Source organism: Centropristis striata, chromosome 19 (assembly GCF_030273125.1).
Source record: "Centropristis striata isolate RG_2023a ecotype Rhode Island chromosome 19, C.striata_1.0, whole genome shotgun sequence".
NCBI classification, from domain to species: domain Eukaryota; kingdom Metazoa; phylum Chordata; class Actinopteri; order Perciformes; family Serranidae; genus Centropristis; species Centropristis striata.
Window position 1 is genome coordinate 34,660,483 of NC_081535.1, and position 67,587 is coordinate 34,728,069.

The 67,587-nt window shown below is 39.3% G+C and overlaps 3 protein-coding genes across 3 annotated transcripts; 1 reads left to right on the forward strand and 2 right to left on the reverse strand.

The window, feature by feature from the left end:
- Nucleotides 1-18,154: 18,154 nt before the first annotated feature.
- LOC131991970 (arylsulfatase B-like) lies at nt 18,155-37,892 on the reverse strand. Its single transcript, XM_059357284.1, has 8 exons — nt 37,550-37,892; nt 35,664-35,850; nt 34,640-34,830; nt 32,237-32,444; nt 27,879-28,122; nt 25,470-25,540; nt 19,552-19,680; nt 18,155-18,705 (listed from the first exon to the last, which is right to left on the reverse strand). The coding sequence occupies exons 1-8, from the start codon at nt 37,811-37,813 to the stop codon at nt 18,440-18,442; spliced, it is 1,560 nt and encodes a 519-aa protein (XP_059213267.1). The 5' UTR covers nt 37,814-37,892; the 3' UTR covers nt 18,155-18,439.
- A 621-nt stretch (nt 37,893-38,513) lies between these two features.
- On the reverse strand, nt 38,514-57,614 carry dmgdh (dimethylglycine dehydrogenase). Its single transcript, XM_059358573.1, has 16 exons — nt 57,392-57,614; nt 56,273-56,441; nt 54,031-54,129; nt 53,765-53,929; nt 52,560-52,764; nt 47,002-47,250; nt 46,690-46,888; nt 45,889-46,058; nt 45,634-45,787; nt 43,813-43,978; nt 43,510-43,640; nt 41,858-42,075; nt 41,323-41,480; nt 40,992-41,051; nt 40,607-40,741; nt 38,514-39,303 (listed from the first exon to the last, which is right to left on the reverse strand). Exons 1-16 carry the CDS (start codon nt 57,511-57,513, stop codon nt 39,091-39,093), a joined length of 2,613 nt encoding a protein of 870 aa, XP_059214556.1. The 5' UTR covers nt 57,514-57,614; the 3' UTR covers nt 38,514-39,090.
- Nucleotides 57,615-62,493: 4,879 nt separating this feature from the next.
- On the forward strand, nt 62,494-67,230 carry bhmt (betaine-homocysteine methyltransferase). The gene is made up of 8 exons (XM_059357954.1): nt 62,494-62,605; nt 62,786-62,918; nt 63,087-63,199; nt 63,583-63,774; nt 65,198-65,345; nt 66,197-66,379; nt 66,447-66,675; nt 66,755-67,230. The coding sequence occupies exons 1-8, from the start codon at nt 62,585-62,587 to the stop codon at nt 66,933-66,935; spliced, it is 1,200 nt and encodes a 399-aa protein (XP_059213937.1). The 5' UTR covers nt 62,494-62,584; the 3' UTR covers nt 66,936-67,230.
- The last annotated feature ends 357 nt before the right edge of the window (nt 67,231-67,587 follow it).

Consider the following 67,587-nt stretch of genomic DNA (forward strand, 5'->3'; position numbering starts at 1 on the left):
AACTTTTAATCCTTACTTCTGCTAACTTCTGCAATGTGCTGAATTGGCACGATTGTAACGCCGCTATGAAATGTCAGCTAATGTTGCGACCACAATGTTGAGTTAGCATTGATACGCTAATGGCTACTCTTGTAGCTGTAACAAGCAGCGCTGCTAGTATCAGTTAGCCGCTAGCGTCAGTTAACCGCTAGCATCAGTTAGCCGCTAGCTTCAGTTAGCCGCTAGCATCAGTTAGCCGCTAGCTTCAGTTAGCCGCTAGCATCAGTTAGCCGCTAGCTTTCGCTAATGACCGAATTTCCCAACAAAGAAATAAGAGTTATCAGAACTATTGTCCCTTGTTGTGAACCCCAACTTAAAGATATAAGTAACAACAACTCACCAACTTGTTTTTGAGCAGACAACTGGCTTCCTTTGTTGTGCTAACTTACATTATTGCCCTAAATGTCAATAATTTATATTTCCAAGTTTTAGCAACTTAAATCACTGTTTTAGGCCAAAAAAATACAAGTTGGCTTTTTTGCAGTGCAGGTTTTATATCAAGTTTAACACAAACGTTTTGCACTGAACCCCTAAAAATGGACACTAAACTCTGTCTTCAACTGTTTAAATTCCTCTTAAATAAAAAAAATACTTTCAAATACATGCAGCTTTACTCATTTAACTAGATCTTTCATTTTCCATCCAATTGAGTCTAGTAATTCTAAAATAAACCAAAAAAACTACCATTTATGCAATTAAATAAAATATAACTGAGATGAACAGACTATAAGGAATGTATGTAACTAATAGAATTAACCTAATTTGCATTAATAAATACATTTTGTGCATTTAAAATGTTTTTTTGTTTCAATTACACATTTTTTATCCAATAGAAATAATTATGTGTTATTATAATTATTACTATTATTATAATATTAATAATAATTGTTTTATTGTTATTGTTATTATCAATAATAATAATAATAATAACATTGCAATTATTAGCATTAAAAAATTAAAGTAAATTCACATGAATTATACTTTTTAATTAAAAAAATGTATACATTTTATGGGTAATTACAAAAAATGTATTTGCTTGGTCACATATACAAACAGAATGTATTAACATTATTTACATTATGTGCACACTTTGTGTAATTAATCCGAATAAATAAATGAAACAGTCTTATATTACACATTCTGTATACACTGAACGTGTTTATTCCTGTACCTAGTTTTCTTGCATTAATGCTACTTTTATACAGATTGTTAAAGTGTGTTGTTATTGTTTATAATCTTTTCAAATTACAATAATTATTCTATCTCTTTATGCATGTTCTGTGTCTGCAGCTTGTTTCACCTGGCTGTATTAATGTTTACCTGCTAGAAATGTAAAACCTGCTTGTGTCGCCCTCTGTCTGTCATCAAGAAGCCACTTTATGAGAACAAAACAAAGAAATGAACACTTTAAATCAACGTTATAGCTGTAAACTAGGTACTGTGGGAGAATGAGTTCCTAACTGTGGATCCAGTCAGTAATGTGAGCAGGATCGGGTCAGACCTGCTTTATATTTAGCATTTAGAGTCACATCTATTAAAGTGGATCTGATGGAGAGGATGCAGGGAGTGTTAGAGTTCCAGCTGCTGCTGCTGCAGCGCTGCAGCTGATAATGACCAGTAACCGCCTGCCAGTCCAGACCAGAGCAGCGTTACCATGGTGACGCTCAAACTGGGACCAAACACTGGGAACTACACTGACAAGTTACAGTAAAAGGAGGTGAAAGTGAAACTGGACCAGGAGGACAAGAGGATTCAGACTGAAACTACACAAACTCTGGACATCTCCCATCAAATGACTTCAGATATCTCACACAGCTGATCCAACATGCATGAAAATAAATTAATTGAGATTATCCCATTCTGTACACATGATCTCTCTGTATGTTAACAGCCCGATTAATCAGTTTTTCATCATGGATCAATCACTGAGGTTATTTATGAAATAAAATGTAAGGATTTGCTGTTTTTCTCAGTTTTATTTCCTTATAAATTAAAAGGATTTAATTTGGGTCTGGTCACTTTACATTTTTCACCAAATTCATACTTTTTTATTAAAGAAATACTTAAATATTTGGGGGGTATCTATTATTTATTTGCTTTCTTGCCTGGAGAGTTTCATGTTTGTGTGGAAAATAAAGCTTCAGCATAACTTTTCTCAAACCAAGAGTTGGAAGGTCCTTCCTCCTACAACGGTGTGTTCAGGAGCTTTAAATCCTAATGTGGAAACATGGACGCTACAAAGAAGATATGCTTTATAAGTTAGAGCGTTTAAACACTCATTAAACCCTTAAACCACTAAAATATTGCTCAACATGACTGTTAAATAACTTTTCTGACTATTCTACACGGACAGCAACTAACGATTATAACCCAACACTATTAAAAATGACTTGCAATAATCAAAAGGTTTTCACCGTTAATCTAACATTTTCCTTTTTTCACCATGTTTCTTTGCAATACGACATCAACTTAGCAACTCGTGTCCGAGCATTTTCACAGACAGTCTGACTTGTTCTGACTTCAGCAGCCGTTCATGTGAGTTTTCTTCGTGAGGAAAACATTTTTATGATTATTCCAACACCACATGAATGCAATAAGAGTATCTTAAGCTAAGATAATCTCCTGCTGGACTGAGTTTATTTATCAGCATAAAAACATGAGTCTTATAACTCTTTTCTCCTGAAGAGTGATAATAAGTAGCTGCAGCCATGTTGAACAGGAACATTCATGGACTCTGTCTCTTTGTTTTCTTTCTCTAATTTAAAACAGGAACATGAAAGCAAATTGTGACATTCAGCCTTGAGACAAAAGCACAACGTAGCATCCAGCTAATCTCCTTCATACACTTTAAAGTCGTTTCCATGACATAAGCCAAGCTGAACGTATGATAAGGCCTTATCACACGTTACACAGGCTCCTAATCTGTCATGATTAGCATACAGCTGATAGACTGACTCACATCAGCTCCATCAATACTCAAACATGTCTGATACAACATTAAGAAACAGGAAAACAAAAAAAAAACAAATCCCTTCCTTAAAAACTCTGTTGATGTATGGTTTAAGGCTCATAGACATATTGACTATTCAATATGGCTATTCAATTTTCACCTATTTGGGATAATGCGCAGTTCGCCCCTGGCAGGGCAGATGGTGGTTTCAGGCTTGGGCTGACAGGGGGGTGCAAAAACTTGGAGACTTATATGTTCAGGGCACTTTACTAACATTTAAAGACCTTTGTTTGAAATATTCAATTCCAAAAAAACAGGAAAACAGGAGAAGAGCAGCAGCAGTTTAATGAGGCTGTAGTTGCTCAGGGAGATAAAGAGCTGGAGGCCAAACAGCTGCAGACCTCCGTCCGTCTGCCAGCCGACCCCCCACTCCCACTGAGACCCACCCCCCACTCCCACTGAGACCCACCCCCCACTCCCACTGAGGACTAAACCCACTGAGGACTAGACCCACCAGAGTCTTTCTCCTCAGCTCACCTCCTCTCTCCTCTCCTCTCCTCTCCTCCTCTCCTCTCTACGAGTCATTCTCTGGATGTCTCTTTCTTTCTAACACCAGCCTAGCCTCCATTGAGAGGGGGACCAGTGCATTGTGAGGGCTTTGTTATTATGAGGACCCCACCCTGCTGCTTTCCCAGGACCCAGCAGGCTGTGGAGCTGCTGGAGGGAGGTGTACCCCCAGGAGAGGCTGATCCAGGGAGCCACAGGGAGGCCCAGAGGACGGAGGAGGGATGAGGAGAGAATGAGGAGAGAGGAGGTGATTAGCTCCAGTCTCCTAATCTAATCACAGGCATGACCGCCCCGCGGGGGGGGAGGGGTCTCAGAGATACGGAGGGTCTGAGAGTTAAATCAGTTGTTTTCAGCACAAGAGGTCATCACGTAAACGCTGCTGGACTCTGTCACACTAAACATGGAGGGAAGAGTCTGAGCTCTTGTTTTGCTCTCTGACAGGTTGTAAATTAACACCATGAAGTCCAAAAGGTTGATCCAGATGAAGAGGAGAGGCAGATCAGGGCTCAGGGGTGGGGCTTTTAATTGGAAAGTTTCCAAAACCCACGTCACCACTCACAAACTGACCTCATTTCATTCACGTGCATATGTTGCGAAAGAGAAAGTACACAACTGGGTAAAAAATGGGAAATTTGATAAGTTATAATCTACTTTCAAATTCAAAATCACCTATATAGCACAACTGCCTTGTACTTCAAGCCAGCAGATCTCTAAATATCTCTAAATATCTCTAGATCTCTAGATATCTAAATAACAAATATCCAAGCCAAGACTTAAAACAAGTACATGTTTACAGTAAGAGCAACTTGAAACATGAGAATGGAGTCGAGAGACAAAACAAGCTAAATAAAGAAAAGATGGGTTCTAAGATTGTATTTTTAGTTCCTCTTCTTTTGTTCTCCACACAAACTGTTTACCTGCATGTTTACCTGCATGCTACCAAAGCTAGCTTAAATGTGACTTGGACTACAAACAGACTACAAATAGAAACCAGAACACTTTGGATATCAAAAATGGTTTCTTGTCACCTTTTGATTCACATTCATTCATTCTGTTTATAGATTAGTTGGCAGTTTACTATGTTATTGTTGTTTTCTTTCTAATGAGAAAGTATTTTGGTTTATTAAAGAAGTAGACGTGGATAATGGCAAGGCGGTTTGCTGACTTAACAATAAAAGTTATAAAAGCAGACTAGAACATAAAGAAGCAGAAGCACCTAAAACAAACTAAACAGTAATTCTACAGTGCAGTTTATTTTATGTCCGATAGGTTCAGCTCAAGTTAATTCAAGTAAATGACATTAGTTTAAACTTCTGTTGAAACGGACCACCCTCAGGCAGACAACAGTGGAAACGTTTGAGAACAAAACCTCTCGGAGGCTTTTTTTTGTCCTCTGCAGACTGTGACAGAGACTTTTCCAGTCCGGTCAAACAGTCCATCTCTGAGCGACTCTAGAAAAAAGAAACAAACTCGGACACACGGCTGCTTTTAATTCACTTGGAACGGAAAGCCTCATAACGTCATGTGACCCAGTTAAGATTTGTCTGAATTTTTTAAGACTTTAAGTCTTTCTCGCATTACGTCAGTTTTACAGCCAAGTAAACAATCTTCAGGGTAAAAAATAAAAGCCTGTGATGTGTTGCTTTCATTAGACCACTTCCTGGATGCTCCTGTTGAAAGTTTTATTGACGCCACTCGTTGAGAAACTAAAGTAAACTGTGGGCTGAAATTAATGACCCCAAAAAGAGCAGATTGTCAAAAAACAGATGTTGCTGGGAAAGTGAATATTCTGACTGCGTGTACAAGTGCAACAGTAGTCTGAGGAAATAAACCGGCTTGTTATCAGGACCATCTATCCACAGCAGGACCTTGCTGTAACAAACTGTATTCCAGATGTTAGTCCCAGCCGGCCGGAGTCATCTGGTTTAACCTCTGACACAGGAGCAGCCGTCCAATTAGTGGATTTCACACTCTGGTCACGGTGAAACCAGTCTGGCTTCGGTTTCAGGCTCACACTGATAGTGCCAGGCTCTGATTTCCATCAGCAGCTAACTTAACGCCCCAAAGACACATAAAGTAAGTGTTTATTTAGGATCCAAATGCATGGAGAAGATGTAGATGAAACCCTCCAGTTAAAATAGTCGTCATACCAGCAGACATTAACTGACCCAGTCCCATAAACTGCAGCCAGCATCCCGGATTAATGACAAAAGCTCTGCCATCAAAGCTGGAGACAAGCACGAAAGGCAGATGATGTGGTCTGCATGAGTGGCGTAGCAGTTAAACTTTTGTTTTTTGTAACATGCACTGTCATCTGCAAAAGGGGCAGAAACAGAGGCTGCTGGTAATATTTTATTTCCATGCTTTGAACGTTTCTGTTTAGGAAAGGAGCGTAAAAAAACCCCATAAAAGATCTTTTCCAAAGCATCTGCGCTGCCATGCTGCCAAGAAAGAGAAGTATTTTTTGCTTTTCTTGTGGCCTTAACGGAGGGTCGTAATGAATGAAACCCAGGCTTTTTTTTTTTTTTAATGGGCCCAACACGGAGCCCTGAGGGACCACGTGCACTGGTACATCATCCCACTGAAACCAGTGGCGATCCCTGACAGCAAACCGCCGTGTCGTCACTGCTTCAGCCATGACCTAAGCGTCATTAAACATCTGAAGCTCAGTTGCGTGCCTTTAAAATAAAATGAGAAATTACAAAGAAATGGCTGAAGCTAATTACAGAATACAGAGTCAGGAGCGAGACCACGCAGCGCTGCATGCTGCATGCTGCAGCTGGTAATAAAGAGACAACAATGCATTGCACCTCCAGTCTGTTGCACCCGACTATAACTATGGCTCAACATTATCGGGGATATTCAAACAATGGAGAGACTCACATATAGACTAAAAACTAAGGAAGACTCATTTTCTAAAGGCTGGGATAAATGGTTGCTGTACTTGTCAAAAAATTGAAGAAATGTGAAATATTGTTTATATGTAATGTGGAGTGCCCCCCAACAGGTACTGTTCCTCTCTATTTTCCCACTTTATATCTTTCTCTCTAACTTTCTCTCTCTGACTATACTCTACATAAAACCAATAAAAGAAAGTAAAAAAAAAACAACAATGCATTGCACAGCTACTTCAGCACGTTGACTATATGATGAAACACTACTGTAGTGTTAATCTGGTAGCAGAGAGTTTATTCCACGTGGAAAAAGACGGTTCATATGATCTTTCCTACCACAATGAATCAGTGACTGAGGTTTGGAACAAAAACACTACATCCCTCATGAACGCTGCGTCTCATAAAACTTTGCAATAAAGAGCATCACACGTGGAAAAAAAAATCACTGCTTGTTGGGAAAAAGCAAGAAAGTACATAACAGCACTCTGACTTTGGTTACATTGTGGTCCAAAGACTTGACATATAAAAGGTCTTTGCCCTCAGGGGCCCTTTCTCACACACACACAAACAGGTTTACAGGTCTACAGGTGGGACCGGTTCTCAGGTTTACTGTTGAAACATAAAATACGGAAACAAGACCAGAATCTGTGTCGCACTTTGTCACGAACACTGACAGACTTCCTCTTGAAGTCACAAAGGCAGAGCAACCTTAGACCAGGATCAGGTGTTTGGGTCCAGGATGCTTCAGACAGAGCTCCGGGTGGGAAATAAACCTGATCCTGTGTCAGGAGACATAAACTGATTCATTTCAGAATAAAAAACGAGGATTTCTAGCTTTTTTTTGTCTTATTTGATAATAAACTAAATATATGTCTGACTGTTTGTCTATTATCTTGAACGTTGAAGACACTATGATGAACATTTTCCACCATTTAGGCTAAACAAGAGCTTTAATGTTTCATATTTATTGTAATATTTAATGCACATGGTGTAACTAAGTAGATGAATTAAAGCAGTAGTAAAGGGAAATAAAGGAAATAGTTTTAAAAGTCAGATTTTGACTAAAACTGCTGCAACTAGGGTTGTAACAGCAGGAGATTACTGTATTACTTGTGAATTATTAAATTAATTATCAGTTACAATGACTTTTAAAGGAATGAAAACTGATGACTGACTGACAAATGCTTCATTATAACTGAAGCTTTAAACCACTTTAATGGAAGTTTGTGTAAAAAGTCTTCCTTTTGAAAATAAAATGTTGTTTTTATTACCATATTAAGCAAACGTCCACTTTTTATACCACGGTATCCTGTGATACAGAGGATTATTTCAGTCAGAGCTGCAACGTATCAGCAACTCTTCTCATAATTGTCTCTTTTTAAATAGAGAAAAGCCAAACATTGTCTTGTTTAAGCTTCTCAAATTATTTTCTTTGTCTCAACATTATAATAAATGGACTATTTCTCTTGATGTAGGGCTGCCGGTTGTTGGTCGATTAGTTAATTGGTACATAACTCCAATACTTTGGTCAAAGTAGAATTACTCCAATATAAGGGAAAGTGGTACAGTCAGACTTGTACTTGAGTTAAAGTCCTGGAGGGCTTTCCTTTAGAAGGACTCAAGCATTCAAAGGTTATTATATAATGTTGATGCATTGTTGTGTTGTCGCCAGAACCTACAAAATATGCAGTGCTACATACTGCAGTAAGAGAATAAAATATAATATAACAAACGTTTAAAAAAAGTAGAGTTAAAAGAAGCAGTAAAGCCTGAGCTCATCAATACTTAGTCACTATTGATTAGCCATGGGACGCGTCTAATACCTGGCTTCATTACATCCAGACACTGTTTATGACATTTAGCAGTTTAGAAATGAACATAAAATGAATCTGTTGTCTTTATAGCTTCAAAGTAACAAATACTGTGGAAGCATAATAAAAATCTAGTTGAGTCAAAAGTAGAATACTTGTCTTTCAACTGTAGTGGAGTAAAAGTGAAAAGAAAACTAATACTCAACAAATGTACAGACGCTTGAAAAACTGACCTATTATATGTTATTATAATATATTATTATATTATATATTATATGTGCTTCTTGTACTTGGTTATTGTGGTTTTTGTCAGTTAATTAATATTTCTTGTCATTTTTTAGCGTTGAATGACATCCGGTCAACAGAAGAATTAAAGTTGATTCTTTAACAGATCAATTAAACTGTCAACGGTCACTGTTAACTGTCAATTAAATCAACTAATCGATTACTCGACAAAACCCGTTAGCCTGTTAGTCGACTAAGACTGTATTAAGGCTTCTTAATGACATGAGACTAACTAAGAAAAAGCATTTATTTACTCCCCAGGTGCTCTGTCAGTGTATTAAAGATGCTCGGGACACATAATGAACTAATATATATGAACTAAAACGGTCATAACGGTCGTATTATCAGAGCCTGGCTGATAGCGGTCCCTGAGCTGCTGTGTATCCGGGATAAGCATCAGTCTGTCGGGCTGCCCTGCCACGAGTCCCCCTCTAACAGCTCTGGAGGAATAAGACCACTACTGAGTAACTCCTGAGGAGTTTGACAGTTAATGTGGCTGAAATACTTCCACTAAGACTTCTTTCATACAGTAATCATCTCAATAGTTGTAGCAAAAAGTAACAAAAGGAGTTTTTGACTCACGTTTCTCTGCTGGCGGGGCGGGTTCTGCTGCAGCGGAGCTTCTGGATCCAGCTGGAGCTGTTTGTTTCTTCTATGAGATGTTTTAAAGTTGTAGAAGTTGATTCCTGAGTTTTTTCTTCCTCCCTCACTGTCTCTTCTTCATCCTCCACGTTTTCTCCGGAACCAGCAGAATGAATGGTTCCGTCCTGCTGCTGGCCGGACAGACACACTGCCGAGGATGGGAGTGACTCCGGGAGCCTCCTCCCCCTCCTCCAGGAGAATAAAAAACCTCCTCCAGGAGAATAAAAACCTCCTCCAGGAGAATAAAAACCTCCTCCAGGAGAATAAAAAACCTCCTCCAGGAGAATAAAAAAACCTCCTCCAGGAGCATAAAAAACCTCCTCCAGGAGAATAAAAAACCTCCTCCAGGAGAATAAAAAACCTCCTCCAGGAGAATAAAAAACCTCCTCCAGGAGCAGACAGGCTGCTTTATTCTAGAATGTGGCTGTTAGTCTGAATACTGCAGGAAGAACCGCTGCTCCTCTGTTGGAGGTGCTTCATGTGTGTTTTTATATGAGCAGGTTAACTCTGAACCACACTAGGACTGTTTTTCCTCCTTTTTCACGCCCTATGGCCTTGTATTTCACCTCAATATAGCCTATATAATAAAATAAATATAAGTTCTGCAGCTCTATGGAATCATCACAATCATGGCTAGAGTTGGGGACAACTGAAAAATGTCTTTTGTGCAGAATAACAAAGTTATAATAAGATAGTAAGACTTTATATACCCGTTGTCACAACAGCTCAAGGTACAGACATACATATATATATATATATATATATATATATATATATATATATATATATATATATATATATATACAGAATAACCTAACCTACAGAAAAATATATTTTAGAATGTTAAATAGTAGTAGCATGTAGTATTAGGAACATCAATATATATATATATATATATATATATATATATATATATATATATATATATATATATATATATATATGCAGAGGATATACACAGTATAGTATAAGAGGTATAAAAAAACAATATATAATGTAGAAAAATATACAAATCTCCTCTCAGCTCTGTGTAAACAGATTTTCAGTGAATATTTGTCACGTGACCGTTGGTCTCAGCAGAATCAGTCATGTCTTCAGTGTCTCTTTTTTTTTTTTAAAGCGAGTAGCGACAAATCTAGTGACTAGTTTCTAGTTGTTGTTGGAGACTCGTTGCTCCTCTTCTTAACAAGTAGCAGGCGACGTCCCAAAGCACTTAACAAGCAGCCCAGTCCTCCTGCAGCAGTCTCTCCCAGCTGCAGTCACAGCAGGGGATGTTAACCCCTCAGAGTCCAGGCTGCACCAGGCTGACAATCAATCACGCATGGGCACTGAGGCAGGTACTTTCTGAGCCGCTAACCGGTGGAGTTGGGTGGATCTTGGGTGGATCCTCTCTCCCAGGCCACCCATAGAGGCTCACTGGAGGGAAAATACCTGATGGAAACACGTCTAATGTTTTAACAGGATCTAGTTATTCCAAAAGCCGTAAAAGCTTTTGGCAACGTTAGACATGAGACGTGTAGGAGGAGGTGATTTTCACAGAGATATCACACTTTTAAGATTTGTTTTAATTACTTCTTCTAGCAGAAACATTAGTAACCTATAATCTGTTCAAGAACTGTCGGAAAGTTCAAATTTTGACTATTATGCCTGTTTTCACAGTTTCTTTTGAGTGTTGTGTGTGTGTGTGTGTGTGTGTGTGAGTGAGTGTTTAGATTCTAATACTTGTGGTTTTTGCTTCTTTTACTTAAAAATCTTAACACTTCTTCCAACACTGACTACATGAGATGAGATCCTGTGTGAATGTTCACTGCTGTGTTGTTGGAGGCTTGAAAATGATAATCTAAAGTTTAATTAAAGTGTTAAACTCAAATTAAAGTGTGGGAGCCCTGAACGGTTCTCATGCAGCATCATGGGAAACACTCTGTATGTGGAAGTAGAGAGCAGAGAGTTTTAATTAGAGATTCACCATTACACAACGGAAACAACAAGATAAATATGGGAATAAATCTGTTTGTGTGAGGTGAGTGTTTTCCTGTTATACTACTTTATACCTCAACCAGATAGAACTGTGAATTGCTTCTTACACATTAACCCTTTGGATATCTGACTGGACATTTCGGCCATTTTTAAGGCTTGTGGGAACATGTTTTTTTGGTCAAGCGACCAATTTCCAAATGGCCATGCCAGTTTTACCCTTTAGAGAGATTATTAGTATTTTAATAATAATAATCAGTCATTTTTAATCGTTTCACCTTCTCAGCTGCTTCTGTGGTAATAAACTAAATATTTTTGAAGTCTTTTTGAAGACATCACCTTGGTTTTAAGCGATTATGAGGTCCATTTTATACTTTTCTACTAATATTTTATAAGTAATAGGAAGATCAATCACTAAAAATGGAAGTTTAAAGCGTTAAAGGTTTAGAACCTTATGCTACGAGTTAATGAAGTCCATTCTCATGTTCTATTATGTCTGATCAGTTGTTGCAACTTTATGGGTCAATATGATTTGTTACACAGATTGAACCATTTTTGATGCTCAATAATTAATTAAAATGGTTATAAATCCCTCCAACATACCACACCAAGACACCAAGACCCTGAGGAACACATCAGAAGGTTGTCATTTGGTTTCAAATTATTTCTTTGATTTTTTGGAGATTTCTGCCCGACCAGATCTCTTATTGTTGAGTTGACCTGTTGACCCTGTTAACATACATATGAATAATAAAAGTGAACTGAACTAAACTGCAAGAACTGCTTTTTTTCTGGCGATGTGATGGAAGGAATCTTAGACTCCACAACAAATGTTTCCTAAAGTTAAGAGGATAATCTGTCATCTCTGTTCAGCAGTTGTTGTCTCATCATCTCTGATTCCCCTCAGCCTTTAAGAACAGGCTCTTCACACTGTTACATGAACATTTGGGCCGTCTACATGTCACATTCTCTCTAAATCTCTCTAACCTTCCCTGAGAGGCTAACAGCTGAGCTACACACTCAGATAGCTCACATTCTGAAAGCTCTCCATCTATTTCTGTCCAACATGTCTACATGTTTATGTCTGTAGCTGTCAGCAGAAAGACATACTAGCATTATTTCCAGACATGTGTCGGAGCATGCAGCATCTCTCAGTCTTCAGGTTTTATTCTCAGATTCAGGCTGAGGATGTGCAGGAATGGTGCAGAACAACAACTGTTGTATATTCCTGCATGCTGTGAGTGTGAATGGTTATTCTGAGTGTGTTGTGACTAGCAGGGACGACGGTGCCAGGACCTCCTGCCAGGACCTCCTGCCCTCTGATGTGTGCTCCTCGTCGGTCAAATGAGACTTGAATGGACTGAAAACACAAGGGAAGTCTCATGACTCGCTCTGGGAGTTTCTGGACAAACAACTCAGCACTTCTTTTTCAATAATAACAGTCCTGATGTTATCCACAACGCTCTGGGATCACTGTTAACCCTGACTGACCTCTGGCTCACAGGATGAATGGAAGCACGACAGAAATCCTCCTAGAATACAAAATATAAGACATACAGTATCATACATGACAGACCACACTACAGTTTGGTACAGACATCCATGGTTAGTTAGTTAGTTAGGTTCTTTATTTATTTATTTATTTATTTTTTGTTTCCCAGTAGGAGGAATCACAGGGACGTTGGTGATCCACTGACTTTATTCCTTGTGCCAAGAATTTCCCAAAAATACTTGACACAAAATAACTCCTTTCAGGAAGAGCTTTTTACTCTCTTTAGTACAGAATGTAAACATAATGTATGCTAGCCTTTTATATTAGTAGAATAATCACAACATGAACATTCAGGACTATCAAAAACAGACATCTTGTTCAAAGTAGAAGCATAATTACTTGTTGTTACTTGTTATCAACAGTCAATCAATTCAGTCAATCAAGTTATAAAACACATTGGGTCTTTTCCACCTCCAATCTAATTAGATACAGATTATTTACACCTCATTAATATGATAGTTTGCTTTTTAGTATTAAACAAATTTGTTTGGTAACACTAATCCCCTAAAACATTCACTGAGAATGAATTTAAAATTTGTGACTTTTCATTAATGGTCAGACTTAAAATTTGTCTATTATTTTAATGACCAAATACCTGAAAAACTAATGACATTTACATAAAAAAAACTTGTTTAGACATATATCAAATGTATTGAGATAATTAGGTTGAAGCTTGAAGTCACTTTACCGAATTCAAAAAGTGACGTTTTGGACTTTTTTCCTCAAAGTGCATAATGATTTTTTTCCTCATCTCATTATTTTTTCTCCTACTTTTTTAACCCACTGTCGTAACACTTCCACCAAAAGGAAATTCAAAATTGCAGTTGTGGGCACAAATGGGTTAAGATAACAGTGTGAGGGCTCCAGTGTAATAATAATGCTCTGTGGATCTTTTTATCTGTGGTGGTCTGCCAACACTGAGGGGCTGTTGGGGGATTTCTTTCTTTTTTTTTGTTGTGAGGTGTGATAGCTGTCGGGTTTCCCCCTTCGAGGCTCAAGGTTCAACACATTCCAGACTGGTCAGGATGGTTTTAATCTGTTTTCACAGGCAGCACAGACACCATCTAGTTGGAATTCCAGTCGCACTTCACTCGAGACCTTCAGGGTCTCCTGGTGGGAATAAAAGAGGAATCAAGTGTGTCCCACACTGCAAAAAAGCCAACTTGTATTTTTTGGCCTAAAACAGTGATTTAAGTTGGTAAAACCTGGAAATATAAATGATTGACATTTAGGGCAATAATGTAAGTTAGCACAACAAAGGAAGCCAGTTGTCTGCTCAAAAACAAGTTGGTGAGTTGTTGTTACTTATATCTTTAAGTTGAGGTTCACAACAAGGGACAATAGTTCTGATAACTCTTATTTCTTTGTTGGGAAATTTGGTCATTAGCGAAAGCTAGCGGCTAACTGATGCTAGCGGCGCTGCTTGTTACAGCTACAAGAGTAGCCATTAGCGTATCAATGCTAACTCAAAATTGTGGTCGCAACATTAGCTGACATTTCTTAGCGGCGTTACAATCGTCACATTGCAGAAGTTAGCAGAAGGATTGAAAGATATTATAATGTAAATTATAAGTTAGTACAACTTACAGTTGAGTTGATAAAAATCTGAATTCAGAGTTGAGCAAACTCAAAAACAAAACTTAAAATATTTAGTTTAATTGTTATTTGTTTGTTGCCTTAAGGGAAAAAAGAAAAGTTGGGTGAACTCAAAATTTCAATTGAAATTTTGAGTTCACCCAACTTTTCTTTTTTTGCAGTGTACATGTGCTCACCAGCAAAACATCTGAGCCTCTCGGGTCCTTGACACCCTCATATCTACAGCACATCGCTCCGTCACAGCTGACTAAACAAAAGAAGCTACGTCAGAGCAGAGAGTCCCAGTGTTGATTCAGCAATCAGAGCGTTTGTCACTGTGAGGCTTCACAGGCCAGCCAGTGCAGGATTAAGTGTGAAAGACACCAGAACCACTGAGGAGGAGATGAGTTGTGACTCATAATGACAAGATGAAGAACTCGTCAGGAGGAAGCTGGCCACAGCGTTGAGAGGCATGAGAAGAGCAGAAGGTCTGAGAAACTCACAGCCTCGGGTTTAGATGAGCGGTGGCAACATCTAATTAAAGGAGCCATCCCTTCATCTAGGAATCAGAGTTTTGATTGTAGAGTAAACTAACAGAACGAGCGAGTGACAAATTTGTAGCCTGAGCGATGTCAGAATGTTTCTCAGAAACATTAAATAAGCATGTGGTCTTCTGCTCCGTTACCAGAATCACAGTTTAAATTCCATTTAACAGACACTTTGGAAGAAAACTGTCCACACACTCACATTCACACAATAAGAAACGTCTTGTTCCTAAAAAGCAGGATCATTAAAAGCAGATTATGTTTTTTTAATTTAAGCATCACACAGTAGCCCTGGGCGGCCATATGGGCTGGACCCTTACTTCATAAATAATTCAGTGAAATACGACCTCAAATCTGAAAAGACATTCAATAATTAAGCATCAAAGTCTGAAAAAAAATCCCAAATCCAAGTTCACTTATTGGCTTTTAACCAGATCACACGTGTGAAGGAAATTTGGTGTTTCCTGCATGGTGGGACATGAGGTAGGCGGCAACCTACTTGATATTCAAAACACAAGGCATTGTGGGAACTGACTCTGTGAACTTAACAATGATAACGCCATTAGAGAGGGGAACATGTAGACCAGTGGGCTCTGTCCTGATGTGATGCATAGGGCAGGAAGATAGGGCCACATTGAGGCTTACTGAAGAATCAATGCTGGGAACTACAGCAGACATAAGTTGAGCGGTGTACGGGACTTTGTTGTACTGTAAAAGAGCCATTTGGAATTGTGCGGTGTATGGAACACGAATGTGCTAATAAATCTTGCTGACACATTCACTGTTGCAAAACTGAATCTTAATCTAATCTAATCTTACTTAATGACAATTGTGAGGCAACTATTGGACTTTTTACTCCTCTATGTAGCTGCCAGCTTTAGTTACTTTTCAAGTCAAAATTTAACATGAAAAACATGATCAGAGACGTGGTTTTAAATTAAAGCTCATGACAGTATACTACTGTCATGAGCTTTAATCGTCATATCCTACTTAGTTCAACAGTAGTTGTTAAGAGTCTGAGTACTTCTGAAATAAGGTCCCATGTCAAACACCAATGGGAGGGACTCTTAACTGGGTTCAGGCTGATTATTTCATAGCATACTGTACAAAAACAAACAACACAGCTTTGGCCTTTATGGAGACAGATCGTATGACACATTTACAACAGAAACCAGAGTGGGTGAATCTGACTCTACAGCTCCTCTGTTGTCCACAGTAACCAGCTTTGTTGTTTGCCTTGCTCAGCTGCCAATCACTTCTCCTGGCAGGTTAAAGGTCACAGCCCACATTAGGCCGGGCCCGCCCACTCCCACAGGGAGCGCTTCCTGTGCTGCTGCATGCTGCTGCCAGCGGGAGGTCAATCACCACGAGGTCGGAGGTCAAACAGGGTGGATGTATTAAGGAAATTAGTTTCTCCCGCTCAGATTCCAATTATGTAAATTAGCTTTTTGGAAGTATCTTAAGTATTCTACCCTTTAGTTTGTTGGTTTTTTTCTACAGAAAGTTTTTCCAAACAGCAGAGCTGTCTGAATCACATCTGTGAGAACTGTAGATCCATGAATGACTGGTATGTGGAGTTATTGTAAAAGCCATAACAGAAGGGATATGTGAAAAAATTCCTCACATTTTCAACCTCCAAACAGAAATACTCTGTTACTCCGACATTTAGCACCTCCTCTCTAACTGTAAGGAGCCCAGAATCAGTCAGTCCTCAGGATTAACAACCATTTCAGTGCATTTTCACCTCTTTATTGTGGTTTTTTTCTCCAGGAACAAAACACAAAAACTTGACATCTTAAGTTGGACCAGAAGGCACTTACAAATAATGTTGTACAAAAAAACATAAAAAGTATGTTATAGTAAACTACAAATAAAAAGTAGACCACAGTTAATTTACAGCATTTTAAAAACATATTTTTAAACCTGAACTAAAACATTTTTGGCCATTTAGGGGCAATGCAACACTGACATTATTACCTCATAAATATCATGTTAGCAGTTGCTGATTGACACATCCAGCAGATACAGAGAGACAGACACATTTATTTGGAGTCGTCTTTCCGACAACCTAACGAATGTCCAATATTCATTTGCCTTTTAGCTCCATTTTTGGTCTCCACCACCCGCTTGATTACCTTGCAAGGAAAATGTCTGCCTAGCTGCAGAAACTATTCTGTCTGTGAGTCTTTGCCACAATGATCCACAACACCCACATGACCCAAAATGAGAGAAAAACGTTGTTGTGTACTTTAGTTTTTGGTTCATGTCCCATCCACTAACATGGTTTATGAGCTGTACTGCAGCCAGCCACCAGGGGGCGATCACGAGGTTTTGGCTTCACTTTTTGGGAGGCCATCCATTTCAAGTAACTCCTTTCATATTCATTTGTAGTTATTTTTATTTACATTTAGTCATTTAGTCATTTAGCAGAGACTTTTATCCAAAGCGACTTACAGGGGAAAAAGGGGAACAATTTTTATCCGACGTCGATGTAAAAATTGTGATAAGTGCAGCTTTTAAGTGGCTGAACATGGAATCCAGAGGTTATTTATTGGCTCTCAACAGGACGTTGAGCAGCTACCACAACAATTTGTTGTTGTCAACAAAGAACAGAGAAGCTGAGATTAAAACAGGCAGAGGAAGAGTGACTTCATTCTGTGGTGAGGACGCCATTACGCCACTATCTTTACACAGTAAAGAGTTGTTTACTGCTGTGTTCATGTTCTTAATGTTGATTTAAAAACCTGCTACCATCAAGATAACATGCATCTACTCTCTCTGGAACACACACACACACACACACACACACACACACACACACACACACACACACCTCTAAAGCTCTAAGAAGACACCATGGTTCGCTTGGTGGAAAGTTTCTCTCAGGTTTAAAAACAGCCTCTTTTTTTTTGTTTGACACATACAAGGTGCCTGCAGCTTCTCACCAGTAGATAAATGAAGTGTAAATACCTGGAACAGCAGGAGGTTTAGTCTTTACAAACCAGCAACATGTGGAGCAGACAGCGTTACGCAATCGCTTCAACTAAAGCTCGTCTCAGAGATGTGATCAGATCAATAATCAATAATGATGGCAGCATCGATCAGAAACTCACCGAAGGAAAATATGATCACTTTGAAGCTTTTATCATCTAAATTGCTATAAATGCAACTCTCAAAAATGAATTCCTGTTTTTTGAGTTGCAATAAAGCATTACAGGTACTTTTACTGCATAAATATTAACCAAAATGCGAAAACATTTTTTAATGAATTTGTGACCATAAATTGAGAGAAATAAGCCTTTTGTGTTAAAAAAAAAAAAAAAAGAGTCTTGGACATTTTATTTGACTTGTGAAAAATGGGAGCTAAAGTGTTGAGTTTATGTTTTTGTTTTTTGGGGGAAATAAAGTGAAATATGTTTAAAATATATTTTCTTGAAGTTTCTGCTGTATGAAATTATTGCTTGACAGAATGAGGCGTCAGTTCTTTTGATCTGATCTCATCATAGAGTAGAATAAACATCTCTTGTTCCTCCAGAAGAGATTCCTGCTGATGTGATTCACAGTAAAAACAGAAAGTGCTGTAACTTCTCCATGATTGGTCCCCTCTACGCCCAGGGTCCCCAGACCCCGCTGGGGCCCGGGTCACATCGGGGGTCTTCGTCGGGGAAGTTTATGGGCGCTGCAGATTTCTGGTATTGGTGAAGCCGAGAGAGGAGAAACTCCACGACTGCGGGGAAGTCAGCGGACACTTCGTTCCTCTCCTCCGGATCTTTCTCTACGTCAAACAGCATGACGGGCTTCAGGGGGTCCGAGCCGGACCGGGTCCTCTCAGAGCTGTTGTGTCCCGGCCGCGGGAACCAAACATCACAACCTGGAGAAGATTTATTATTATATTATATATTATTATTTATAAAAGGTAACAAACCCCCCCCAAGGGGTCACATGACCAATACCACGAAGGTTGCAGGGGCCGGACCAAAACTCTGAACTAAATTCTGCTCAATATTAATGTAATCGCTTTATAAAATACAGTAAATTATCTGGTTTTGAGCTGCTACTGATAGGAATACATGTTATGATGAGACTGTTAATGTGGAGTAAATCAAATATAGCAGTAAAAAGTAGTAAATACTCCAATCACTATATCACTTTAACATTTATTTTAAACACAACTGTAAATGTCCTTTAGCAAGGTTCCTATTGGTGTTTTTGTATTATATAGCTTGTTTTTCATGTTTGTACATTTTCTAGGTGTTTTACAATGTTGTGATGCTTTTAATTTGAAAAGGTGCCGTCCAGTGTAAAACGGGTGCTTTAACTTTGAAAGGCAGTGACAGGAAATAACCGGTAGAACGGTTAAATGAAAAAACGAACGGTAAATAATAACGAGTGCGTAGTAATTCATATAAAGTTGATATAAAGTATCAAAAGGCTTCTATAGTGGCTGACTGACAGGACACAAGGTTTGTTAGAGTTTATTTTATTCTGTCATATATATTAGTGGCTATATTTGTTGTCTTAACTATAGTAAAAGTGCTTGTTAGCTCTAGTGCTAATGATAATGTTTGCTATTTTTTTTTTTCAAAATAAAAGCACTGCGGTTATATTTATTTCTAATTTCTTGGTCGCCCAATGCCCCGGTCTGACATAAAGTGTGTTTCCCCCTCAGACTAAACATCATTATATATATTATATTAGGAGTGGCAGAGACACTGACCCGGGTATCCAGTCAGCAGCTTCCAGTTGGAGGATCGGATGGCGGCGTGAATGGACACATTGAAGCCGGAGCTGGTCCAGGAGCCTCCGCTGACCGTCTGAGCCAAAGGTAACGGACCAGAGCCAGGACCTGAGGAGCAGAGAGGACACAGCTGATCATCATCCATCTTTAAAAATATGTAGAAAAACCAAAAACCTGCTGATTAAGTGGATATTAGACTAACAGTGGCCCTCTGTGGATCCATGTAAAGTAAACCAGGAGGCAGACTGGCACTGATGCCACTGCATACCTGGGAACCAAGGTGTCTAAATAAATAGACCAATGAGAAATAAGAAAGAGCTCTTTCTGTTCTGTGCTGCAGCATCAACAGTGAACAGCAGGAACTGAGCTTCTAAACAATCCTTTTCTTTAAGAACAGACATTGGTGCATGGATTAATTTCCTCAGACACGTGGAACTTTTAAGGGTCTGTAGGAATTTGACAAATATGGTGGTAATGTGGTCAGCTCAGCACCAGTCTGTCCACTGGTGCCAAGCACAATGAATAATTCTCCATTAGTGCAGCTGGGCAGATTTGGAGAAGCGTAATGCAAACACAGAGCAGTCAGAGTTACTAACTGGCATCATTCACCAGCTTCAGGAAGAAAAGTAAAGAACTTATCTTTGTTCTGAGGTGTTCAGACTTTCTGCCACAAGCTATTTCTGCTCTGGTGGGAAATGTCTCCCAGCAGTGAGCACACCTTTTAAAGAAAGATCTCAGGTTCACGCTGTGTTTGACCCCGACAATGTGGTCCTGATTAGACAGATTTCCAAGTAATTTCACTGTCAAAAACAAGTATTTCCTCACATTCTCTGCATTTAGACAACTCCACAGCCACACAGAGCAAACGTTCCCATCGGAGCTGGTTTTTATAGAGTCGATCCCACCACAGCGACATGACTGGAGAATTAAAACATTTCCGATCTCAGCGTTTTCTCCACCACATGATAAAAGCTGTGACATTGCGTTCTTCACTGATCATCGGGCAGAATGACATGTGGGATCTTAATTGTTCTCACATGATGAAGCTGGTTGCTCAACGCACAACGCTCACACATTTACATAAACAACATGCAGAACTCTTCTTCTGAAGAGAAAGAGAAAACTGCTGTAGTGACCTTAGGGCTGCTTATTTTGGTCAATTATCATTATTATTATTATGAACACATTACTTTTGAAACATGCATTTAAAAAAAAATATATATTTTCATCAGTTGTTTTCTTGAATATTAAATATGAAAATAAGAATGAAATGTAAAAAAGAAATATGTACATTATATTTAAAAATGTGTACTGGTGAATTCATTTGGAGTCACAGTCTGCACCATATTTCAACCAAAAAAAGATGTTATGAATAAAATAAATATATATATATATATATATATATATATAACCTGTACATGTTTACATCTACATGTTTAAACATTAGCGCACTTCCACAACTTACAAAAAAATACTATATATTCTATATTAATGTTAATAAATCAGTGTCTCCTCTTCCTCACATGATAGAAAAGTGAAACCAGAATATCTCCATGCAGCAGCTGCCATCTTGCACAAGACTTAAACAAACATCATCGTGGTAAATCAAAAATGACAGAAAACATCTTTGTTTCATTTTTTTTTTTTTTAAAGAGTTTTAAGTTTGGCTAATGTCCCATCTGCTAACATCCAGGGGGCGGGGTTTATAACCTATACTGCAGCCAGCCACCAGGGGGCGGGGTTTATAACGTATACTGCAGCCAGCCACCAGGGGGCGGGGTTTATAACCTGTACTGCAGCCAGCCACCAGGGGGCGAGACACATGTTTTGTCTTCACTTATGGGGAGTTATCAGGTCGTCCCTCTTTATGTACAATTTAGGGCCAAAACCCACTGACAACAAACATTTTGGTGAACTGTTTCAACATATTAATAGTTGGTAACTCAGCAGAGACCAGAAGAAAAGCACCACTGTAAAGGAAATTAAAATTAAATGTGATTAATCACCCAGTTCTACGTGATTTCATGTCAGATCCAGGTGTTCATATAAGCAGGTGGGATAGTTTTTATTTCCAGCTCCTCTGCCACTTGCTTCTTTAAGTCCATTTCTTACATTCATTACTTGCATAAGAGCCTCAAAGCTCATCTGGATCCACAGCAGGAGAATCCACAAGTGGGCTCCAGTAAAAGGAGGGAGGCGAGGAGGAGGAGGAGGAGCAGAAGAGGGGAGGAGGAGCAGAAGAGGGGAGGAGGAGCAGGAGAGGGGAGAGACCCTGAGAGAGGCGAGGGTGGAGGGTGATTTAGGGCTTGGGCCGGGTCCAGGGGCTTCTCCACCAGACGTTAGGGGGACCCCTCGGTGACCCATTTAGCTGGGATCTCTCTTCTCACAGAGCGAGAGGAGAAAAAGGGGGATTTCTGAAAAGCAAAGTTGAAAGGAGAAAGTCTATAAGACGGGACAAAGCTCTTTCATGAGCTAAACACAGAAACCAAAAGAAGAAGCATGAAGGGAGGAAACGTGGAGAGGAAGGGTCTGAAGAGACGCTGAGCGTTAACAGGACCAGAGGAATGCTTCAGGAGGAGCTGTTGAATTAAGACTTTATAAAGAAGTGTTGTTCATCACTGGGTTCTTATTATCCAGATGATTTAGATGCTAATGACCAACAGAGGATAACTAGAGCTCTGCTGGCTTATAGTCGAATAAACAGCCGAGTCTTAAAAATGTGATAAATCATTGATTGGACTATAAATAAACACATTTGTTCAGACAGGCTGTTTGGGTGTTTCCCAGTAATTCTTTGTTTCACTTTCTAGATGAGAGATGAGACGTCAAAGGGGTCGACGTTAGTAACAAACCGACAGGGAATACTGTCAGCTGTAAAGAATGTCTCAAACAGAATGCCTCATCTCCGTCAAACGTGATTCCAGCTGCACCAGGCGGCTGTTTTCAGCTGTTTTCAGCTGTTTTCAGCTCAGATTCAGTCAGAGAATAATCAAGCATTTGGTGACTAAATATCCAGATTTTTTTTCTGGAAGTGGGGGAGACCAAAACAGAGCCAAGGATGCTCTGACTTTAGTTTCACAGGGACTTTAAGATCATGATCCCTCACCCGCTTCCCACCAGTTAACACTACAGTTTGTTATTGAAGCTGAAAATGAAAGCAGATCCCTGTAAAGACTAAAGGTGATTTTAACTATGAGCATCTAATCTTTAGGTGTTAAATAAGTCTTCTATCACACCAGCAGCACACTGCTGAGCTGTAGAAGATGAATGAAACAGAAAGCATCTCTCCTCCTGCAGATCCATTATGTGCCCATTATGGCACATCTGTTAAACATTTCAGCACAAAAATGTCCTCCTCTTCTACCTCGTCTATTTCTGAATGTGTAACTAAAGGTGCAGCATCCTCCAGAAATAGAGGCTCCGACCAGACCAGCACCACCTAATATTAACTGGTTCAGACAAGAATGAGACCACTCCACTGTTTCTGACAGCCAGGAGAGAAAATAGGGCCAGTCACATGACCTGTTTCCTGGAAAACCTCCCTACAATCACACAGTTTAAACTGCGCACACACACACACACACACACACACACACACACACACACACACACACACACACACACACACACACACACACACACACACACACACACACACACACACACACACACACACACACACACACACACACACACACACACACACACACACACACACACACACACACACACACACACACACACACACACACACACACACACACACACACACACACACACACACAGAGAGAGAGCCTCAAACGTCAACCGTCTCAGGTTTCAACACTCTGACTGATTGTAGTTTCAACAGTGACTGATTACAGTTTCAACCTTGTGTTATCAGCATTCCTCAGATAAAAACACAATAACAAATACCATTTTAGTGAGGTACAGTAGTCCAAAAAAGAAGTTAAATGTGAGAGAGAAATCATAAAAACGATGCAGATAATATTCGTACACAAGTGGAAGATGCTTGATTCTAATTAGAGCGGCTTAATGTTAATTAATTACCTTCACAGGTAATAACATGTGTATACATTTTATAAACCCACCAAAATAAAGGGAGAGCCACTGATAATAATCCAGACAGCATGTGAGACTCACCTCCAGCCAGACTCCTCATAAACTCTTAATCTGCTCAAACAAATCTCAAACACTCATAATAAACGTAACGTGGATTCCTAATATGAGTTGAGTGGATTGTTATGTAACTGGTGCTATTCTGAGGCCCCAGCCTGCTTTCACTTGACTTAATTGGATTCATGATGTCTGCTGTGTTTGTGAATACGGCTCAAACAATGAGCCTCTTGATGCTTGTTGGGGAGAGAGAATTACCAAGTTAGAAAAGAAGGAACGTCATTAAAGACGTGAACACAGAGAGGAACCAGGAGGTTCATCACCTCATGCTTTATCACATTATCATCACTGGAACATGAAGAATGTTCAAAGATCTCCATGTGTCCACTGGTGTTCAGTCCAGAGACCTGCAGCTGAGGTTCACTAATAATTAACTTCATTGCCTGCAGGAGTTAATGGTTGTCAGCCCCATGACAAACTGGTGACCAGTCCTCTCCCAGTGAGCCTCCACTCAAACCCTCCAACCAGCCTGCACACCATTTATAGATACAAGAGTTTATTTCTCATCAACAGCTGATTCCAGAGGCTGGAGCAGCTCAGGCTGAACGCCAAAGTGAAAATATTGGTCATATTAATTCTTATTGATCATAAGAAACTAGAAGACATAAGGAATCCATTGGGACCAACCATGTCATGTCGGGAAGAACAAACTGACATGAGGGTTTAAAGGGGTCCCTTGACCTCATGACCTCATGACCTCATGATATCTGAATTAAACTGAGTCCCCACCAATCTCCTCTTCACAGACACGCCCACTTTATGATAATATTATACAGTTTAGAATCAAAAACATGCCATTTTCTCATAAAAATGTGTTATTTTCACCGATTGTATTCTAATATTTCTGCATACTGGGGTCCCTAATCTGTGGTTTGCATGAATCGTGTATTCAATGATCCCAATTTTATTCATGTGTGATGCTGTTGGTCCCCATAGTACTCTGCTAATTCTTTGGTTCTGTTAAGTGTTAGATCATTTATCTGGTTTGGTAGACTCCCCTTTATTGCAGTGTAGCCATTTCATTGTAGTGAGAGAAAAAAAGTGAGATTTAGTTTGTCTTCAGTGTATAAAATGAGCTGCTGTGACCTTGAGGATAATCACAGCCTCAATAAACTTCACAACCACAAACTAGAGACAGGGGGCTGGAGTGGAAGCCTACATCTCTTTAAGCTAGTGTCAAATGATCGGCATGCTTTTCTCATTTATATTATTCTCAAAAAACAAACAAACAAACAAACATGTAGCTGCACTGGTATGAAATAAACTGGATGCAAACTTTTTTCCCAGATTTACATGAAGAGGTGAAATGATCTTGGCCTGTTGGCGGTTAATCTCTGCAGCCAATGTTTGTATTTCACAAGATCGTATTTCAAGATTGACGTCAGAAACCTCTCTCCTCAGGTCTGGATGAGATGCATAGACTGAGCATACACACCTACACAGTCAGGACCATGAAACTCCTCCTTGTTTCTGAGGTATTATAGCAGGCATGTCCAAACTATTCCACAAAGAGCTGTGTGGCTGCAGGTTTTGGTTCCAACCAAGCAGCAGCACCAGACTGGACTCAGTTAATCAACTGATCTCAGTCTTCAGACAGCTGATTGGTCAAACGGTGAGCTTTTGCTTGGTTGAAACTAAAACCTGCAGCCACACGGCCCTTAGTGGAATAGTTTGGACCTGCCTGTATCAGGGCTGGTGTGTTGTGATGGACGTGAACTCACATGGAGCGATGTCGACGTAGAGAGGGTCGATGTTGTGCAGCAGCTCCAGTCTGGGAGAGGCCAGTCCTTTACTGCAACATAAAGGCAGAGCACCTCTTAAACACAACCAACACACACACACACACACACACACACACACACACACACACACACAGCACGTCTGACTCACGCACTGTAAAACCCTCTGGGATCAGAAAATCTAAAGCAGCTGGCTGTTGTTCGTATGCTCTGACCACACGCCACCACAGAGAAAACACTCTGCTCTCCCTGACCACAGGCTCTGATAACACTACTAGAATAACTCTAACTGTAATATATATAACTACTGTTCTGGGTTGGTGTCATTCTGACCGGCTAGCTGTCAGCCTGCTGTTCCTGCAGCAGGCGAGCCAATTAAAAACAAAATGAAAGTGTAAAGGAGAGAAAACAAGCAACAGTTTGTTGTTCTGCTCACACAGCAACAGCAGCAGCAGGCGGCGGTCAGCTGACCAGCGGCAGCCAATCAGGCGGAGGCTGGCAGCAGTAGTAGTTAGCGGTGGAGGCTAAGCCTTGATTTTCTGCTGCAGCCCTCAATTTCACCTCCTCACTGTGTCCACATTTAGTTTACAGATAGAAAGTGTCAGTCAGACGGAGTCGCTGACAGCCTGAACACATGAAAACAGGAAAACACGTTCATATGACTTATTACATTACTAACAGCTTGTTGGCAAAAGATGTTATTGGTTATATCACGTATAAAAGAATTACAACATCTTAGTCACATAAAAGGATTTGCAGCTAAACTAATAAGCTGATCAAACATGTTTTCCTGCAGCTTTAAACAAGTTACATTTAGAACTTTTGAACCTTCCGACAGGTTTAAAAGGTTTTATTTGGACAAAAAAAAAAACACAAAAAATACAACATTTATCACAGCCAGAAAGTATAAAAATAGAAATTATTGTTTGATTTTTACATTTCCTAAATCCATTGAATGAATCATGTGTGACAAACACTTCCACCAGGAAAAATAACCAAGACTAAGATTTAAATAGTGATAAATCATCAAAATCTCTTCATTTTATTTTACGTGTTGTTTGACAAACCGGATCCTGTAAAAACATTCAGTTCAGTGCAACATGACTACAAGTCATGGGACAGAATACAGTACGACTTGGACTGCAGAATATTTACACAGAGCAGAGGAGAGAGGACAAGACAGTTTTGTGGTTGTTGTGGCTCCCTACCTCATTTAAATAATTCCATATTTGAATTTTAAATATTGTTGTATGTTGACTTTTTCTCTTCTTCATATTTTCTGTTTATGTTGTTGTTTTTGACTCAAAGTACTTGTTTCCTTAATTGATATTTATATTTAGTACTTTGTTCTTATGCAAAAATACACCACAGCAAAATCCTTGATTGTGAAAACTTACTCTGCAATAAAAATGATTCTGATTTTTATTCAGGGTGACCTTTACATATTTTGACTAGAAGTTAATGCAACTTTATCAAGGGTAACTTCACAATCCAATCCATTTTAATTCCCGTAAACATCACATTTAATACATTTTAGGATATTTTGCACCCTAAAATTCAGATTATTTTATTATTGAGGACTTTTTAAGGACCTGCAGGCGTTCATGATCCTGAGATGGAGGAGGATCTGGGGGGAGAAAGGGATGGAAGGACTCAGATTTGTGTGAGAATGACTGATGGAATTTCCTTCTCTTTGAGCTCCCATTGCCCCACTAACAAAGGGGTTATTGAAGGAGCAGAGGCTCCTACAGGAGGAAGACAGTAGGGAGACAGGCAGAGGGAGCAGGAGGAGGTGCACATGGGGAGCAGGAGCAGAAGGAGCAGGAGGAGGTGCACATGGGGAGCAGGAGCAGAAGGAGCAGGAGGAGGCGCAGAGAGAGGGCAGGCTGTCAGAGAGCTGGATCACTCACACTGGAAACTCAAGAAACAAGTCCCAGCTGTTTTAAAATCTGAGTCCCAGCTGTTTTAAAAGGTATTTACATTTTTTTTGGTTTATTTTGGTTGAAAGGACGCTACTCTTTATAGAAGCCATGTTTGCCTGGATTCATGATGTCCAGGATTACAATCAATGATACTGGTTAAAGCTGGATTGTTGTTTTTTTGTATTTTATTTGTTTTCTGATCAAATGCATTTGACCAATTATTCCTAAACATTTAATCCAAATGGCTATAATTCAATGGTTTGATTCTACAAACTGTCTTTTAAATTTGTGCTGCACTTTTCTAATGTATTTTGTAATGTATTTTTACTGTTAAAGTTGTTGTAGGACTGTTGAGTATTACTTGTTGGAATGTTTTGACCCCAGGAAGACTAGCGAACCGCCACGGCTCAAGCTAATGGGATCCTTTAATAAAACAATAATAAAACAAACAAACAGCTGAATATCCCACCTGATGGCGTCCCACACGTTGAACCCGTCCAGTGGCTTGGTGCCGTTGGTGCTCCCTCCGGCCAGGCCGACCAGCGTCGGCAGCCAGTCAGAGATGTGGATGAGCTCTCGGCTGACGGCTCCGGCGTGTTTCAGCAGCGGGCTGGACACGAAGCCCACTCCCCGGACCCCTCCTTCCCACAGAGACCACTTCCTCCCTCGCAGGGGCCAGTTACTGCCACCAAACAGAGTCTGACCTCCGTTATCTGAGGACAAACATCAGGAAGGAGAACAGAAACATTAAGATAAAGGCATGAAGAGGAGATCTGTTAGTTTACTGAGAATCTACAGACACAGAGAAACCAAACCAGTGTATGAATGCAGAATATTTCACATAAAGCAGGTTTCTCATTCTGGAGAAGAGGAGAAGAGGGAATAGGACAGAACGGAGAAATAGCTTTTAAATGTTAGTTTTTGTAGCAAACATTTGATCCTACAGACAGAGAGAAGACAAAACAAACCGACTGCTAAATAACAAGCTAATAAATATTGTTTCCACTGAAGGGAACGCTATGCCACCAAAAGTTATAATAACATACAGTTGTTAGCTGCAGAGATAAGGGACTGAGGTCATTGTGACTCGGACTAGAGTCGACTCAATCACTGTTTTGATGATATGCAACTTAATTTGAATGAAAATAAATGATTTGTGACTTGGAAGTTAAAGACTCATTACTTGATTTGACTTGAAAGAAACACCAACAAGTCATTTGAGTCCTAGTTTTCATGTTTTCAGTCTTAATTTTAAATGTAAAATATTAAAAATGTCTGTGAAACGTTTCCCGTTCCTCACTTCCATCAAACGTCTTTATGTCATTAAAGACTCATTCAGGTCAGAACGAGTCCGTCCAGAAACAATCTGTTCTTCCTGCAGAGAGCTAACGTTAACCTGATAATGATTTATATTAGGGCTAAAAGATTATCATGATATTCCTGACGATATAAAATTCTGAAAAATATATAGAAATATCTAAAATGTAGTCTAAAGTGCAAATCTCAACAGTTGCCAAATAAAAACAAATTACTCTTGACTCTTGAGTATTAGCAAATAATAAAAAATAACCATAATCACCCTCGGTATATTCAGTGTGTGTGTGTGTGTGTGTGTGTGTGTGTGTAAGTGTGTGAATGTCTCAGGGGACGCAGAGCTGGTTCAGATATGCATTTTTTTACCCATAAAAAAATATATACTGGTATAATGGGGAAGGATACGATATGGCCCACCCCTAATTGATCACCGATCAATAGAATAAAATGCATTGTAACGTTACATTTCTGCAAACTACATTGAAACTCAATCTCTACGTTAAGTTATGTTTCAGTTAAGTATAATTTTTGCACATCATTTAATTCAGCATTAAATGGCCGTTATATGTTGAATAATTGTTTGTTTTTTGTAAAGGAAAACTAATTAATATTAACAAAAACAAAAACATACACACACGTATGTGATGTCATGTTGATCCTAGAGGACATCAGAATGCTGAAGGCCTTCTGGGACCATGAATATCTGTACAAAACTTACGAAATCCATCCAGTAAATCATCTACAATGTAAGACATTAAATTAAAACAATACAACAATCTCCATCCCTGTGATGGGAAATCGGTATTTCCCATCACAGGGATGGGAAATACGATGGTAAAACACCATCTGTTAACTTTAACTCACGTTGTCAAGTTCTTCAGAAATTTCCACGACAATCCGCTCATCTCCCCTTTACAGAGAAATACTGCAGCATAATGTCCAACTATCACACACACACACACACACACACACACACACACACACACACACACACACACACACACACACACACACACACACACACACACACACACCACACACACACACACACCCACACACACACACACACACACACACACACACACACACACACACACACACACACACACACACACACACACACACACACACACACACACACACACACACACACACACACACACACACACACACACACACACACACACACACACACACACACACACACACACACTTCTACTGTCACCGTCCCAGTAAGCCGGTCCAGTATAAACACAGATGACCAATCAGTAGCCAGCAGGCCTCTGTGTGTCATGTGAGTCCAGGAAGTAGTCTGTGCCGATCCTGACTGTCCTGGAACAGACAGCCTCTCCTTAATGCGTTTCCAAGCTGTTTGGCTCTCAACAGGCTGATTCTTTCTTTCCCAGCTTCCCGTTCAGTTTCACCTAAAGCCCTTTTGCCTTAATTTGCTTACAGTAAAGTCCCGGTGAGGCAGAAACTTTCATCATGGAGGAATTTGAAGATTTTGGCTCATTTATTCCCTGATGCGTCTGACACATGTGGGTCAACTACAGCAGCTGGAAAATGACAAAAGCTTTATTGTAGATGTGACTAATAAAGCCATCGATAAACCTCAAACAGACTCTTTTTCGGTAAGTTATGTTTATAACCTATATCCTGCTCATGCATTACATAACCAGAGCATCACATCTGACACAGGAGGAAGCAGGAAGTAGTTTAGTTTCTCCTCAGTTTGCATCAGCAGATTGAGAGTCTGCCAGCATCTGGCTGCTGAATCCTTCAGTCAGAGAAGAAGAACAATGAAAACAGGCCACCTACCTCGCTCTTTACTTTCACAGCATTGTTCCTGTCTCATAATTACCCTTTAAAAATAACTAAAAATAACCCTCAAAGCACTTACCTACTTCAGATGAAATTCATTAACGTTCCACATGTGGAACCGACAGCAGGCTGCACATGTTTAGATGCTGCTGCTCGCCTCGTTATGTTCTTCATCAACAGAACATATATATTATATTATTATATTTATTAAGGTTCAACATGAACGGAGACCCCAGTGGTAGTTATAAGTCAGTTAAAATGTTCCTTCAGTGTGATTTCTGGATGTAAATCTACAAATCCAGTTTGAAAGAGAAACCCTGCGAGAACAAATCCAACAGAAGACTGCTCCCTAGTGGACATGCAGAGTATTACAGGAGCTCTGGGCTCTCCTCCTCGTCTTTATAAAGTCATGGAAAAAACATATTACACCGTTTTTTTCTACAATTTCTTGTTCATTTGTATGTCTGGTACAACTAAAGGTGCATTGTTTGGACAAATATAACGATAACAACAAAAAGAGTTTAATTTAGGAGCTGATATCTAGAGATTTAACATGGATTTATTGATAATAACCAAAATCATTATGATGAAATCCATGGAAAATCTCTAGATATCAGCTCCTAAATTAAACTCTTATGAGTCATTTTTGTTGTTATCATTATATGTGTCCAAACAAATGAACCTTTAGTTGTACCAGACATTAAATGAATAAGAAACTGAAGAAAATAAAGGTCTAATAACTTTTTCCTTGACTGTATATATATTCTCCCACTGTGTCCCCTCATTATGAAGCATCTCCTCTCATTGTTCTGCAGATCAAACCTAGTTTAACCTGATTAAATATCCACAGCTCTCGGTCATTGCAGCTTCTATTTCCATAATATTAAAAACTAGATGTCACCAAACTTCTTAACACTAAACCAACTGAAAACTGAAGTAGTTCTCTCTAAACTAGTCACAATAACTACAATATCGACTTCTTCTTCTTTATAATGTCAGCAACTCTTTGGCCAACATGTTGTGTAATGTGACAAACAGCAGGTTTTACAGACTATTATAATCATGTTTTCACAGTGAACTACCTAATGAACAGAAATAAAACATCATTTCTGCTCTGTTACTTTTATGTTAAATGCAGAATGTATCATGTCAAACTCTGCATGATGCCTGTCTGTATATTTCCCTGTTCCTATTATTGTTGTACCTGTAAAGTCACTATTTCTTGTTTTTGCACCAATAAAAAAAACACATGCAGGGATATCTGTTTCTCGTGCCTCCCTCCTATAAATAAAGCATGTTAGCTAACCTCTGATGCTTTAACTGAGTGAACCTGAACTCCTCTCAACCCTTTAAAGTCCCTTTGATGCACACAGAAAATGTGGACATAAAATGTAATTGCTCTTTATTTAGCACTCACTGATTCAGTTTCTATCCTGGCACGCTATAAAAGAGTCACATTGAGACGGACAATAAAAGCTCTGGAAAATATCTAAGTATTCCCAGAGGTGTTCAGCTGATTATCCTATTAATGTGATAAAGTAAAAGCTCTTTTATCATGGCTTTCCTTTGAAATGGTCGAGGTAACTTCTAATGAAGGAAAACCATCCAGAGCTTCAACAATCTCTCACATCTTAATGTTTTTATGAGATTCCACAGAAGGTAAACTGATCATTTCCTTGATAGAGAACATACCTGTAGAGAACACCAGGACCGTGTTGTTCCAGAGTCCTGCCTTCTGCAGAGCCAGAGAGATGTTTCCTACGGCCTGGTCCATGGCCGCCACCATGCCGGCGTAGCGCCGCCGGTGGGCGTCTGTGATGAAGCTGTAGGGCGCCACGTAGCGGTCGGGAACCTGCAGCGGAGAGTGGACCGCTTGCAACGCCACGTAGAGGAAGAGCGGCTGAAAGATCAAAGATTCAGAAACTAAACTACCTCAGTAAATCAAAGTACAGTAGCATCCCTGGCTGTGTCTTGGTGATACTGGGCTGCTCCAACAGTTCATAAACTCCCTCTGCTTTACAACAAGCCCTCATGTTCGGTTTGGCCATTGCAAAACGAGCCATCCTAAGGAGGAAGTCCGCTTCCCCTCCCTGCTTCAAAAGGTGGCTGAATGATCTGGTTTCCTGTTAATTTTTAGAATTGATTTTAAACTTTTGTTATTTGTTTTTCAGGCCGTTAATGGACTGGCCCCATCTTATCTGTCAGAGATTTTAACTGTTCGCAATTGTGGCAGAGCCCTGCGCTCTTCGGGTCAACTTCTCTTAGAGGTCCCGAGGACACGGCTTAAACAGTGGGGCGATCGGTCTTTTGCCGTCGCTGCTCCAAGGCTGTGGAACAAACTGCCCCCTGACATTCGTTTCACTTCTGATCTCAGCCTTTTTAAATCAAAGTTGAAGACCCACTTTTTTAGGTTGGCATTTAATTCTGCCAACTCTGTTTCTTAGGTCTACTCATTTTGTTTGTTCCTTTCTATGTATGGCTATGGTCTATGGCTCGTACTACCTTGCAGCACTGCAGCACTTTTATTTTGTACTTATATGTTATGCATGTGTTATGTATTGTTTTTATGGATTTCCTGTGAAGCACTTTGGGTACCTTCTGGCTACTGTAAAGGGCTATACAAATAAACTTGATTTGATTTGATTAATACCTCGAGGAGGTTTGATTTTCTTTGTCTAATTCTCATGATAGGTTTAAAAAGATCTGGGGCCCTTTTATTGAATACATTAGAAAAGATAAACCTCAAACTGGGACCTGAACACATTGCTTTCTTATTTTTATTTTATTAAGTAATTTTTTTTTTTATTATTGTATTATATTGTATATAAATATATGTTATATATATTGTATATTTTTTCTTGATATGTATCCGGGCCCTTTTCATTTCATATGAGTGGACAATTGGGGACATTTTGTTGGACCGACATGTTTTAGTGCACATTTTCTTTTTACGTTAATGAGTAAGTGGTGGCTGGCTGTCTGTTGCTTCTGTTTTGTTTTATCTGTTTGTTTACTTTTATTTTATTTATTTTTTTCTCTGTTGGGTTTTTTCTATGTTTCTTGTACTGTATGTGTCTGTATATATATATATGTGCCAAAACTTTGCATAAATAAACATTACAAAAAAAAAAAGTACAGTCGTATCCATAAAAAGTGCTTATTTGCCCAACACTAGCATATTATAACCTTTAACGTAGGTTTTATATATATATATATATATATATATATATATATATATATATATATATAATATATCGTAAGGTTGTCAAAATTATCGATACTCAAAAAAGTATCGATACTAAAACGTATCAGGATACGATATTCATTTTCAAAAACGCGATCCAACAACTTATCAAGCAGCTAAACCATACAACCTCAAAATATTGTTCTAATTGTTATTGTTTATTTTCTGCACTACCTCAGACCTGAAGCTTGTTATCATAGTTGCAGTTTCTTTTTGCACAACTGTTTCTTATTATAAATATTTAACCTGTGGTTCTGTTCATTTTTACATGTTGCATTTTTCTTGTTAATAAAAAGATTTCTGTTAAATTTTGGGGTCTTTGTTTTGATCCTGGTGGTATCGAGTATCGAATATTTTATATTTAGTATCGGCATTGAGTTGAAAATTTTAGTATTGTGACAACCCTAATATATCGTAACTTGTTAGTTAATAGTTGTCTGTTTTACTCTCTTTTAGTTCCGTTTTGGTCTCCACCAACTCCTGAGGAAAATATTGTAACTGTTTCTGTTGTTTAGCAGGTTGTTTACAGTTTTACAGCTTCCTCACTGAGCTTAATACGGACTACAGACGCTTTAAAAAGTGATTGTAGTCTCACTTTAATTTGCAGTTACATTGCAAAGATAAAGCTTGATTGCCTTATCATCATTTCCTGCTAGAATGCATCTGCAATGTCATCTCTTTTATCAGTCTATGAATGGGACACAGCCAGAGAAACACAGAGAACATAGAACTTCCTCTGTTCCTTCTTTAGACGGGTTCCGTTGTTTGGAAACTGAAATCAGGATTTCCTGCTTGACATGGTGAAACTCTGTGTCCATGTGTGTGTGTGTGTGTGTGTGTGTGTGTGTCACCTTGTTAGCGTTGTGTTGTTGAATGATGCTGGTGGCCTTCTGGCTGAACAGCTCAGTGGAATAATCTCCTTTATATGCAGTGGCCACTTCTTCTCCGTCCCGCAGGTCCAGAGCACAGCGAGTGATGTTCAGAGCCGCGATGGGAGAACAGCGGACATGAGTGAAGTAATCCTCGCTGCCCGTCAGGTAGCCTGGAGCACAAACATCACATATTAATGTGGAAGAAAACTGCATCCATAGAATGAAAAGGGCTTTATTAGGGCCTCGGGGCAATCTCCCCAGCACTGGTCCATACTGGTCCCATACTGGTCCCATCCAGCAATATCTGTAGGGACCAGTGCTGCACTACTGTTATACTGTGGATTTCTTCTTATTCCTCTTCCGGACGCAATTTCGTCCCGCTACTAGTCCTACAACTTGAAGAGTTGCAGGACAAATTATATATCAAAACGTGCGGTTTGATCGGGATCGGTGCGCTATTACTTTTCTCTACAGAATACGAATTTTTTGCGACGTAAGTCGCGAAAAACTGCCCAAAATTTTGCATTGAAGTGAATGGGACGGCCGACAAAAAATGAGCGAAAAAGAACAATAATTGGAGATTTTTAAACATCTACTTCTCCGGCATAATTTCACCTAGAGACTCCATTTAAACTTTAAACAGTAGACACAAGTCTTGTGTATCGGTGTATTAATCCACGTTTCGATAGGTCATATAGTTTTTTATCAATCCCTGTTCAATGACCATGATCATTTTTGGAGAAATTCTGAGATTATAATGGGTGTGTATTGCACGGAATGTTCGTGTCACAGTGTGTGACATCATCACCAGAGTGTAGAGGGAGAGAAAAAACTGTCAAAAAATAAATTTGAAAACTGCGCTGGAAATTGCAGTCTGTCTACCTCTGCTGTCACTGGAACAGGTGTCAGTTAATTCTGTTGATTGCTTTTGATCTTTGATCTGATTACAGTAACAGATACACACACACACACACACAATTTTCTAGTTCTAAATGAAATATACCAAAGTACGTATCGAAGCCGCGGCGGGTGGGCAGGCAGTCCTTCTTGTACATGCCCAGGTGCCACTTGCCCACCATGTGGGTGTTGTAGCCCGCCTCCTTCAGCAGCTGGGGCAGCAGCTTCTCCTGCAGGGGAACACAGTAGGGCTGGCAGGGCCAGATGATCTGGTGCTGCATGCCCGTGTGGATCTGAGAGGTGAGGGGTCAAAAACACAAATGCATCCTGTTAGGAAATAAACATGCATGAAGCAACATGTGAGAAGAGCAGAAAGGGAAGCAGCAGCGTCTGTGGCAACACTGATGCAAACAAGTTCAAATAAAAAATAACTTCTGTTCTACTTTCCACCACATATTTTCCCTGGAAAGTTCTTCTAGACACGGAGAAGTGTCCAAACTGAAAGTCAGGTCTGGAGTTTACTCGTCATCATGATGAAGAAGAGCCTCGTGCTTTTTATAAAAAATAACTTTATCTGACAACTTTAACTATTTTTTTTTATGCTCGAAAATGTAACTTCAATATAATACTCAACTTTGCCAAAAGTACATAAAAGAGGGACTCAGTATTGGAAGAAGTATTTAGATCTGTTACTTCAGTAAAAGTACTAATACCACACTGCGAGTAAAAGCCCTGCATTCAAAACCTTTAATGTATCAGCATCAAAATGTACTTAAAGTATAAGTAAAAGGATTGTTCTCACTCAGATTGTTTTATATAATATATCACTGAATTATTCTTTTTGATTCATTTATGCCAGCAGCATTTTACTGTTGTCAATGTAGGTTCATTTTGACTACTTAACATTCTGTTATGTGATTTTATTTACCAAAATGCATTATTATATTATCATGTTTTTCATGTTAAATCTTGAAATGAAAAGTAACTAAAGCTGTCAGCTAAAAGCAGTGAGTGCAGGAGTAAAAAGTCCAATTTTTGCTGCTAAAACAGGGATGGGCAACTGGAGGCCCGGGGGCCACATACGGCCCTCACCCTCACCTGAAGTGGCCCTCAGTGCAACTACATGCATTTGAGCATGAAATCTTAAAAGTGCAGCGTAAAAATGCACAAAATTCTGCTGTTCTTGCACTGAAAAAGAAAGAAATCACAGTAAGTGGTTATTTTTTATTTGCTTCAAACCTTTTGTATTCCTATTTATACTGTTAAACATGCATTTGAGCAGGAAATCTTAAAAGTGCAGTGTAAAAATGCAAAAAATTACTTCTTGCAATTAATGTTGGTCTGCTGTTCTTGCACTGAAAAAAAGAAATCTTTTGTATTCCTATTTATACTGTTATACATGCATTTGAGCATGAAATATGTTGAGTTACTGCACTGTTAAATGTGTAAACATATTTAAAATGTCAGTTTCATCATATCTGGTTCAGTGCACGCTCCTATATGTGGCCCTGAGGTAGTGAACATGATAAACTGAGGCCCCCTGCAGCATTTAAGCTGCCCATCCCTGATCTAGAATGTAGAGGAGTAGAAGGATTAAGCTACATAAGTAGAAATATTCAAATAAAATACCTTAAAATTGTACTTAAGTACAGTACTGGAGTACTTAGATACATTCACCACTGCTTTTATATGCAGGACTCTAACTAGTAGTGGATCCAGGCAGCAGGACCTGGTCTCACCCATAGACTCCTATGAGAGTGAGACCCATAAAACAGGTCTCACCCATAGACTCCTATGAGAGTGAGACCCATAAAACAGGTCTCACCCATAGACTCCTATGAGAGTGAGACCCATAAAACAGGTCTCACCCATAGACTCCTATGAGAGTGAGACCCATAAAACAGGTCTCACCCATAGACTGTATATGAGAGGTCTCACCCATAGACGGTATATGAGAGGTCTCACCCATAGACGGTATATGAGAGGTCTCACCTGGTACCTGCCGGTCATGAGCTGGTTCCTGGAGGGGGAACACAGCGGCTGGACGTAGTAGTTCTCCAGGCGGACTCCCCCGGCAGACAGCTGGTCCAGGTTCGGGGTCCTGATCTCGGAGCCATGGTAACCGACGTCATTCCAGCCGAAATCATCCGCCAAGATGAACACGATGTTGGGCTGCTGAGCCGCTGAAACCCCGGGACAGTTACCGAGGAACACCGCCAGGACCAGCCGGTAGACCAGCTGTGATGTCTCCATCATTAACAGCCAGTTAGTCACAAAGTAAACAAATACGGTTGTCACGTCGGTTTTAACGGCAGAGAAAGACAAACATGGCGGACAAGAGGCTGTCACCAGAACATGTCTTAGTTATAAGAAGATAAACAGGAAGAACCGCTGAGTTATAAAAGTTACAGTGGTTTTTAACTGTTACTTCCGTGTTCAGCAGATTAAAAACGTTGCTCGACAGCAGCAGCCAATCAGATGACTCGAAAAACAGCCAATCACGTGAAAGTACGAGAGGCGGGGTCCCTACATCGGAAATGTTCGGAAGTGTTCGGAAAACGATACTTTTATTTCCAGATGGGTGAAGGAATGATTTCTTGATGCTGTTGCTATATTAATACTTTTGAGTTTTATGTGTTTGTTTGCATGCTTTTTATATTTACTGTGTTTTATTTATAATTTTAGATTAATTTGTTTAAACTGGTTTTGTGATTGCTTTGAACTTTTCTGTTTCTCTTGACTGGAGAGCTGGAACAGCCAATCCTTTACGTCAAATACAGTTGTATTTTATACTTAAAAAAAATAAAATAGTAATATTTTATAGTCTATGACCAACCACACTGTATAAAATATGACTGTATTTTAGGAGAGAGTTCCTGTAGTGCTTTTTTAAAGAGTTAAGGAGGCAGAGGAGGAAAGACAAGCAAACCCAAATAAAAGACAGTGAGTGCATTGCTTTAATTATCAAGGTATTAATGTAAACCGATTTAATTATACATTCATAAAAAAAGATTTATAAAACAATCTTTATACAAGTTTGCAAGCATGTTGTTTGTTTCCGTTTATAGCCGTTGTCACATTGTGCTTTTGTGACCATGAAATATTCAGCATTATTTTTTATTTATTTCAAATAAACACAAAAGGTATTTTACATCCTTCACAAAAAGGTGTTGGCATGGCGACACATTAACGTCCATTCAAGGAATTACAAAAAAAGGTAAATTATTCTTCCAGCACCGTAAGACATTGTGATACAAAAGCATTCAACAGACATTATTAAAAACATTTATTATTTCCCTGATGCCGAGATGCACCGTGCTATCGTGCATTTCAATCTGTTTTAAACAAAACAAAGACAAACCAGGACGGTTAGTTGTGAAATATGCCAGGAACAGTTCAGTACACAGACATTTTGCTTTTCCATATACGAGATAAGACATATTCATATTCCATAAGACTTGACTCGATATATCGCAGTACATTGTTCATTTGCTGGTGAGAAACTGATGAAGGAAGGTTGTTTTTATGTGTTTTTATGCTTTCCCCTTGGCTTTCTTCTGCAGCCTGGTCCGTGTGGGCTCCGTGAGGACCAGGGGCTCCTGGATCACCATGGCCGGGTATTTCCTCCCCAGCAGCTCCACCTCCACCTTCTGCCCCACCGAGCACAGGTCCAGGGGCAGGTAGGCGAACGCCAGGCTCTGCTGGGAGCTGTAGCTGTAGGCGCCAGACGTGGTGTTACCCACCACCTGATAAGGAGAAACACCAGCTCAGGTGAGAACAACCCAGAGACTGAATGGAGACGTGGACCTGAACATCACCTGAACTCAACAACCTGGCTCTACTGAGCATTTAGCAGATACAGATACAGAGTTATTCTCAGGAGTTGGTGGTAAAAACTGGTCAGACTGGTAATATAAACCCAAAACTCACACCAGACCAGTTTAATGGGACTTTCAGCCCTGCTGGCCGCTAGAAATAATGCAGATTTAAGAAACTTCTGCATTTTATATTGATCGTATAATCAATAAAACAAACGAGGACCCATGGATAGACACAGAAAACAATCAATTACAGAGCAACAGCTCACTGTTAGCACGTTCTTCCCAAGGACAACGTGAAATCAACACATTTTGTCAATAGTATATTAAAAGCCTGGAATATCATTTAAAAAAATCTCCATCAAGAAATAGGGCTTCCCAGACACACAGTGATATGGAATAATCCATCAATTAACATTCAGAAACATGGATAAAAGGAGGAATTCAGAAGTTGTCAGAGGTTACGACACCTTTCAGCGAATTAAAAAGTAAACAGAACCTAAAAGATACAGAATTGTTTATGTATATGCAACTGATAAACTGGATTACTCGCAATTTTGATTTGGGAAAGAAAACCAGTCCTGAAATACCCAATATCTTAAGCAAAAGTGTTTAAAAGAGCAGACTGATTGGTTCTATGTACAATTTGCTGATAAACGCGTAAAACAGCGATACATTATTAGAGAATATATATAATAGGTGTATTATATATAATAGGACTGAAGACTTAGGCGTTGATGTTAAAGAAAAATGGAAATAATGCTTGTCACTAACATACAAATTAACCACTAATGAAAATCTGTGCCTAATACAGTTTAAGGTAATGACAAGGTACTACTGTACTAGACATAAAATAACCAGGTTAGATAACACATGGTCAGATAAATGTTTAACATGTAAACTATATGGTGACTCCCTCATGCACGCCTTTTGGTACTGCAAAAGTATTAAGAAGATTTGGGAAAGCATAGAGTAGGTAGGGGAGGGTCTGTATAACCAATTATTAGTATTGAGGGAAGCATTGAACGTAATAAGACAGATGAAATTCTGAAGTAACTTTGATTTTGATGAAATACTATGAAACTTTGATATTGATGAAAGTCTGAAATTGTTGTTTTTTAATTGTTGTTGTTTTGATGTACCTCCTAGTACCTAATATGATGACCCACAGAAATTAATACACTTCTAAAATAAATAACAAAAAGAAACAGTAAACTCTTGTTGCTCTCACCTTGCCGTTGCACCAGATGGTCTCGTTTCCTTCGGGGTCGATGTCGTCGGTGTCCAGGCTGATGTAGGACAGCTTCCTCTTCAGGCCCTGGGCTTTAATCTGCTGCAGAGCTGCTTTACCAATAAAATCAGCAGGCTGAAGGAACACAGACACATTATAACATCGCTGGTTATAAACAAAAAAAAATCATGGAAATGTGGATATAAACAGTCTTTTAGTGAGTTAAAATACAGATGGAAGAGAGTAGAAATATCCTGCTGCTAGTAAAAGTGATGTTACTTAGAGGTTAAAGTATTAGCATCAAAATAGACATAGTATATTAAAAAATTATACATTTGCCCTAGTTAATGTATGTTTTTAAAGAAACAATGAGTGGGGTGTTTACCTTGTTCATTTTGATGAAGTAATCCAGTCCAGCCTCCAGAGGGTTCGTGTCACAGTTCATCTAGAAAGATCAAAAATTAAAAGTCACTTTTTTTTTTTTTTCTCAACGAGTTACATCTGATGATTAATAATAATATAATACCATCTCAACCAGCAGCAGCAGGCTAGCTTAGCTTAGCATAAAGACTGGAAACAGGTGGAAACAACTAGCCTGGCTCCATTCAAAGGTAACAAAATCTCCCTTCAAACAGCTCTAAAGCTCAATAATTAACATGTTATATTCAGTTTATTATTATTTATGTGTGTGTGTGTGTGTGTGTGTGTGTGTGTACCTCAGCCCCCCAGCCTCTGAAGCCCTTCTCCAGTCTGAGGGCGTTCATGGCGTAGGTGCCGAAGTTGTCGATGCCTTCACCTTTACCTGCCTCCATCATGGCGTTATAGACAGCAGCCATGTTCTTCTGCTCAATGTACAGCTCCCAGCCAAGCTCACCTACACACACACACACACACACACACACACACACACAGACACACACACACACACACACACACACACACACACACACACACACACACACACACACACACACACACACACACACACACACACACACACACACACAATTACATAAACAACTAATTGATATTTTTAAAAATGCAAAAAAACAAACAAGAAAAATGTATGATTTATGGCATAAAATAATGTTATAATGTACAAAAGACATTTTTAGTTATTCCTACTTCTAGTCATGATTGTGCTGTTTCTATAGAGGAACAAAAGAAATATGCCATGAAGCTGCTTGTCAGTCCAAAGACCTTATATTAATAGATAAATAAAGAGAAACAGAGTGAAACTGGATAAAGTACCTGTGTAGGAGATCCTGATGGCCCTGACAGGAAGTCCGGCCAGCTGGATGGACTTGCAGTGGAGGAATTTAAACCCGGCGTCGCTCAAGTCCTCGTCCGTCAGCTTCTGCAGAACTTTGCGTGAATTTGGTCCTGCGATGCCCAGAACGCCAATTTCTTCTGTCAAGTTGCTGATTTCCACGTCATAACCGCCATCTGCAGCTTCTGCCTCGATCCACCTGAATCACATCAGACCAGCAGACAAACATTCAGCAGGCAGGAAGGAGAAATGCATCATACAGTTAAAGGCTCCCTCTCAAGTTTTGGACCTATAACAGTACTATGGAGTTATTTTTCTAGGAGTTGATCCCCATTCTGGTGGTGATGGTTTGACAAGATCCAATCCAATCCAATCCAATCCCCTTTATTTGTATAGCACATTTAAACAACACAAACATCAAACAGATAAACATAGTAAAATAAAATAAAATACGTAGTTAAAAGTAGTAAAAGAAATAAAAGAAATAAAAGACACAGAGGACCACAAAACTCACGCAGTGTTAAAGAGCCAAGGAATAAAAATGGGTCTTGAGACGAGACTTAAAACACTCCACTGTGGAGTGTTTAACTTCGTTACAAGTTTGTTGTTTACTTTTAATCTCCTTTTTTAATCATCTTTTAATCGTCCATATTGCTTCTATCTATTTATCTATTTTTTATTTTCCTGTTCATTTTCCTGCAGCAGACTGCAAGTCTTCTTGTACTTATTTTACAGTGAAAGTGGAAAACAATATTAAAATATAATTTCTTGGCATTTTTTTGGCCACAAACATTTTCGCCCTCTCAGGTTTTTTTAATGAGATGCACAAGAGTTAAAAATCTGCTTTGCAGATGTTTGTTAGACCTCAAAGATACAAACAGACTCTGTCCTGCTGAATGTAAAGATAACATAAATCTTTAGCACACCAAACGTTCCACATATTAGTACATCTCAGCCACGTGTGAAGAGTTGTGTGGGGTGAAGCGACCCTGTTGAACTTTTCCTCTGCAGTGAGCTGCTGTCACCACTAGAGGGCACCACGCTGCCTCGCCTCCTTCAGGAGGTGGTTTAGGGTGAAAGTTTTACTGTCGCGCCTCCGATTGGAGCAGATTGAGGGAGTTGTGTTAACAGCTGCTGGAGGGTTTTAGGTTTCCATCGTGATAAAGAGAGAGTGAGAGAGTTTCCCTCAGCACAGCGTGAAGCTCTGTGACTGAGAATCTCTGAGAAATGTTTCACTCTCTGCAAAATGACTATTGAAATGTTTGTCTACTTTTGTGTGCATTTGTTTCAATTGTGTTATTCTACAAAGATGCATGAATATCCTGCACTGAAACTGACGTTTCTTTGAGTGTATTTCTTTCAGAAAGCATGTCACAATGCTGCAGATTGCTAAAACTACAATGACCAGAATGCAAACAGCTGCAGAGTGGAAAGAGACATTATTTAGTTATCAAGCTGTATTGATCTTTGTGCATCTTAAGGAACATTTCTACCTTTTTAATTTCATTTTGGCAATTTTTTTGAGTTCAACCTAAGCTCCGATAAGAAGTCTAAAGTAAACTCTGTTTGTGTGATGTAAACTAAGCTACTAAGGTAGCTGCTGCTAGCCTGAATAACATATAAAGAGTTTCACCTGAGGTCGTGACCTTCCGACCCGGAGCCTGTGATGAGCAGGAACTCTCCTGCAGCCAGCTGGGTGATGGTGACCTCAGCAAAGACTCTCCCGCTGGGCGTCAACATGTGGCTGATGTTGGTCAGACCCACCTGGAGACACACAGTCAACATGTTAAAGATGTTTAATGTTTAAACTCTTCCTGCTAATTTTAAAGTACACATGCAGACCTTGGGCATGGTGTTGGCGAACAGGTCAACATGTTAGAGAGTTATAGAGAGATGAGCTTTAAACTATTATGTTAATAACAGTAAACATGCAGACCTTGGGCATGGTGTTGGCGAACAGGCGGTCCAGCAGCTTGTGCGAGTCTTTCCCCTTCACCATGAACTTGGCGAAGGGCGTCAGGTCGATGACGCCCACCTTGTCCATCACCAGCTTGCACTCTCTGCCGACCGGCGCGAACCAGTTGGTGCGTCTGAAACTGGGCCTGAGCACAGAACAGAAACCAATGATGGCTTTATATATATGAGGTTATAACGGATACAGAGTTCTCCTCTGAAGCTTCTTCACTGGACCTTTTTATTTGCTTCACTGCAGAAGCATGTTAACAGTGAGAAGCTGCAGCTATCGGCTCTGTAAGGCTGCACTTGAATCAGAAATGAGCTTAATGCTAATGCAAACAGGCAAACAAGCTCTCAATCTTTAGCAGGCACACAGTGTTCAACTGAATGCAAATTAGATTTCAAAAGTTTTTAATGCCACTTGTAATTCAATTTAGTAATAACCAGTTTTACAACAACCAGAATTCAAAGTAAAACAACAACAACCAACAATTACTTTCCTTTTCTTCAGTTTGCACAGTTGCACACTACTTTGCACCAAATGTATGCATGTATAGTTAATATTTATATTGCATTTTTGCACATGCTGCCTTTAGAATTGCTTTTGTTTTGTTATTTTATCTATACTATACGCATACTTCTTATTGTTCTTTTTGTTTGGCATCATTGTGGACAGCAATGAAAGAATTTCATTGTAAAGGGAAACATGTTTCCTTACTGCGCATTTGACGATAAACTTTAAATCTTTGAATCTTTAATTACTTCGGGTTAGGGACAATTTTGCCAAATTTTACAGCAATACATCAAATAGTTGTTGAGACATTTCACTCAGAACCACAAAATTCAACCTCATTGTGCAGTCAAATAAAAAACTGAGGATCACAAAATTTCAAAGCAATCCCTCGAAAAGTTATTAAGATGGCTAGACCAAAAACCATCCATTGTCACTCCCTGGAGCCTAAAAATACAATACAGCACAAAAAGGTTGGCAATATAAAAGTGCAATATACAAGATTATGCCTGCATCTAAGACAAACCTGCTTAACTGGTTTATAAACCAGCTGAACTGGTTTATACAGCCAAACTTTAGACCAGACTCCAAACAATCTGCAGGATGTTCGTATCATCTGTGTGACGGTGTGGTTTTAAAACAATGTCATGTTGCATATGTTGAGACTGATGGTGAAGTTATTGCCAGTTATCTGCATGTGTTGTTAGCAGCTGTGCGGTTCTTTCCCAGTGTGGTATCTACATATATATATATATATATAAATGGTTCTCTCTGCTGCAGAGGATGTGTGGCGAGCTGAACTCAGCACTAAAAGAGAAGGAGTCGGGAGGGAGCGCCTTATGAGAACATGTGTGCACGCTTTGTGCCAAGAACATTGTGTGCTTAAACATTTATTCTAACCAGAAAACATCTCCAGCAGATCACTGCTTCTTTCTTTACTCATTGCTGAATACTCAAGAGCCGTCGCTGTATTCTTCTCCTTTTATCTGCAGTGATGAGCGGGTACGTGTTGTAAAGCAGGAAGTGGAGGAGGCGTGGCTTCGCTGCAGGAATGTGAGATTGTTGGCTAATTATAGGGTTTAAAGAGCAGTTAGCAATTAAATTAAAAGCAGTTACAAAAAGCTGAAACTCCAGCTGGAGAACATTGTTGAAATATTTACGACTTGGAATGCCGACTATAGTTAGTGTTGGAGTCTCAACAATCAAAACAACAAAGATATCATTAAAGGTTCATAAAGAATTTGTTTTTTATGAGTTTATCATACCAGCTCTGTGGAATGGATGCCTTACTTGTATCCGATGTCATCTCCAGGTTTGTAGAAGTAGTGAGGTTGTTCCCAGCCGGCGTGGAAGCCCATGGACCCTTTGTCCTTCAGCAGCTCGTAAACGCCACTTTTTCTGTAAGTTGGTCGACCGGCGAATCGCTCCTCCTTTGGATAGCCCACTGGACACACCGACAAGGTAAAAACGACAGTTAAACACTTAAGTGACATTAAAAAATAGATGTTTTTCTCCAGTGACGCGTTGGTCTTGTGTTCTTCTTACCCACATTGTTGAACCCGTAGGATTCTCGAGCTTTGGCGCACAAGAACGGCACGTCGGCCCATTTGCCGTACCGGTTGGGGTCGCATTCGATCAGGTCGTAAGGAGGTTCTCCGGTCCGGATCCAGTCACTCAGGAACTTACCGATACCGCCGGCATGGATGACTCCATACCTGAAAATAGTCCAAAGTGTTGAACATTGTGGGCCCAACTGGAATGATTTGATGGTCTAAAGTGCATGGCGCAGGTGCATTAGGGTTCATCCAACTCCACTTTTGCTAGTTTCAAGGAAGTAAAGAGAAGCGTAAAGTGCTTACGGGTTGTATTTAGTCTCTTAATTAATCATAGGTGTGTTTAGGGCGTAACTATGAATTAAACCAATTTATGTCATCTCCTATTCCCTTTAGAAGCGTCTGTACCTGGTAGATTGCTATATAAATGACGGATTTATCCCATCCACAACTCAATGAGCAATTGCCCCAATAACCTATAAACAGGCACCACTATCTTAATAATGTGCCCTTTAAATAGCAGGAATATACTGCACCATTGACTTTAGACCAGTTCTTTCAATTGCAATTGCAAAGCGTCTTTCAGCTGTCCCAAGATAGCAACGCGCTAACGATGCACCTGATCCCAAGTCATCTTAAGACCAACATCCCATGAACAGATGCTGGACATGGATGCTATTCACCTAACGTAAATGACAACTGTGTCAGTCTGAAAATAAAAATGACGTGCTGTGCGATATCGGCCCAATGAATCAGAACTCTAAAACTATCTACTGAAGGTGCAACCACATACCCAAAGCCAATGGCGGCCCAGTAGTTGCGAACCCCTTGGTGAGGTCCGACCATGGGCAGCAGGTCAGGGGTGTACGTGATTGGTCCAGACACCACGTTGATGATGTCAGCTTTCTTCAGCACTGGGACCATCTCCATGGCCATCTCAATGTGCTCCATTATCCTGTCCAGGTCCGACTCAAACAGCTCCTTACCGAAACCTGCAGACACCAGACCAAGACAGAGACAGAAATATATGGAATGGAATATTACATATATGACAAAACAATTCAAAGAGAAGTTAAAATACGGTGTCCCTCCCTGGCAGACAGACCTGGAGGCACTCCGTTTCTGACCCAGGAGTCCTGCAGCACCATCTTCTCCATCTTCTCGTAGGGACCAAACAGCAGGCCGTCTCTCTCCTGACGTAGATAGTACGATCCCTCCAGGTCCCTGATGACCGCCAGCTCCTTCTTCAGAGCCTTCACCTCTGGGACGGTTGCTGTCACCACGTACTGGTGGTGCACCGGGATGGTGGGATGGTCAAAGCCAATCATCTGGCCAACCTCCCGGGCCCAGAAACCTTAAAGACCAACAGAGATGGTGTTTAATCAACTCATAGGGTTCTCACCTCTGCTGGGTGTTGCATTTCAATCAGATCAAATGAAATATGTTGGTTCAAATACATGCAAACTTCAATTGTTGTTCATTGGTTTGTTTGTCTGTTTGTCAGCAAGATAAAGAAATTACTGGCCTGACTTTCATGAAATTTGGTGGAGGTGGTATGAGCCAAGGAAGAACACAAATCAAAAGGCGGATACACATCAAATCATTTTTCACTCAGTCAGCATTACCAGGTGGAGCTTTGTTAGTGGGCTCCGTTTTTGTATTAAACCCTTTTACTTCCTGCTTTTAACTACTTGTGTATGTGCATGATGGCTGCTTTGTGTATAGGATGCTTGTTTTGACACATCCTTTGAAATGAATGCTACATCTCTGCAAAATGCAATCAAACACCAACGTTAGGGGCACTACTCTGCAAAATAAAAAGGCTCTGCCTCCAGTCTTTGGTCAAAGCTCAGCAAACCTGCAGCAGCTTTATATTTATGGACAAATATATATGGTCCCATTGTCTGAGAGCCAACCTGGCAGGCCTGTGACTCTATGGTCTCAGTTATTTATTGGCCTTTAATATAGACTTTATGTCTCCTGGGGGACGCACAAAGTTTGATGAATGAATGTGTTTGTAAGTCAGAAGCCACGCCCCCTCCTGCAACACCCCTCTCTCTCTATTTGGAAGGAAAAGTTAATTATTTGTTCCTTGCCTGTAATGATTCAGCAGCTACCATACCAGCCATGATCAGACTTTCCAACAAATAAAAGTTCCTTTCATTGTCTTCTGAGATAGATTTAGAACTGACACAACCAAAACATAGGAAATAAGAATAAACTGTTATAAAGAATACATTTGCGTCTGTGCACACAGTTTTTAATTGCTCCAGATCTGTGATACATGCATTCCCAATACAAAAATACTTTATTGTCCAAGAACTGCATGTGATTCACACGTTTTAGGTAGGTTGCAATTTAGACAGTGGTATTTACTGTTGTGCAATCAAAGATTGTTGTCTGGGCAAATGCAGCATCCATGTGTCCTTAAGGTTGAGATTTAAAAATGTAAAATGCAAATATTCAGAAATAAGCATACTCAACCATACATAAACACAAGCAGCAACAGAAATAGACACCAGGCGGCCAATAACAGAGAAATAAAAACTATTTAAAATATAAAACAAATATAAAACAAACCCAAAAAGAACAGCACAGGAGCTTAAAAAGTGACTTGATGTGGTGGAGTTAAATGTACAGTGTGAACACCTGATCTGCTCATTCTGCTGCTGTCAAACCAAACCTCCAACATTAAATATGTTTTGTAAAAGAAACCTGACTCGTCTGAGAACACAATACAGAATCTGGTTCCACAGCAGCAGGTTCCCTCGGGGCTTTACGGTTGTGTTGCTTATATAACAGCAGCTCATCCAGTAAAACTGGGAAATATTTGGCTCGTTGCTGCTAAATGTTCTGCTGCTGTAGTTCTCCAGCTGGTTCAGACATTAACAGATATGCTGTGTTGTCAGTGTGTAAGTGGGACATGATGAACAAAGATCAGTTTGGGCTCTGAGCCAAGTCAGCTGCTGTGACCTGAAGATCAGGACAGAGTCGAGACCTGCTGAGCTATCTGCTCTCTGCAGATTAATATAAACTGTATTTAAATAAAGCCCTGTTTGAAATCTATTATACTTCAAATGGGGTAAAGTAGTTTAACTACATGCAAGCATTATAAACATGCAACACTTCCTCTGTGTATTCTGTATAAAGAGCTCCATGTGTGAACTTTATCACAGAGAAAGAGGTGGGCGTGCATGCACACAAGCTCCAGATAAGATCCGGGCAGTTTAGACAGGAGACGGCTGCAGAGGAACCAGTTTACTGCACACAGGCTGTATTCACTGGGTTAACAGGGACACTGATGCATGGAGTCAACAAGCTCTCAGGAAAAAAACAAACTGTGAAATAAGTTCTGCTATGTCCACATCTGTTAAACTGTATTTATTTCACTATTTATGGATCTAAAAGTATAATAATTAGACCAAAATGTGTTCAAAAGTTCACAGGCTACTGGTTCCAAACCAGGTTCATTCTGCAGCTCAAGCAAAAGCTCAATTAAGTGGATAAAAGAGAAGTTTTATTTTTAAAAAGTATGTCCACATATTGGCCCTACACAAACTTAGAAATGACCTCAGATCTGAGCGTATGTTTCGTCGTATCTCTCCAATCACAGCGTGAGAGTGATCAGCTGTTGATAAATGTGGAAACAAATTTAAATACCAAGCCGTAATATAAACTCTATTCAGATCACTCGCACCGAGAGTTTACGACACCAAAGGACACAATACGGCCAAGAAGAGGATTTTTTTCCTCTTTTTTAAAAAAAAAAAGTCACCTCTATTAGCAAAGTTCACCAACATAACAACAGGAGCGAAACAGAAATTTTACAGAAACACGCAGCAAAGAAGGTTTAAAAAATAAAAATATACTCAAACAAGTTCTGTGAACATTTTAGATTTTTTTAAAGTAAGTTTAAATTTCAAAAGAAGAAGAATTTCAGAAGCAGAAAGTGAAACGCTGACATTATTAGCTAAAAATAATGGACAAAGTTGAAATACACTACCGGTCAAAAGTTTTAGAACACCCCAATTTTTCCAGTTTTTTATTGAAATTCAAGCAGTTCAAGTCAAATGAACAGCTTGAAAGGGTCCAAAGGTAAGTGGTGAACTGCCAGAGGTAAATAAAAAAAGGTAAGCTTAACCAAAACTGAAAGATAATGTACATTTCAGAATTATACAAGTAGGCCTTTTTCAGGGAACAAGAAATGGGTTAACAACTTAACTCTATGGAGTCTTGGGCTATTTTGTCCATTTTTGAATTCTTTTCATGTCTTTGTAAGCCATTTTGTGTCTTTTTAGTCATTTTGTGTCTTTTTTTAGTCATTTTGTGTCTTTTGGTGTCTTTTGTTGTAATTTTGTGTCTTTTTTTGGTCATTTTGTGTCTTTTTTTGGTCACTTTGTGTCTTTTTTGGTCATTTTGTTTCTTTTGTGGTCATTTTGTGTCTTTTTTTAGTCATTTAGTCCAACATAAAATGTGATTTTGAATCTTTTTTTACTTTCAAAACACTATCATGCTCAATAAAGAATTTTAAATGTTGCAAATGTGCATTAATTTCAGAGTACACTGAGACATTAAACTGCATCATTTTCAATTAAATTCTGGAAAAGTTGGTGTGTTCTAAAACTTTTGACCAGTAGTGTAGTTTGCTAAAAAATATTTCATAAACAGTCAATATAGCTGGATAAAGATAATAGTAAAATAAAGGATTAACTGTTGTTAATTGTTAGCTAAAAGCAATAAGTAAAGGATTAAAACAACCAACTGCCATTCTAAGTGATGCGTTGCAACAAATACTGATTTAATGATAAAGTTTTATATAATTAACAGTTTCAGATAAATCCACTGGGCTAAAGCATGTTACTGGTAACATTAGTAGGTTTACTCTCTAAACAACATAACAAGCTGATATCTGTTGAAGCTGATCCTCTGGGTCACGTTCTCACGAACCTTTAACCTTTAACCTTAATGTAGACTATATAATACTCAGTTATAATAGTTATAATACTCAGAGTTGTTGAGGAGAGGGGGGAAAACCTGCTCCATGGTTTCTAAAGTGGACAGAATCTTTTTAATAAGATGTTGGCTGCACAAAAGAAGTGGTTCAGTTTCAGCTCAAGGCTCCATGGAGGCGGAGGGAGAGATGAATTATGGAGAGATTAGGGTTGCAAAATAAAGAGAGAGAAAGTTTAACCTCCCATGGTTGGAGTTATGCAAGTTCAACAAAACAGCTGCGGTTCTAAACAATAACTTGAACACAATGTGTTAAAAACAGATTCCTGCTGTTTACAGGAGTTGTTGCTTTCTATGTGGGATTCTTGTTGTGAGGATGATTTCTGCAACCCACAATCTTTGTCACAAAAACAAACCTGACATATAAAAAGGAAAACAAGAGTCTGTACTTGCAAAAGCCAAAAAGTCTCAATAATATTGGTAGAATAATGGAAAAATAGTAATATATGGCGATGTTAAATGAGATTACAGTGGGACAAAAAAACATGCAAAAAACATACAAATGTGACATCTATCAGTTTGACAATTCAGTCTCAAAGTTAAAAAAAAAAGCATTAAAATGCTATAGAAAAGCAGAAAGTATCTGTGAGGAGGTGTGCAGGAGCTGCTGCTTCCAGATTGGATGAAACGTGAAGCGCTGGCCTGCTGTGATTGGCTGTCGGAGACCAGCAGGATCCCAAACACAACTGGTTTCAACCAGAGTCAGAATGTGCAAATTCAAGGCAAAGAAGACGTGAATGAGCTTTTTCTGCAGGATCTTTTACGATGCTGTTTATAATTGCATGCTTCTGAGTGCATAAGAACATTTCAAGAGAAGTTTTTGCATTGCAGCAACTGTCAGAAACTGTTTTAAACGTGCAGATCAATATTCTGATCCATGAGAGTTACAAGGATAATAAGGATTAAACTACAGTTGTTTTTAGTTAGTTTTTAAGACACTCCCTGCTGAAACAAAGTGGGGTAACTAAGGACAAAAATGCCCGACCTATATAAGCTGCATGTTACACCATGTTTTCTATTCAGAGAGACTGACTGAAGCAAATTCCTGAACTCTTGCAGATAAACAAGCAGCAGCAGCAGGATGAACGGAGTCTCTGCCAACAAAATCCCCCCAGAACTGGAATGACCCGGTTCAAACCTAAAACTCATTTCTCTGAACTCTGCAGTGGTCTGCATGAGCAAAGGTCTCAGAGTGTCCACAGATAACATGCTTAAAGAGCAGGGACTGCAGGATGGCTCTTATAATCAGCAGACATTAAGAGAAATGATCACTCCAGTTATTTCAGCATGGTACTTTTACACTTTTCTGTGTGTCAGCAGGGAATATAACGAATATTATCATAATAAATATGAGTAAACATGCCTCCTGAGGGGACAACCAAGTAAAACTTTCAGCGGTTGTTGTCACATGGTGACAGCAAAGTGTATCCTACATTTAAACACATTGTGAAAAACCTCATCTTGTGTGTGTGAGCCTCTAGTTGTTGCATGTCAGAAAAATATTGCTGCAACTAAAACAGACTTTGATTGAGACAATAAACTAAAAGAATGTGTAAAAATCTAAACAGGAACCGTTAACATCTCCCATGTTTCTGCAAAAAAACACCAGACATCACCAGTTAGACAACAAAAGAGCATCTCTGCGTGTCCGACCTGTAGCGTTGACGATGCGGTTGGCCCTGATGGTCCCGTGAGGCGTCTCCACGTCCCACTGGCCGCCGGCGGTCTGCTGCAGGCCGGTCACCGGGGCCGGGTTATAGATCTGAGCTCCGTACATACGAGCTCCGGCCGCCAGCGCCATGGTCAGAGAGTACGGGTCGATGTGGCCGTCGCCTGGGGTGTACAGACCTGCCAACACCTGAAGAATAGATATATAATATGTTCAGAATAATAACTGAGCAGCTTCTGATTCTCCAGCTGCATCAAAGCACAGAAGTCCTAAAATATGTCAGGAGTCAAAATGATCCATTGTCTGAGAATGTGCTTAGATTCTTGAGGATGCAATGTTCAGTAAACTCAACCACAAACATATAAACAGCTTTCTCTTTATGGTTTATTTATGGTTTATTTATCCAAAGGGTTTTATGCACTTGTGAGCATTGTTGTGCTATTATTTTATATGATTTAAGGAGGTTTGTGTGTGTAAAAAGTTGATATTTTGCCTCCTGATGATGCAAGATCCAAAATGAAAGTTTGGGAAATTTTATCTTCTGTATGTTCTTTGGTCACGATTTTTACGAGCTGTAACAGGTTTTTACTGAATCCTCACATTACATTACATTACATTACATTACACTACACTACATTACTTTATATGTTTTTGTATTTACACATGTGATACAAATAAACTAAACCAAACTTATTATGCTGCCTGTGTTTGGTTCTTCTGTATGGCAGTATTGTGGAATGTCACTTTAGATTTGGACAATTCTTGTGCAAAAAAAAAACCTTTGGATGGTGCTAGACAAAAGAACAGGGAAGAATATTAGGGAGAACATGAATGTTTATAGAAAAATTAATTCAACCTGCAAAATATTTGATGATTTCAGGAGGTTTTTGTATCTGAAAAGTTGATATTTTGCCTCCTGAGGATGATGCAAGAGGAAGACTGTGACTCTTCATCAGAGTATTTATAGCTAACTGCATTAAAATCTACTGAAGATTTGATGATTTGACAAGGACTTTCTGAGTGTAAACAGCTGACAATTTGTGATGCAAGACGAAAATGTAAGAATGTGTAAAGGGTTTTCCTCTGAGGAGCATGCATGCATGTTCCAGGTATATTACATGTACATTTTTAGATTTGAACACTTTGTGTGCACCAACTCTGTAACATGTAACATGTGTTGTGCAGAGACCTTGTCCATGTTGAGCAGAGGGAAGAGCTCGTGGACTCTCTCCGGCGTGATGAAGTACTGCTCCGTCACCTGCCAGTGAGTTCGAGTCATCTGGTATTTCATCTCGTCCACTCGAGCCGCCGTGGAGGCGATGCGCACGCTGCCGGGGTTGTGGAAGCCCACCGCCTGCAGGAAAACAAGACAACAACAACAGGGAAACAATAAGGGAAACACGTGAAGACAAAGAAAACCTGATGAAGAGCTGAAAGTGAAGAAGAGGAGCCGACCTGTCCAGTCTCAGCCTCCAGCCTCTCGTACAGTTTGATGCTGTCATAGTGAACTTTCTTCAGGTTGATGCCAGGATGGTAATATGTGGTCAGACCAGCCTGGAAGACACAACACACCACCATAACAATATACACAACACAAGGACACAACTCATACAGCTTAACACTTTGTTGATGGGGAAAAACTGTGTTGGAAGTTTATTTAGACATCCATCAGACTGGAGCAGCATCATCATGTTAGGATTCATGTTGGTGTCCACCTGATGGACCAGAGTCCAATATTCTCTCTGTTTTGGTCTCCACCATGTCCTCAGAATAATATCAGTCATAGTTGATTAAAAAACATATTTATTTTAGTAGCTTTAATGTCCCATCCAAGCATTTTAATGCAACTCTAACTATTGTCTTCAGCTCTCCTGTTAGCTTCATTTTTTCAGGAACAGAAAAGTTCCAGAGCATGATTAATTATCCAAGTGTTAGAAACTAAAAAATCCCAATAAACATTGTACATATTTCATTAAAAACTCCATTACTTACCATTTAATCAATATTTAGTGCTGTGTTCTTTACCTCTCAAAGAGCATGGTTCAATGAGGATAATTCACTCTTTTTTCATTAAAAAATGCATGTTGAACCTTTTTTTCCCGTACATTGGAAAGACATACATATAAAATAGAATGGTTTTACATGACAATTTTTTTTTTCCCTTCAAAAAAATACTTTTTAACTTTGAAATGGGTCAATTTGACCCACAACATGAGTGTTAAACTGACTTTAAATCATAAAAAGGTCCAAATATACATAGGTGCATATTTAATTCTTCTTTATATTGAATTGTCACTAGCACTTATTGATGCACTAATAGCTCTTATTGCACTATACCTTGATTGTTTGCTTTTACTCTTCCTGTAAGTCGCTTTGGATAAAAGCGTCTGCTGAATGACTAAATGTTATAAAACTTTAGTGCAAAGACCTGGACTGTGTGTAGTTTCTGATCTGCAGCGTTCCTTCAGCTGCTGGTTAAAGAGAGAAACTGAACCAGAGTCCAGCAGGTCAAACGTCTATGAATAGAGTCTCAGTTGTGTGAATGAGAGTAATATAAGTGGGTCAGAGCGAAGATAGTTGAGACCCTGGAGCAGCTGTAAGGCTGTAAACAGCTTCATGACACCAGGCTGTCCAGGAAGACTGACGCTTTAGACTCACAGAAGTAGTTGATAAAAAAAATTAAATGCCAAATATTCCCTCGTCTAATTCTCTAAAATTGTAAGAATTTTACTGCAATTTTATCTGCAATTATTTCCATAATCAATTAAATGTTTCAGTCATTTGTCAAGTAAAAACACCAAATATTGTCAGATTTCAGCTTTGCAATAAATGACACTAAATTAAATATATTTTGGGCTGTTATGGACAAAACAATCAAGAAAATAATCTGCAGATTAATCGAAAATTAAAATGACTTAATTGCAGCCCTCATTTTATGTGATGGGAAACTAAATATATATTTATTATTATTATTGATTTTTTTTGTTACTTAATTTTTTAGTTTATCTAGTTTTTAGTCTAGCTTTTTTATGTTATATACACATATATATACATACATATATATATATATATCCATCCATCCATCCATCCATTTTCTTCCGCTTATCCGGGGCCGGGTCGCGTGTATATATATATATATATATATATATATATATATATATATATATATATGTGTGTATATATATATATATACACACATATATTTATATATATTTTATTTTTTAAATTATTATTATTATTACTATCGTCATTGTCATCGTTATCATTAATCCTAAATCATTTTTTACTTCTATTTTATCTGTTTTTGGCCAGCTTGTATATTTTATTTTATATCCTTTTTTTTTATAAATACTTTATTTCTTGTATCATCATTATTATAATAACATATAGCTGTTAAATCTGTTGTATTGTTATCTTGATTATTATATTTCATGTTTATTTCATATATGCTATTATTTTTATTCAGTTTGAACTACACTAACATGTGAAAATGTTCTGAACAAACAGAGTTTGATTGATTGTTCTCGTTCATTTTGATTGGCAGTTTTTTCTATTTTCTATAATCTATAGAGCAAATAATGTTGGTGTGTGATAATGTTGATAAATGAGGGATGTGGCCTCGTGTTGGTGCACAGATCACCTCCGTCTTCACTCTGAATGAGATAATAAAGGTGAATAAAGGTTTAGTGGGACGTACAGCGTGCCAGGTGGAGCCGGCGGTCAGCTCGGACTTCTCCAGCAGCACCACGTCCTTCAGGCCTCCTTTAGCCAGGTGGTAGGCCACGCTGGCCCCCACGCAGCCCCCCCCGATGATCACCGTGTCTGCAGAGTCCTTCCAGCGCTTCCTCAGAGCAGAGTGCACATCACTGCAGGGACACACACATTACACTCCTGGGATATCTTCTACCAGACCAGTGTGCTGCAGAAGCACCAAAACTACTTGATTTCTGCACAAAGTTGCATGAATCCTGCAGCTTTTAGCGCGTTAGACGCTCTGCAGGTTACTAATGTCTCTTTTAATGCCTCATGCATGAGAAACAGCGTGTAAATGAAGCTTCCAGCGCCACGTGGACCCCCGTCTCACCTGTCCTCCTTCTATTTATTTTTAAATGAACTCAGTGGCGGTTCTAGACCAATTTTTCTGGGGGGGCCAAGGAGGGGCCAGTGTTTAATCAGAGGGGCACATTAAAAACCGTCAAAGATGATATTTAAGCATTCAAAACCTTTATTTTAGCTAAAAGTCTCATATTTGGAAGAACTACATTGATTGAAGCAATGAGACTCACCAACAGTAACAGTTGTTTTTGTACGACAATGACATTTCTCATTTTTCACTTTTTTTATTTTGAAAGTGCAGTACAGTGAGAATGATCTTTATATTTAGCTTTTATTGCACAATTAAATTATTATACAATGTAACATTCTGGGTTCATTTTGTGTACAATGAGATATTGTTTGAACAACAAAAAGGTTAGAATTGTTTCATTGTTCATTGTTATAAATTGATCATTTTAATATTAATTTGACACAGGGGCCACAGCAGGGGCCGAGGGCTTCTCCACAGGGCCAGGGGCCCCTGGAGGCCCCTGGTAGAACCACCACTGTTTACACTCCTGGGAGATCTTCAACCAGAGCATGCCGACCAGTGTGCTGCAGAAACACCAAAACTACTTGATTTCTGCACAAAGTTGCATGAATCCTGCAGCTTTTAGCGCATTAGACGCACTGCGCGTCACTAAAGTCTCTTTTAATGCCTCGTGCATGAGAAACAGCGTGTAAATGAAGCTTCCAGCCCACGTGGACCCCCGTGTCTCACCTGTCCTCTGCGGGTCTTCTGGCCGAGCAGCAGAAGGTCCTCACAGGAAGCCGCGCGCTGCTCCGACACGCGGACAGATCTCTCCGCAGATGACTTCCGATCAGGTTTAATATCCGCGACATTTTGCAACTTATGTGTTTTCTAGAAAACTACACATGCAACTCAGAGCCTGAAGCCCCCTTCTGTCTGTCTGTCTGTCTCTGGACCCCTGAGCTGCCTGAGTGCTTCAGATCAACTTCTAACTGACAGCCTGTTGTCCCGCCCACACCGACCAGAGCACCGGGACTTTACCCAGAACTACCAGAGAACAACCCGCTGTTAACCCTCTGACTGCCGGCTCTGATGGAGCTCTCACAGTCAATGGGTGGTTGGTTGTTTGTTTATTGCACAATAAAACAAGGACCGGAAACACAACAACAGAATAAAGCGAGCAAGTTGTGCAGGTGAGATTAAAAATAAAATCTCAACTCAGTAGAAATATATACAACAAAAAAACGTTATGCAAAAGTTATGCAATCCACAAAAGTAAATAAAAAATACATACATACAGAATCAGACAGGTGATACACACACACACACACACACACATATTCAAAGGACAATTACATAAAATTACAAAAAAAAATTCTAAAAAATAAATTAGGAGTACATGCATTAAGAATAGACATATTCTGTGATATGTTTCAGCAGGAAAAAAATCATTTCAAGAGGCTCAGTACTTTTTTAATCATTAATTAAGTAAAAATGTTGTTCAAGGAGAAAATAAGAAACTTTACCAGTAAAGAATATTATATATATATATATTATATATATTAAATATTAATTTCATCTGGACGATCATAGTAACAAACAATATCTTTAAGGATCAAAACTATTAGTGAGACTTCACATTTATGGCATATTTCATAATTAAAAAATAATTGTTTCTATATTATGTTTATAATATTAAAGTATATAAGCAATAAAATAATAAGAAGAGTGTGTTTTACACAAGATCTGAACTGTGTTCTTCAGTTATTGTTTGATAAAATATTATATTAAAGATATTTTAAGTTAAAAGCCATTTTCCAATTTAGGTTTTTTAATTTTAGACCTCCAGAAAAACTTTCCTCAATGTGCAGTTTTATTGTTCTAATGCAAAGTTTGACAAATGTTCTTATCGTTAGACTTCATATATCTGTTAATTTAATTAAATATGAATAAACTACTTGTTTTTCTTGCTGTATTTGCTCACAATCGGCCCAATAACTGTCGACCTGATCCACATTTATCTCTAGAGGTCCTTGAGCTGTTTATTGCGACATGTTGCCCTCTGACCCGCCTGCAGCAGCTGCAGCAGGTTTCAACAGGACCATTATCTTCACAGCTGTTTATATCAACACTCAGCTCAGAAACACTCACACTCATGTGTATGTTGACTTGGTTCATAAGTTAGTAAGTGTGTCAGTTAATTTAACATGTCGACTATTCTTTTTAGGCTAAATAAACTGGATCAGCTGAAAAAGTCACATTAAAGTTGACCTTTGACCTTTGAATATAAAATCACATCACTGCATCATTTCATCCTTTTAAACATTTTATGTAAAGTTTGTCATGATTAGCAAATTCATTCTTGAGTTAGAGGCAAAAAATATGAAAAAGTCAAATCAGTCCCAAGTCCAAGTGGATATATGTGCCAAATTTTAGCAATTTAGCATATATATATATATATATATATATATATATATATATATATATATATATATATAAATATATATATATAAATATATATGTGAAATAAACCAGTGTTGAATGGTTCAGGAGGGGGGCGGGGCCTCTGTGGTAACAGGAGGGGGCGGGGCCTCTGTGGTAACAGGAGGGGGCGGGGCCTCTGTGGTAATAGGAGGGGGCGGGGCCTCTGTGGTAACAGGAAGGGGCGGGGCCTCTGTGGTAACGGGAGGGGGCGGGGCCTCTGTGGTAACGCGAGGGGGCGGGGCCTATGTGGTAATAGGAGGGGGCGGGGCCCTGCACAGTTTGACCTGTCCGTCACTGACAGACGTTGGTGACGTCATGGCGATCCCCACAGTGAAACACCTCACTCTGTTATCAAGAATCAGGGTTACATCAAGTAACCCAAAGATCTCATGACAGCAACTTTACATCACATTTATAGATCCTGTAGAATATGATGATATATATGATATATATGATATATGATGCATCTCTGCAGATTATCCCCTAATAGGACACTCATTGAAATACTTGCAAATTCCAAATTTCAACCCTAGAGAATATTGGAGGATATTACATACAGCCAGAATGTGTAAAAACAACATAAGGACCCGGGGGAGGGGGGTCATATTTTGAGAGAAAAAGTTTACGAGATTAAAGTGTCATATCTACAAGAAAAGATACAGATTTATGAGATGTAAAGTGGTGAATCTGCGAAAAAAAAATTGTTTTTTTCCCCACTTTTGTCAATCTTGTAAATCTGCAACTTTTTTCGAGCAGATTTGCCGCTTTAAATTTCTTAAATCTGCACATTTTTTTCTTGTAGATTTGGCACTTTAATCTAGTAAATTTGCAACTCCCCCCCCCCCGGTTTGTATTTGTATTTTTATTCACACTTGGCCTTAATATGCCGTCATAGTACAAGACATGTGGTTCTACGACCAAACAGAGAGACATGGGGACCAGTTAGATATCCACTGAAGATACCAAATATAGTTCTTCGCCCCATAAAGGGTTAAACTAACAGGAGGTTAAGGATTTAAAATGAGCACAAACTGAAACATCTGCAACAAACACATGAAAGCAGCATTAATATTAATCCAAAAACATCATATATAAAAGTAAAACACTACTTTTGTTTAAGTTATTTAAGGTTTTGAATGCAAGACTTTTTCTTCCAGTAGAGTATTTCCACAGTGTGATTTTAATACTGTTTGTAAGTTAAGTATGTGAATACTTCGTCCTCTGCTGGTTTTGTCTTTTCCTTGATACTGAAGCAGCTCGTGCTGTTTGGACTTTAGTTCAGATTCTCCTCGGTTCTTTAAGGACAATCTCCAGTCTCACATCCCGTCAGCTGTCTGGACTCTGCTGTGTTGATGTTGGCTGGATCAGCGTACGCTGCGTCTCCATGGAGATCTCTGCTGCACACAATAAACTGTCTTTCTCTACTTTTCAATGTATTTTTGGCCTTTAAGGACTCATTTTAGCTGCATTTTCCCCCAAATGTTCTGTCGTGGGGAGCTCTTTCTGTGTGGTAGATGAAATAAATTTAATTCCCTATATTTTTAAAGTTTTTTTTTAAGTCTTGAATTCATTCTTATATTTTTTTTATTTCATGCATATTTAAAAAAAGGTTTTTAGACCTTTATGTTGTTTTATGTATTTGTGTAACATTTTTGTTATTTTAATCAGATTTTTTCACCATTTATTGACTTTTTTCCTCAATTAAAATACTGCATTGCTTTTTGACAAATGTATGCTTATGTTATGGTATGTTTTTTGTCTTTGTTTATTTATGTATTTATTTATAAGTTTGGTGAACAAAGTGAATTGAAAGAGTCAAAATGAATAGTAATAAAAAACAATAAAATGTGAATCTGTGTGTATTTGTCCAAAGCTGAGCAGCTGCTCACTGGATGTCCTGTTCTGTCCATTTTATTATACGAGCTCTTGGTTTCACATTTCTATATTAACTTGTAAGTTGCATAACTGGATCACGATCGGATCCAAGTCACTAAAGTCTTCTCACTGTTCTGTACATCGTGTCTGAAACACAGAGGAACTTTCCATCAGCAGCACATGAATGTGAAAACAGACGAATAGCGTCAAACTCTGCAAAGCTCAACCAGTAACAATGGGCAGAGAATAGATAGAAACCATGGAAAATCTACTGTATATGACATATATATTCATATCAAGGCTTCTCTCACTCACTTGTTTCTGGTTTCTGTTGGCTTCTGTCCATCAAATATCTGATCTGTATCAAGTTTATTCCCTGACAGCATTCAGGCTTCTAGCCACCAACATGAATGTGTCAGAGTCGTCCTGACTTCACCTGTTAAATGTCCTCAGACAGACTCATGGCACCCTGAAGAGACGAGAACCATCAGAAAGGAACACAAAGAGATGTAATGTAACTATGAAAGGGCCGAAACGCAACAAAAAGACACAAAATGAATAGAAAGGCACACAAAATCACCACAGAGACACATACTGACCACAGAAACAACAGAATTACTACAAAATACACTAAATTACCACAAAGACACAAATTAACACTGAAGAGACATAAAATGATCACAATAAGATATAAAATGGCCACAATAAGACAATATACAACCACAAATTGATACAAAACAAAGTTACACAATACAACCACAAAGACTTGACGGCAAAGACAAATAAAATTAACACAAACTTTTAAAAATGACTACAAACAGCCATGAAATGGCCACAAAGAGAAAACAGAGACACAAAACGACCACACAGATACATTACCATAAAGGGACACAAAACGACTACAAAGAGAAATTAAATGACCACAGTAATTACAAAATGACTAGAAAGTGACACAAAATGACTATAAAGTGACATAAAATGACCATAAATCAACACAGAACAAACCACAAAGTGACTCAACGACTGCAGAGAGCGTTCAGAGTACAAAAGCATCACACAGTCAGTCATCCTGCTGCTATGTGACATAAATTAGATGATTGGTTCTTTTGCATATCTGCTCTGAGGCTCATTGTCTCACAATCTGTTTGTTTGTTTGTTTGTTTGTTTACTCCTACTGTGTTGTTCATGACTTTGTGTGGGGAAAAGGCAGTGAAACCTGATTAAACTCACTCAGCACCAGTCAAACTCTCTCAGCTGTTAACTGATAATCACCCTGAAGCACAAAATGTTCAAACATTTTATTACTAAAATATCCTCAACCAATGCTTTATATCTGCTGTATGAGGACAATAGGCTGGCTGTGCAAACGTCCAACAGGAGAAAAAAGAGAAAGAAAGATAAGTATGTAGGAGGCAGGCGGATCTTGAATGTGACATCAGGAGTCCACACCCTCCCGGATTATAAAGGCTGCATGGATGCGGATCACAGCCCTTTCCAGACTCAGAGGGATCTGTAGCTGCGGAGAGAGGGCCGGTCGCTGCTGCAATACTCATCATCATCATCATCATCATCATCATCATCATCATGGCACCAGGAGTCAAGAAAGTGAGTAGATCAGAGTCTCTTTACAGGGTTTTCACCTCACTTGGTGCATGATTCTAGTTTGAAGGCTCAGCTTTGCGCATGTTTGTGCATGAGGAAGTAGATTCTGCATGCTGCCACCTGCTAAATACCTCAATGTAACAAACTTTCTGCACTTTTTTTGCACGCTTTTTCCCCTCGCAGGGCATTTTGGCGTGTCTGGAGGCAGGAGAGGTGATCATCGGGGACGGAGGCTTCGTGTTCGCTCTGGAGAAGAGAGGATACGTGAAGGCGGGACCCTGGACACCTGAGGCTGCGGTGGAGCACCCTGAAGCAGGTAAGACCGCTTTATGTTCCTGAACCAGCAGGGACCTCTTCCTAACCTGTAGATCCAGTCCCTAACGATCCAGTCCCTAACGATCCAGTCCCTAACGATCCAGTCCCTAACGATCCAGTCCCTAACGATCCAGTCCCTAATGTTAATGAGCTGTCCGCTGTGTTTCAGTGCGCCAGCTGCACAGGGAGTTCCTCAGGGCAGGATCTAATGTCATGCAGACTTTCACCTTCTACGCAAGCGATGATAAACTGGAGAACAGAGGCAACAAGCTGACTCACACGGTGAGTAGATTCACCCTGCAGCTGCTCTCAGGACTCATCCTGCTGGCAGCAAACCAACAAACCAACCAAGCTGCCTGCAGGAACCAGAGAACCAGTCTGATTAGATTAGATTAGATTAGACTTTATTTATCCCACAGCGGGGAAATTTCTTTGTTACAGCCGCAGAAAATCACACAATATTAAGATAAGATAAAAAACAATCTAAGAAAAGACATTTAACAATATACAAAATATACAAAATAATAATATACTATATACAACTTAGTGCAAATTAAGTGGAAAATGTGCAGATTATATGCAAAAATGTTCAGATTGTGCACGTGTTGTACAGTCATGATTGGCTCCTGTAGTGAAAGTTTAAAAGTCTTTGTGTTGTTGTTTAGGGGGAGCAGATCAACGAGGCGGCCTGTGACCTGGCCCGGGAGGTGGCCAGTGAGGGGGATGCTCTGGTGGCGGGGGGAGTCTCCCAGACCCCCTCTTACCTCAGCTGCAAGAGTGAGAATGACGTCAAGGCCATCTTTAAGAAACAGCTCGACGTCTTTGTCAAGAAAAATGTGGACTTCTTGATCGCAGAGGTTTGTTTTAAACACTGTCAGTGAGTTAAAGTGGTTAAAAAGTCTGCAGAATAAAGGACAGTTTGGTTCTCTGCTTCTGTAAAGTTAAAGAAATGAGAGAGTGATTAAGATGTTGGAAACATTGGACACTACATTTCCCATAATGCAACCAATAGCATTTTCATTGATAAACTAAGTTTACATAGCAGCTTTTTTAGAAATGTAGTTTATAAAGTTCTTTGACAAACAGAGCAGTGCAGTTGCAAGATGCACAAGAGAAACCGAAAGATAAAGATGCATTTTAAGGTAAAATTGAAAACAAAATGACCACAATAAGACCATAAAATGATGACCAGGATAATAAAAAACAAAATGACTGAAAGCTGAGCAAAAGCAAGATGAATTTAAGGAACATTTTAAAACAAATGACCACAAAACACATTAAACTATGGCAGAGTTATAAAATGACAACTAAAATACCCAGAAAGCAAAATAGATTTAAGGTCAAAGAAAAGAGAATGCACATAATGGAAAGAAGAGAGGAAAACTGAGAAACAATTAAAACAGGTCTATAAAATAAATGCACATTTGATTAAAAGCAAGTCTACTTAAATTGATCCTCATATCTTGATCATCAGGACTATTTACTCGCAGACTCTAAAGCTAATATATAGTCACTTTATTGTTTAAATCCAGGGAGTGTCCCATTTTAATTCCTGTTTTCTAGCACCAAACCTCATGTAACTTGGAAACAATCAGAGTGTAAATGTTTGTTCTTTAAGTGGAGAGAAACGTTCGTCATTGCACAATCAAATATTTTCCATCTCGTTTCTTTGTGATAATCGTCTTGGTTTAGTGCCAAACGGCTCCAACCTTTATACAGTCTGTGGCTCCAACATGCTGCTGAAGCAGCTGATCAGTGCTGTAACACTCACTGACCACCAGGGGGCAGCAACAAGCTTCTCACATCCAGCAGCTGCAGAGCAACTAACTGTAAAATGTCAGTATTTTAGATCTAGTTTGCTCTCTAGTAACTCTCTGGAGTGAACCAGAACATTCAGTTGAAGGCATTTGATTCATAAAAACGGATTAAAGCAGCTTTAAAATGTGGTTTTCTTTTCATTACATCAAACGCTGACTATGCAGTTTCCTTCTAAAGCAGGGGTGTCAAACTGATCCAGGAAGTAGATCCAAGTGGGTGCAAGTTTTCATTCCAACCAAGCAGGAGCACACATGACTCCACTCCTCTAATCATCTGGGCTGTCTTCACTTGTTTGATTTGTCGTATCAGGTGTGCTCTTGCTAGGTTGGAACAAAAACCTGCAGCCACACGGCCCTTTCCTGGATCAGTTTGACACATGTGTTCTAAAGTGATGATGTGAATAAGATGTTTATCTCACTGCATCTTAACTATTAATATGCAATGTTCTTGTTTGTGCTTCAGTACTTTGAGCACGTGGAGGAGGCGGAGTGGGCCGTGCAGGTTCTGAAGACGACGGGGAAACCTGTAGCTGCCACGCTGTGCATCGGCCCGGAGGGAGACCTGAACGGAGTCAGTCCTGGAGACTGTGCTATCAGACTGGTCCAGGCCGGTACGCTCACATCACCACCACATTAATGTTTCTGTCTGCACCCTAGATAATGAGTAGAAGTTAAATCTCTAAAACGATTTAAAGAAAAATGAACTTCATAAACATCTTGACAGCTGGATTTATTGCAGAACTGTTAGACAGCATTAGTGTTCTCTACCTGTTGAACTGGCTAATACATGTACAGGTCCACTCTCACAGAGGAGGCAATACTGGCAACTTATGGATCTTAGATATTAATGATAAATTCTAATGTGTACATTTTTAAAATGAAAAGGACTGAAAATAATCACAGTATGAAGAATAAAGGCAATGAGGTTTGCAGTTATGTAACAAAGTCAATATGGTCTTAAAATAAAATCTCATTATTATTATTTTTTTTAAAGTAGCTATTTTACAGGTTATTTGAATGTTTTTAAATAAAATGTATTTCTATTTTTATAACTGCAAAAAAACAATTTCCATATTAAGATTAATAAATGCAACAAAAACCTTTGCCAAAACTAATTTTTGTCAAAATATAGTATTAAAGTATGCGTTCGGACCTTATTTACCCAAGTAAAAGGGGATTTTTAAAAAAAAATTTATTTCCCCCACTTTTAAACATTTTCCAAAACCATTATTCTATTTCAAATGTATTCATCTTTATTTTATTAAAGCTATGATTTAACATTTTTTGAATTCCAATCACCCATTATGTAACTTAGACTTTCTGTCATAAATGTGAAGTGTACAATCCCAGAATGTGTAGAACTGAAACCTGATTATTTGACTTTGGCGCCATCAAGTGTTGGTGTAAAGACACTGGCAGAGAAAATACACCAAGTTAAAGTTTCTGTGTTTCCTGTTGCTAGGAGCTCAGATTGTGGGCGTCAACTGCCACTTTGACCCCGAGACGTGTGTGAAGACGGTGAAGATGATGAAGGTTGGCGTGGAGACGGCCGGGCTGAAGGCTCACTACATGAGCCAGCCGCTGGCCTACCACACGCCAGACTGCAACTGCCAGGGCTTCATCGACCTGCCCGAGTTCCCCTTCAGTACGTACACACGATAATATGAATAATATATAAATATATTAATAATAATAATGGTGTTGATGGACAGGTCTGGAGCCCAGGATCCTGACCAGGTGGGACATGCAGAAATACGCCCGTGAAGCGTACAAGGCAGGGATCCGCTACATCGGAGGCTGCTGCGGGTTTGAACCGTATCACATCCGGGCGCTGGCGGAGGAGCTGGCGCCGGAGCGGGGCATCATGCCTGCTGGGTCGGAGAAGCACGGGAACTGGGGCAGCGGTCTGGAGATGCACACCAAACCTTGGGTCAGAGCCAGGTACTGTAGAGGTTTATCTTCATGGTTTCTCTCTAAAAACACCTCCAAGTCTGGTTCTAAAGGTTCCTCCTCTCTGCAGGGCCCGCCGGGACTACTGGGAGAACCTGAAGCCAGCCTCCGGACGGCCCTTCTGCCCCTCCATGGCCCAGCCTGATGGTTGGGGGGTCACCAAGGGCCACGCAGACCTGATGCAGCAGAAGGAGGCCACCTCCCAGGAGCAGCTGAAGGCTCTCTTCGTCAAGGCCGACCAAACCAACTGAGCTCCTCTCTGAGCTTCATACTCACACAGTCCCTCACGTTTACAAACCAGAAAGATCGAGATGCTGAGATTCTGTCTTTTTAGGACCATTTTCACTGTGTGGAAGACGTTATCATGCTGATTTAAAACGCTTCACAATCAATGAGCCTGTTGAAGCAACATTGAGCCTTGTGAAATTACTGAAATAAGCAGCTTTGAATGCACTTAAAGTAATGATCCTAACACTCCAACGTGCCTGATGTTTTCTTACAAAAGATTTGAATGATGTGTAGAAATAAACTTCTAATTGAACAAAACCTGCATGTGTGTCTTCTGGTCCTTGCAGCAACACAGTTTATCTTACTGCCTGTAAGAACGCATTCAGTTTGTATTTACGTGACGATAAGATGGAAAGTAAAGTTCGAACTGAATCTGATCGTTTAATCTGAAGCAACGATGGGTTCTTCTGAGGTTCCTCAGTATTTCTTCATACTTGCACTATTTCAGAGGCCAATATTGTAATTTTACTGTAATCCTCCACTGCATTTATCTGATCTTTGTTACTCTGGAGATGCATATTTAGAGATATTTCCAAGGTTATGGGCTCAGAGGGAGGAAAGCTCGAGCTGTAATTAAAGAGGGCCAGATAATAAATGTGTAGAATGTATTCAACA

Coding starts and splice junctions, on each gene's coding strand:
- LOC131991970 (XM_059357284.1), bottom strand. CDS start 37,813: ATGATGGAGACATCACAGCTGGTCTACCGGCTGGTCCTGGCGGTGTTC. Junction 34,831..35,663: donor CGGCTTCGATACGTACTTTG/GTATATTTCATT, acceptor TTTGTGCTCCAG/GCTACCTGACGGGCAGCGAG. Junction 32,445..34,639: donor AACAACACAACGCTAACAAG/GTGACACACACA, acceptor TTGATCTTTCAG/CCGCTCTTCCTCTACGTGGC.
- dmgdh (XM_059358573.1), bottom strand. CDS start 57,513: ATGTCGCGGATATTAAACCTGATCGGAAGTCATCTGCGGAGAGATCTG. Junction 47,251..52,559: donor CCGCATCGTCAACGCTACAG/GTCGGACACGCA, acceptor TTGGTCTTTAAG/GTTTCTGGGCCCGGGAGGTT. Junction 39,304..40,606: donor CCATCTGGTGCAACGGCAAG/GTGAGAGCAACA, acceptor TCTCCTTATCAG/GTGGTGGGTAACACCACGTC.
- bhmt (XM_059357954.1), top strand. CDS start 62,585: ATGGCACCAGGAGTCAAGAAA. Junction 62,606..62,785: donor TGGCACCAGGAGTCAAGAAA/GTGAGTAGATCA, acceptor TTCCCCTCGCAG/GGCATTTTGGCGTGTCTGGA. Junction 65,346..66,196: donor TATCAGACTGGTCCAGGCCG/GTACGCTCACAT, acceptor TCCTGTTGCTAG/GAGCTCAGATTGTGGGCGTC.